The sequence below is a fragment of the Vicia villosa genome, linkage group LG1, assembly GCF_029867415.1.
Source record: "Vicia villosa cultivar HV-30 ecotype Madison, WI linkage group LG1, Vvil1.0, whole genome shotgun sequence".
Taxonomy (NCBI): Eukaryota; Viridiplantae; Streptophyta; class Magnoliopsida; order Fabales; family Fabaceae; genus Vicia; species Vicia villosa.
Window position 1 is genome coordinate 160,027,495 of NC_081180.1, and position 72,089 is coordinate 160,099,583.

Below are 72,089 nucleotides of genomic sequence, written 5' to 3' on the forward strand. Positions count from 1 at the left end.
TTCTTTCACGCGTGCAGCAAATGGTTTGGCAATTGGAGTAAGTGTGATGAGCGTTGTTGCTTTACTTCTTGTACCGGGCACAGCAAGAATATGATTTTCTATTGATACTTAGTGGCAAGTAGTTGTGCTATTCTGAGTAAACTCTTTTTCACTTTTACATGTGCAGAGAAGTGTTTGGCTCATTTGGTAACATGTGAGATGTCGTGTATATGCTGCTTATTCAACTCAGTGTTAGAGCTGCAACTTCTTTGTTAATTTCTTGGCTGAACCGTTTTCCTTGTTGCGCTGCGGTTTCAAGATTGGTGTGGATCGATACGAGGCTTTGACAAGTAGCAGCCTTCATTCTCTTCGAGCAACACTTTGTTTTCTTTTCAACTCAGTGTGTCGTACAGATTCGAATACGACTCCCGGCTTGAGATGCCCACTTATCATGCGTATAGTTTCTTCGACGACGAGCCATATGACACACTCTTGGTATCATGATAGAGTTGACACGACGTACTACACATCCTATGTTGTAAGATCCTTGAGATGGCACCCGGAACCTTCGTTAAAACTCATCGAATTCGCGTCATCAAAACTGACAACGCTAAGAAGCTTCTGCATGTTTTGTTAATTTGAACGAACGAATTCGACTTCTGCCCTTTATATCTCCGGACTCACATAATATTTGGAGTCGATTCCTTCTACGAAGATACACATTGGGATGAAATAAACAACTTTGCAGTTGAGTCCATATCGAGAATATGGCTGGAATGTCATGTATTTTCCTTCCAAAGTCAGGCCCTAGACTGATTAGAAAACCTTCAGCTGAGTTCTAAGTGTACCACAAAACACCTAACGAGACATCGACTTCTTTCCGCTGTATCTCCTGATCCCAACCCATATTGAAGAAACCTCCAACTGGACAGTTTTAACTTGCAATGATATGAACATCTTTGTATTTGAGCTTGCTCCGAAAGGATGCTTGTAGCTATGTGAAAACTCAGCTGGAACATGACAACACGCGATTATACCTCGCCTACATGCATGACCGGCTGGATGTCAACCTATGTGCCATTTCGTGTCCGTGACTTTAAGATCTTATATCTCATCTATCCCCTAACCAAACGACACAAAATTTGGATCATTTGAAAGGAGACATATGATAGAAGAGGTTGACATTGGTTTTGAATCCTGAAAACGCATGTAATCCTCTGAGACTGGCTTCAAATATAGCACCCCACGTGTTTGTTAAATTGCTTGCGCCGGGCAAGAAGTATGCCATGCAACTTGACGTGAATCAGTTTGAATCTTCCACTTTCAGAGCCTCATATATCTCAATCTGGGCTTCCATTGAGAAAACTCCAAACTACACAATTGTAACTTGCCACGAGTTGACCAACTTTGTAGTTGAACTTGTTTTGAAATAATTCGATATTCCACGTGCAAAATAGGCTTGAAGTGAGCTAGTCAACCAAATCTTCAACCTTTTCAAAATTATTCTAAGTATTAAACTTGCTATTTTTGGTAATTCCATTTTCAACTAACTTCTAAATTTGGAAAGTCTTGATTTTATTTTATTTTCTCTGATTTTCTTTGACCGATTTTCCATCAAAGGTCAAAATTGGGCAGTTGACTTTGACTTTGACCCAAAAGTCAATTTTCCCTGATTTTCTCAAATTGCAGATGAATCTCCTGATTAATCAGTTTCCGATCTAATTTTCAATCAATTTTCAACCAAAGAAGCTCTAGTGAATACTTCCTCCAGACAACCATATTCCATACTCAAAAATCATCTCCTGATTAAATGTTGACCGAAAAAGTCAACAGGGTTGACTTTGGTCAAAACCTCAACTTGAAAACCCTGATGAACCTGAAATTTGTATCTTTTAACCAGAGCTTTGACTCGGAGAGAATGAAACCCTGATTTTAGGAGTATGCCAATGGAGATGATCCTCTTCAATAAGGCCTCAGATCTGATTCTTCTTAACCAAGAATTTCCCCCAACCTCGGCCTCTTTTTTGTCAATTTTCTTGGGTAGTAACTGTGATATGGATGAATGTGTTAGATGAATGACCTACATGCGGTATGTACATGAATGTGATATGAAAGCCGATTGGATATAAATAAATGGGCAAATTTTGGGGTGCAACAGCTGCCCCTATTCAATCTTCTTAGACCTGAATGTACAAACGGTACAAGTTCTGGACATTTGAGGTGTAAGTGGATTGAATACCCAAGAACCCAAAAATTTGCGTTTTGGAGTAACAACTCTGCGGTGATGTTTGTAATTTTGATTTTGGAAGAGGAAACCAGTTTCTACTGATTCCAAACAAGGGATACTATTAAAAGCTTGATATAAACAAGAAATGCCAGTCAGCTACTGGGCCTTTGCCGATAACAACCGGGCTTTGAAAGAAAGGACTAATAACACTCAGACCTGACCAAAGGATGCCTGTAACAATAGGACTTTGCTGGTAACAACCAGACTTTGAAGGATGCCTGTAACCACAGGACTTTAAAGGAACAGACCAGTAACAACTAGGACTGACCAAAGGATGCCTATAACAATAGGACTTTCGCTGGTAACAACCAGACTTTGAGGGAGAGGACCAACATCACTTAGACCTAACCAAAGGATGCCTGTAACAACAGGACTTTGCTGGTAACAACCAGACTTTGAAGGATGCCTGTAACCACAGGACTTTAAAGGAACAGACCAGTAACAACTAGAGCTGACCAAAGGTGCCTGTAACAACAGGACTTTGCTGGTAACAACCAGACTTTGAAGGAAAGGACCAATAACAATCAGACCTGACCGAAGGATGCCTGTAACCACAGGACTGTAAGGAAAAGGCTAGTAACCACTAGACTCAGCCAAAGGATGCCTATAACCATAGGACTTTTACTGGTAACAACCAGATTTTGAAAGGCGCCCGTAACAACAGGACTTTAAAGGAACAGACTAGTAACAACTAGAACTGACCAAAGGATGCCTGTAACAACAGGACTTTTGCTGGTAACAACCAGAATTTGAAGGATGCCCATAACCATGGGACTTTTGAAAGAGATGCCAATAATTATTGGACTTGACTGAATCCCACAGGCCAAAAGGCGGGGTGTAACTCTTCAAGAGTAGCAATCATTCGAATTGCCACACACAAAGTGTGGGTTATCCAAACGATTGAGCTCTGCAAACGGGAAATAACCAAAGAAGGTAATGATCTTGACAAAGAAAGACTTTGTATCCAGTCCGCACTGGAGGGAGAAAGAAAGATTTCTTTTGGGGATATGTTACTTTGTGCCTTGGAATCACATACAAACTTGGCTTATGCATTGATGCATGTTTGAATTTTTCCATGGCGTAATGCTCCATATTCATGGAAATGCTACGCGTTTTTGTAGATGCAATGTGAATGCAATGATTACTATATGTAGAGATAATGGATGAACAATCGGAGAGAGCTTTCTGTTCCAAGCACTCTGTGGGGACTTCTTCTTGGTGCCTTGACCTTGCGAGGCCACACCAGATGGTTTCTCGACCGACTCCCAATATGTAACTTCTGCAAGAGGGAAACTTGCACCATGAGACTTGTGAGGAAGGAAGCACGATGGCACCTTTGAGCGGCAACACCGTCATCTTGTTTTGAAGCTTGAAGATTGCACCTCCCCTTTTGAACTTCTACATCTTTGTCGAAGAATAAGGGAGTCTAATCAACACTGCGGAGCTTTCGAGCCCTGGATGAGAGCTCTCCAGAGAAATAAACTCTAGTATTTGAAGGAAAGGAGACCTTTGGGTTCTTGAAGCGTAGGTACTGGCATCTGACTGTGCTGAATGATCGGAGATTCCTGCAAAACAAATCAAGCAAATATGCCCCAGGTATGATGGTTCTACCTCGTCCACCATCCCAAGTACTCAAAATCTTTAAGCAATTCTATTTGTTTTAGCTCATGCTCTTTTTGTAGGACTTCGATGTTAGAAATGCAATGCTTACCAAAATAATTGGACGCTTTTGTAAACAAAACAGTAAAAATAAAACGATGTAGGAATTTTTGAGTGAAATATCTTTTTATTAATGAAAAGAAATGCCTAACATAGGCGAGTACACCAGGAAGCGGCCCCTTAAGGAGGTGGCCACCAAAAAGGAAAACAAACAGCATTTACAAACATGGCAACGTAAGAAAAGATTCCATTGGGTTCCAATCTTGCTATGCCTTGCAGATCTTCGATATTCCTTCTGCTTTGCTTTCCGAAATGGATGAATGGATTGATCCTTTGCCCTTGTGAGCCCTCCAATTATGGTGACTAACTATGCTCGAGGATCTAATGCACGACGCAGTCATTCGCTTTTTGTCCCTCTTTTGCCTGGACCGCCCTTTCGGGTTTTCAATCCACCAGGACCCTTTTTTTTGCCTAAGTCGCCCTTTTGGGTTTTCAACTTAGCGGGTGTACTTTATTTCTTTTTCATTCTTTTTTCTGATCTTTTCCTTTTCTTTTATTTTTATTTTTGATCAGGTTTATGCGAAGTATTTTTTAACTGCGTCGGCATTCACGGGAAGTGGGAAGTCTTCGCCATCCATAGTTGAGAGGATCATGGCACCACCTGAGAAGACTTTATTTACGACATAAGGCCCTTCGTAATTCGGAGTCCACTTTCCCCTAGGATCGTTGTGAATAGGCAGGATCTTCTTGAGCACAAGGTCACCAACTTGAAAGTGTCGAGGTCGAATCTTCTTGTCGAAGGCTCTTTTCATCTTCTTTTGATAGGCTTGCCCGTGGCATATGGCTGCTAGTCTTTTTTCATCAATGAGGTTCAGTTGATCAAATCTGGTCTGGACCCAATCAGCTTTGCTGAGCTTCACATCTGTTAATACCCTTAATGAAGGAATCTCAACCTCAACCGGAAGAATCGCTTCCATGCCATATACCAACGAGAAAGGAGTTTCCCCTGTGGAAGTGCGCACCGAGGTACGATAACCATGTAAAGCAAAGGGCAACATCTCATGCCAGTCCTTATAAGTGACCACCATTTTTTGCACAATCTTCTTGATGTTTTTATTGGCCGCTTCAACTGCGCCATTCATCTTTGGCCGATACGGGGAGGAGTTATGATGCGTAATCTTGAAATTCTCGCATAATTCCTTCATCATCTTATTATTGAGGTTGGATCCATTATCAGTGATAATTCTCTCAGGAACCCCATAACGACAAATTATATGGTGCTTGATGAAGCGAGTCACTACTTGCTTGGAGACATTTGCATAAGACGTAGCTTCAACCCACTTGGTGAAGTAGTCAATAGCAACGAGGATGAAACGATGTCCATTAGTGGCGGTGGGCTTAATTTCCCCAATCATATCGATGCCCCACATGGCAAATGGCCAAGGAGATGTCAACACATTCAGAGGAACCGGAGGTACATGAACCTTATCTGCATACACTTGACATTTGTAACATACCACCATATGGTTGAAACAATCATGTTCCAAGGTAGACCAATAATAACCTGCTCTCAATATTTTCCTAGCCATGGTGTGTCCACTAGCATGTGTACCAAAGGATCCTTCATGCACCTCTTGCATGATCTTTGCTGCTTCGTGTCTATCCACGCATCTGAGCAACACAGAATCAAAATTCCTTTTGTACAACACACCTCCAGCAATGAAGAACTTGGCAGATAGTCTCTTCAGAGTTTTCCTATCATTGAGGGAAGCACCCTCAGGATACTCTTGGGTCTCCAGAAATTTCTTAATGTCATAAAACCATGGTTTCTCATCAGGCACATTATCAATGACGCCACAGAAGGCAGGTTCATCCAACCTTTTGATCACAATTGACGGCGCTTCATTGTCCCATTTGACTTTGAACATGGATGCTAAAGTGGCCAAAGCATCAGCCAAGTGATTTTCCTCTCGAGGGATGTGATCGAAGGTGATCTCATCAAATTATTGAGCCAATTTCACCACATGTTCTCTATAGGGAATCAAGTTGGGGTGGCGTGTTTCCCAATCTCCGTTGATCTGACTAATCACCAAAGCAGAATCTCCATAAACTGCGAGATTTTTAATCCTCAAATCAATGGCCGCCTCAATACCATATATGCAAGCCTCGTATTCAGCCACATTATTAGTACAATCAAAACAAATCCTGGCCGTAAATGGAATATGAAAACCTGTTGGAGAAGTAAGCACAGCCCCAATACCATTACCCAATGCATTAGAGGCACCATCGAACACGAGCGTCCATCGCGCCCCTGGTTCAGGTCCTTCCTCTTGATCTTGACTTTTGGAAGTTTCTGCCACGCACATTATATCTTCATCAGGAAACTCAAAGTACATAGACTGGTAATCGTCCACAGGTTGATGTGCAAGATAATCAGCAATTACACTACTTTTGATGGCCTTCTGAGTAGTGTATTGTATGTCATATTCTGTCAAGATCATTTGCCAACGGGAAATCCTCCCTGTCAATGCCGGTTTCTCAAATATATATTTGATTGGGTCCATCTTTGAAATCAATAAAGTGGTGTGAGTCAACATATACTGTCTCAGTCGGCGAGCAGCCCATGCCAAAGCACAGCAAGTTTTCTCGAGTAGTGAGTATCTTGATTCACAATCTGTAAACTTTTTGCTAAGGTAATAAATTGCGTGCTCTTTTCGACCGGACTCGTCATGCTGACCCAGCACACACCCCATTGAATTCTCGAGAACTGTCAGGTACATAATCAAAGGTCTACCTTCCACTGGAGGCATGAGGATTGGAGGCTCTTGCAAATACTCTTTAACCTTATCAAACGCCTTTTGACAATTGTCATCCCACTTTATTGCCTGATTCTTTCTCAATAGCTTGAAGATAGGTTCACACGTGGCGGTAAGGTGTGAGATGAACCTTGCAATATAATTTAACCTTCCCAAGAATCCACGAACCTGTTTCTCAGTTCTCGGCTCAGGCATCTCTTGTATAGCTTTTACCTTGGCGGGATCGACCTCGATACCCCTTTCACTTACGATGAAACCAAGCAACTTTCCTGATCTCACTCCGAAAGTGCATTTATTGGGATTCAACCTTAACCTGAACTTTCTTAACCTTTCGAACAATTTCTTCAGGTGAACAAGGTGCTCCTCTTCTGTATGGGACTTTGCGATCATGTCATCCACATAGACCTCAATCTCTTTATGAATCATGTCATGAAACAAAGTCACCATAGCTCTTTGATAGGTTGCCCCAGCATTCTTCAACCCGAATGGCATGACCTTGTAACAAAAGGTGCCCCAAGGTGTAATGAATGTTGTCTTTTCCATGTCCTCGGGTGCCATCTTTATTTGATTGTAACCAGAAAAACCGTCCATGAAGGAGAAAACTGAGAACTGAGCAGTATTATCTACCAATACATCAATGTGAGGAAGCGGGAAATCATCCTTCGGGCTCGCCCTATTCAGATCTCGATAGTCGACACACATTCGTACCTTCCCATCTTTCTTAGGTACAGGTACAATGTTGGCGACCCATGGTGGATAAACTGTTACAGCAAGAAAACCTGCATCAAACTGCTTCTGAACCTCTTCTTGGATTTTCTTGGACATATCAGGACGTGTTCTCCTGAGTTTCTGTTTGACGGGCGGAGAATTTTCTTTAAGGGGTAGCCTGTGCACAACAATATCAGTATCTAATCCAGGCATATCTTCGTAAGACCATGCGAAGATGTCAGAATACTCCTTCAACATTCCAATCAACTTTTCTTTCACATTCTCATTCAAAGAAGCCCCTATTTTAACCTCCCTTCTCATCTCTTCGGTGCCAAGATTCACCGTCTCAATAGGCTCTTGATGTGGCTCGATCACTTCCTCTTCTTGTTTCAACAATCTGGCCAACTCATCAGGCAATTCACAATCTTCTTCATCCCCTTCTTCAGCGGTGTAGATAGGATTGTCAAAGTCATAACGAGGCATAGCAAGATCGTTACCAACAGAATCTGGAGGAGAAGTGGATCTGCATGAATTATGATTTATGCTTTATTTTAGAGTGGAGGGAAGATGATGAATAAGAAACGTTGCCATTTTTATTATTTTTTTTTATTAATTATAAATGTAAAAGTAAAAAAAAAGAAAGACAGGGAACAAAAATATTTGAATGCAAAAACGTCCTTTTATTAATGATTTTAACATTGAAAAACAACAAATGAGGCCCTACATATGTTCACTGTGTCTTGGGCAGAACACAGGAATTATTGCATGATAAACAAAAACAAACAGTATTACTTTTGATCAAGAGCAATTGAGATGATGTCTTCAGATGACCAGTTGAGAAGCTTCTGTCCCGGGACACACGGCTTGATCCATTCTTCAATGTCATAATCACTATCCATATCATCATCAGCAGCGCAAATATGATCCTTGACGATGCCAGCACTAGAGAACTTGATCGGAACGAAGGTTCCGGGCTTCTTGGAGGCCTCATTAGATGAACTCTGACCCAACTGATATCCAATCCCACATTTATCCTGCTTGATTGGTAGATCTAAGACTCGGCCCCATCCTTCAGGATGACCAGATTCAACCACAGCTTTAGCTTCCTTTAGTGAAGACATGGGAGCTTCCAACTTCTTATTGTCAACATAAGGGATCTTGATAGTCTGGACAGCCTCAAAGGCTTGGCAAGGCGTCTCGTGGACCTCTCCTTCCACATCAATATACCTTAAGGACGCAAGATGGCTTACTACGTGTTCTTCCTCCCCACATATTGTGACTATCTTTCCTTGAGTCGCGAATTTGAGTTTCTGATGCAATGTGGAAGTCACGGCCCCAGCAGCATGGATCCATGAACGTCCCAGGAGACAACTGTAAGACGGGTGGATATCCATCACAAAGAAGGTAATAGTGAAAAGCTGAGGGCCTATCATTATTGGCAAGTCAACCTCCCCAAATACTGATCTCTTTGACCCATCAAAGGCTCTCACTGTCAATTCACTCGGCCTTATCTCGACACCAGAGTAATCCAGCCTCATCAAAGACGACTTCGGTAATATATTCAGAGAAGATCCATTATCCACGAGAACACGAGATAACATAGTCCCTTTACATTCCACTGATATATGCAAAGCTCTATTATGGTTTCTACCTTCGGAGGGCAAGTCTGCATCAGTGAATCCCAATCCATTACCAGCATTGATGTTTGACACCACCCCTTCAAGTTGATTCATTGAGATCTCTGGAGGGACGAAAGCAGTACTTAAAAGTCTCAACAAAGCGTTTCGATGTGTCTCCGAACACAAGAGCAACTGCAAGATCGAAATCTTTGATTGAGTTTGACTCAGTTGGTCAACCACTTTATACTCACTTTTCTTGATGATCTTTAGGAACTCTTCCATCTCTTTGGCCACAGTATCTTCAGAATTAGAGCTTTGCCCCGGATCCACCGTATCTTCTACCACTCTTTTCCCTTTTTCTTGAGCTAAAGCTTCTGCATTGTCATCGCGAGTATTCTGGGGAGGATTGAAAATACGACCGCTTCTTTTCATTCTTCCAATGCCAACAACATTATCAACATCTTCTTTCTCAACCGGTGCTTTAATCTCATACTTGGCCCCTTGGTAGAAAACTTCTCCGCCATAATTCCATGGGATTGCTTTCTCACTAGTATATGGGATGGGACCAGGCAACGTGATGACCAAAGGCGGCGCTCTGGCAGGAATCGGGATCTTAGTAGGAGTATACGGGATGGATAGCACATTGATTTAATTCTTGACTGACTTTGGATGTCGCACATGCTCGAACTGTAGATACCCACTATCTATCAACTGTTGAATCCCATCTTTCACCTTGTCACAAACTGAGGAGGTGACCATACAATCAGTACAGAATTCTCCACAACCAGCGTATAGTCTCATCCTCAATAATTCCTTCTTCAATAATGGCAACAACGATCCCAATTCGATAGCATCCTTGACCAAGTAAATGTCTTCAACAATATCGATGGCATTTGCGGCATGAGTTCCATGGGAAGGCATAGGGTTCTGTACAACGTTAGGTCCTTGAGTAGGGGTGAACTCAATAGCTTTTGAATCGAGCAGATCCTGTACTTTATGCATGAATCCTATGCAATGTTCAATATCATGACCAGCAGCCCCAGAATGAAACTCACAGTGGGCATTAGCATCATAGTTAGGAGGAAGCTTAGCAGGTGGAAGGCCCATGGTACGAAGTTGCACCAAGTCCCCATGTAAGAGATGAGCGAGTAATTGTGCATATGTCATAGGTATGGGATCAAAAATTCTTGGTGGCCTCGACTTTTGCTGATACTGACGCGGGGGATGCCTCTGCTGTTGTTGTGGTTGTTGTTGAAGAGGAGTACTCGGTATAGTAACAGCGGCCACCTGTTGATAAACATGGCTTTTACCTTTACCATAGTAAGCAGCACTCGTTTCACCTTCTCTCTTCTTAGCAAATCCGTTATATGGTTTCTTCCCTCCTGCCCCAGAAGAGGAACTAGCAGTACTTGGATTTTGTATTCTACCAGCCTTAATCCCACTTTCAATTCGCTCACCAATCATAACCAACTCGGCAAAACTTGAGGATGCAGAGCAGGCGGAGTAGTATTGGCCCTCCAGAGTGTTGGTGAACAAGTCCATCATTTCTCTTTCCAACATAGGTGGCTGGACTCTAGCTGCCAACTCGCGCCATTTCTGTGCATATTCTTTGAAGGACTCATTAGCTTTCTGGGATAGATTCTGTAACTGAGTGCGATTTGGTGCCATGTCAACATTATACTGATACTGCTTCATGAAAGCATCAACCAGGTCCCTCCAACTTCGGATATTAGCTCTCTCCAATCTCATATACCATTCCAAGGATGCCCCAGTCAGGCTATCTTGGAAGAAGTGCATCAACAATCCTTCATCCTCAAAGTACACATGCATTTTGCGATAGTAAGCTCGGACATGTGTCTTAGGACAAGTATTCCCCTTGTATTTCTCGAAGTCGGGTACGTTGAATTTCGGTGGCACACGGACGCCAGGAACTAAACCCAAGTCATTGATATACATACCCAATCCTTGGCCTTCCATTGCCCTCATCCTTTCCTCCAGACCTCTAAACATCCTTCCAGCATCCTGTGGAAATCCCCATTCACTTTCAGGAAACAAATCCTCGTGTCGGTCCTCTTCCAACACGGGGATAGCAGCAGCCCTTCTGATTTGTTGTGTGGTTTGTCCTTCAAGAGTAGGCTAGGGAGGCCCACGGGGATTACCTTGATTAGCAGCAGGAGGAATTACACTAGGTCCTCCGATCACAGGTTCACCATTGACACGAATATCAGCAGGATTTCTTTGTGGGGGGTCAGCAACAACCTGAGCAACTGTGTCCATCCTGATTCTGAGTTCTTCTTGGCGATCAGCCATGTTTTGCATGACTTCCATGAACTGAGCCATCTGAGCAGTAACCTGAGTTCTCATCTGGATAAGATCGTCCCTTAACTGATCCATTTGCAGTGAGTGATTAGCCCTTGTGTAGTAGCGATGTGTAGGCGGAGGTGCAATTGCTGAAAGAGAAAACCTGATCAGTCAGATAAGAACACCATCTGATGTACCTGTTTGTGCATGATGTGTATGAGGTGCATGTGTGCATATGATGTGAGGTGCCATTTTCAGAGTATCCAAAATATTTAATATTAATCAAGAATGTTTAACAATGTGACAAAAGATAAGCATCAAGAGGAAACAAAAGACTCAAATTTCATTAATAATCTCTTTTTGAGTTTGGGCATACCCATACATTGACAAGATAGTTCAAACAACAGAAAAGACAAAGGACCCCATCCAACAAGCCTGGTGGTGGTCATGAAATACAAGCTCAAACACTAATCCATCTTGGTGTAAAACAAAGGTCCTCCTTGTTTAAAGTGCTCGTCGCTCCACTTCTTAGTTTCATCAAACATCTTCTTGGTCACTTCTCGATCTCTTCCTTTAACAAAACTTTGAATCACCACATCTTTGCGAAACAACTGCCCATCTAACATATCACAGTGGGCCACCAAGCTCTCACATCCTTTGCAATCAGGGAAGGTATTCTTTTTAGATGTACTTTCCATTTCTGCTATCTGGTTTCTGAGCTTTGCATTCTCTTCTGTTAGTCGAGCGGAACGGAGGTGACTACCTTTAAGTTGTGTCTCCACGGCTATCCTTTGAGTAATTTCCTCTTCAAGCTTCTTCTCGATTGCTACCCTTTGGGTGGTTTCCTCTTCAAGCTTCTTTCTCAAACTCTTTACTTCGGCCCTAGCCTCTTTCTCTACTCTGAGCTTGTGAGCCCTTAAATCTTCTCTGTACTCTCGCTTGAGTTTTTCTTCTGCTTTCTTCACCGCTTCTTCTATAACCCTTTGATGGTCCTCAATACGAACAGTGGTAGCTCTTTCACCCTTTTCAGTTCTAGCCCTTTTTTGAACTCTGGAAGATCCTCCTTTCAGCATTTTAACCTCATGTGCTAATTCAGCCCTTTTCTGATCCACCAAGAAGTATTTTATTTTAGCGTCTTCCCCTTTTTCTCGCAACCTGATATTCTCCACATGTACTTGGTTGTATTCCTCAGCTGGTACAGTGGCAGTTAAAATCTCAGGTGGTTGTTCATATAGAGGGCTAACTTTCGGGAAAGGCAGCAGGCGCTCCTTAACTCTTTCTTCAACCCATTCAGTATAAGCTTTCTTAGCAATAGCATTCTTTCCCCCCAAGGTAGTTCGGTCTTCTGTATGAATTTTATTCCACGCACTCCTTACTTTCTCCAAACCATCTGGATCGGTTCCTTTTTCAAAGCAAACAGACTCAAATATCTCTTTATCCAACGACTTGTCCTTCAGTACAAAACCCAACTGGCGTAGTGCTAGCTTCGGATTATAGTTGATAACTCCTTTTGTCCCTATGAGAGGAACATTGCCAAAACCGCCACATCTGGTTATAACTTGCTCGATGTCCGTTCGGAGGTGATACCAAACAATATCATTTGCAGTAAGTCCCATAATCCTTTGGGGCCACTTCTGTGAATCTCTTGTAGTGACAAATGCTCCGCTTTTAGGAAAATGTGAAGAAAACCATTCGTACAGTATTGGCAAACAACCCCCAACTGATCCTTTTTTCTATACCTAGAATGGATGGCATAATAAGTGTCGGCCAACAGAGTGGGTACAGGATTTTGATCCATGAAGAGACAAATGGCAGTGAGATTAACAAAATTTGGAATATTCGGGAACATCACTAATCCATAGATCATGACGGCCAGGAGAGCATTGAATTCCTTCCACTTTTCCTTATCAGCAAGGGTTTCAGCTTCCCTCATCAGAAATTTCACATAGAATCCATGGGTCCCACCATTAGGCTTCCAGTTATCCTTAACGTCCTTCATGCTCAAATAAAGAGCATCAGCAATGCGATCCATTTTGGGCTTCTCAGGTGCACACACAAAAGGAAACTTATGTTGAACTTTGATTTGAAGAATGTGTGCATACTCTTCGAGGGTAGGGGCTAGTTGGTAATCTTGAAAGGTAAAGCAGCGCAGCTCAGAATCATAAAACTGAAGAAGAGTGTAGAGACCCCACTCATCAATACGAGTAGTTAACATAAGCAGAATGTGGCCATAAGTCTTTCTGAATTCATCCAAATTTTGCCCAGTAACTCGGGTGCTCAATCGAACCAAAGGTGTTATATCCTAACGGTAGAAACTGCAAGAGAAGGTATGCTTCGTAGTCTTTTTGTTGACGGTCACACTGTTAGCCATTCTTGATGAGAAGTGCTGACTTTGGATACCTGAAAAATGGCATGCATATGAATATTAATCTCTTTTCTCTTTTTTTTTTTCTCTTTTTTTCTTTTTTCTTTTTTTTTCCTCTTTTTTTTTTGAAATTAAACATGCTATGATGATTATGATGCAATGAAAGATCCTCCCCACATAGGAGAAGTGTATGTTTCTTCTGAACAGGATTGGATGTTGCAGGACCAAAAATCCGGCATAGATACCACAAACCCATGAGAACCATAGTCACCAACATGATAGAACAGTCACCAACGGTACCTGTCATGAATATCCCACCCACTCAAAGGTGAATCTAGGTCAAGGTAGGTCAAAAGGTCTCCAGCGTTAACAACTCTCCTGAAACACCATCATTGTTGCAAATACATGCCAACAACGGTATCCCATTCGAGTCTCGGCTGGTCGTGGGTCTCATGATCGCAATCAACAGAACCTGACATTCTGTTGGCGTCATGACTATCCACTCTATCCTAGGTATCCTATGTGTCAACTCTGGCCTGGGTATTGGGCCTTTTACCTCATAGAACAACCCACCCAACCTGCAAAACAAAGCAGAAGAATATGCGGTCCCCATGGGGACCCATAATATAGTCCAGATGCATGATATGCAAGCAGAACATAAAACATGATATGCATATATACAACATATAAACAAATAAACAAACAAACAAAGAAACACCCAATAAACAAACAAACAAAGGCTAGGATCGACTCGCTAAGAACGGACCAGCACAGGTCTAGCAACGTCCCCAGCAGAGTCGCCAGCTGTCGCTACCGCGAAAAATGGATCAGAGTCGCTACTAATATATTTATCCCATCGCGGGAAAGGAATATCAGGAAACCTAACTCAGAACAAGAACAAGGTCTTTCGACCAGAGAATCTAGGCACGGGAGTCGGTTACGCAAGGGGAAGGTGCTAGCACCCCTCACGCCCATCGTACTCGATGGTATCCACCTATGTTTGTTTCTATCTAAAGGGTGTATCTATGTCTAAAACCTAAATGCGAATGAATGCAAAAGAAATACGGGGAAAAGAATGAATTATTTACAAGTGTGCTCGCTTAGGCCCCGCGACCCAATGCCTACGTATCCCTTACAAGGAATCAGAGCGACCGTAGTTCGGCTCCATAGTTTCCATTTGTTTTGTGTTTTTTAGTTGAACAGAGGTTAAGGTCACAATCCACGATGCTCGACCTTTGGAGACTTATACGCCTACTTTTGGAAAGGACTTAACTTGTTCTTAAGCGCCTAACAAGGCAAAAGAATGAACTTTGGTTTGTGTTTTTTATGTAACTACATGATGAACAAAACCCAATACAAGGTTTCGCACCACTTCGTCACTTTGTTTTAATTCGAGCCTTTATTAGGTAGTTTAAGTGTTTTTGGTTGGGTATTTTTTAAGGGAATTTACTTTGCGATTAGAATCACATAAAGTGTATAATGATCGAGAAGCAGATTAGGGAATGAATCCCACTCACTTCTATCCCATTATATAATGTTCAAGAAACAGATTAGGGAATGAATCCCACTCATTTCTATCCCATTAACTAATGTTTGAGAAACAGATTAGGGAATGAATCCCACTCATTTCTCTCCCATTAAGTAGTGACCGAGAAACAGATTAGGGAATGAATCCCACTCATTTCTATGCCACTAAGTGATTGAGAAACAGATTAAGGAATGAATCCCACTCATTTCTCTATCACTTTCTTAATGTGATTCGCCTCTTTATTTATTAATGTTTTAAAGTTGAAAAGAAAAAGAATGAACAAAAGGGAACTAACCTATTCTCTAATCTAAGTTATTCTAATCTAAGTCTAATGGCCCTAAGGTCAAGGATAACTATCCTAACCTATCTCAATTCCTCTTAACAAAGAAGGAAGAGTCTAAGGGAACATGGCAAAAGAATAGAGTTACAACTCCAACAAGATGAGAAGAGAGCCCTAGGGCAGTAGCAAACCAAGGAAACGAGTGTCCTAAATCAAACACAAAAGCATCATGACATCACACGAAAATATTTGCAAGAAGTTACCAAAGTATCGCTTGAATCGTTACTTAACAATTAGTGAACAAACATCAATTAATCAAACCAAAAAGTGAATGAAAACATGAACTAAACTTGAGGTCAGTAGCATATTAGTTCTTTTATAGGTCCAAGACCTTATACCAATCTATGTTAATCAATTAACTTGAAACAAACAAAGTTCTAACAAAACTATACAAAACTAGGTCAAAACTAGTTAATAGAATTCAAATTAGGAGTGAAGTTAGAAAGATGTATTTACATGGTAGAAGTCAGTAGCTAATGACCTCTAATAGGTGTCTAAACAATCATGGAATCAAGTCACAAAGTTTCATACAAAATTATAGGTCATTCGGACAAGTTATGGTGCAATCGTTAACCAAAGGTGAGTTATTTACATGTAAGAAAGGAAGATTCAAGTAAAATAAGAAAACATGACTTGAAAAATTCCACTCCAGGTCTTAGGACCTCTAAACATCCCTACTTATATGTACAAAAAGAAACTAAGTCAATTGCATAAAGGTAAAGCAAATTATAGGTCAAATTCACATGGTTATCCGTTTGGGAACGTACATAAATCGGGTATAGAAAATCTAATGAAAACCTAACCAAAACATAGAATTAGACTTTTATCTTTTTCACACCATATGGTATATGAGTCTACTGATATCACACAAAAAATGGCAATTAAATTCTACTCCTAAGGTATTAAACAAAATTAATTTGCAAAATCGATCAAACTTAAAAAACACAATGAACACACTAAAGAAAATGATTTATTAAAAACAACAAACTAAGTTCTAAAAATCTAACAAAAATATCAAAAATTTCTACACACATTATTCTATTTAAAACATATTTTTATTGATTTTTTATTTCAATTAAAACTGGTTCATGAATCAAAAGTTAAAGGGAAAATAAAATTAAAATAAAGTCTAAGTCTGCCTAGAACTGAGGGTGTGAAAGTAAAAAGATTTGAACTAAAACTATTTGTTAGCGTGTGGGCCTGATCAGAGGAGGTGCGAAAAGAAAAGCTGAGGCCCAGACTGTTTTGTTATTCCATTTTTATTTCCTTTTTATATTATTTAATGGCAGCATGTTGATTATTATGTGAACCATGTGGTGTATCAACGTGACATGCAATGCAACTATGATATCAATTGGGCAATACTATACTTAAGTCATAAAGGACAAAAATGAATTACTCAACCAATCACATGCCTACACCTCATCATCTCAATAATGCAAACGAAAACAAAAGCCAGAAAATGGGGAAGGGAACCAGTCCCGTCGCGCCACGTGTCCAAATCGGAGGAAGAAAGAAAAAGAAACAGACGCCGGAATCACTATTCCGGTCGTCTTTTCCGTTTGCTCCCACGGCGGAGCTCGGTCAAATTTTCCAGAAAAATAAAAAGGGACCACCTTCCTACTCTATTTTTCGTGTAGATCAAGGATCTACCATTAGTTTCTTCCAATTCTTTCTCTATCATTCAAACCGAACCAAATTATGTAAACCCTAACATTCAAGATCTACTCTAAAGCACACAAAATAGGTACCAAAACAATCCTCATAGTGCAAGAAACTCAAACACGCAATCCATACACTCATAAGAGGTCTATATCACGCAAACAGAATACATGCTCAATGAATATGCAACAACTTCGATGCAAACATGGCGGTCTAAGTCCTAACCCAATCCCTGATTACGGGTTCCAGGCCTATATGCTTCTAAAGCAATGGAGAGAGTCACTTACTTGGAGAGATATTGATCAAGATTTGAGGAGAAATCCGAGTGCTCTTTTGTTCTTTGAAGATGATGATTAGTGCAACCTTTTTTGTTCTTTGAAAGCGATGACGAAGATTGTTGGAGTAGTCATGAGTTTGTGGTGATTGAAGGTGGTTACGGTGGAGAGAGGGCTGAGAGAGAGAGATGAGAGAAAAGAGGAGAGTGATGAGAGAGTAATGGGAAAGTGAATGAGAAAATCTGAAAAAATGAAGTGTGTGGTGTGTTGTGATGAAGTTTCAACTTATATATGATGAGTGTATTGTTATGGTGTGGAGTAGTGTAGTGTAGCCTATCATTTTTCCTTTCTTTCACGCGTGCAGCAAATGGTTTGGCAATTGGAGTAAGTGTGATGAGCGTTGTTGCTTTACTTCTTGTACCGGGCACAGCAAGAATATGATTTTCTATTGATACTTAGTGGGAAGTAGTTGTGCTATTCTGAGTAAACTCTTTTTCACTTTTACATGTGCAGAGAAGTGTTTGGCTCATTTGGTAACATGTGAGATGTCGTGTATATGCTGCTTATTCAACTCAGTGTTAGAGCTGCAACTTCTTTGTTAATTTCTTGGCTGAACCGTTTTCCTTGTTGCGCTGCGGTTTCAAGATTGGTGTGGATCGATACGAGGCTTTGACAAGTAGCAGCCTTCATTCTCTTCGAGCAACACTTTGTTTTCTTTTCAACTCAGTGCGTCGTACAGATTCAAATACGACTCCCGGCTTGAGATGCCCACTTATCATGCGTATAGTTTCTTCGACGACGAGCCATATGACACACTCTTGGTATCATGATAGAGTTGACACGACGTACTACACATCCTATGTTGTAAGATCCTTGAGATGGCACCCGGAACCTTCGTTAAAACTCATCGAATTCGCGTCATCAAAACTGACAACGCTAAGAAGCTTCTGCATGTTTTGTTAATTTGAACGAACGAATTCGACTTCTGCCCTTTATATCTCCGGACTCACATAATATTTGGAGTCGATTCCTTCTACGAAGATACACATTGGGATGAAATAAACAACTTTGCAGTTGAGTCCATATCGAGAATATGGCTGGAATGTCATGTATTTTCCTTCCAAAGTCAGGCCCTAGACTGATTAGAAAACCTTCAGCTGAGTTCTAAGTGTACCACAAAACACCTAACGAGACATCGACTTCTTTCCGCTGTATCTCCTGATCCCAACCCATATTGAAGAAACCTCCAACTGGACAGTTTTAACTTGCAATGATATGAACATCTTTGTATTTGAGCTTGCTCCGAAAGGATGCTTGTAGCTATGTGAAAACTCAGCTGGAACATGACAACACGCGATTATACCTCGCCTACATGCATGACCGGTGGATGTCAACCTATGTGCCATTTCGTGTCTGTGACTTTAAGATCTTATATCTCATCTATCCCCTAACCAAACGACACAAAATTTGGATCATTTGAAAGGAGACATATGATAGAAGAGGTTGACATTGGTTTTGAATCCTGAAAACGCGTGTAATCCTCTGAGACTGGCTTCAAATATAGCACCCCACGTGTTTGTTAAATTGCTTGCGCCGGGCAAGAAGTATGCCATGCAACTTGACGTGAATCAGTTTGAATCTTCCACTTTCAGAGCCTCATATATCTCAATCTGGGCTTCCATTGAGAAAACTCCAAACTACACAATTGTAACTTGCCACGAGTTGACCAACTTTGTAGTTGAACTTGTTTTGAAATAATTCGATATTCCACGTGCAAAATAGGCTTGAAGTGAGCTAGTCAACCAAATTTTCAACCTTTTCAAAATTATTCTAAGTATTAAACTTGCTATTTTTGGTAATTCCATTTTCAACTAACTTCTAAATTTGGAAAGTCTTGATTTTATTTTATTTTCTCTGATTTTCTTTGACCGATTTTCCATCAAAGGTCAAAATTGGGCAGTTGACTTTGACTTTGACCCAAAAGTCAATTTTCCCTGATTTTCTCAAATTGCAGATGAATCTCCCGATTAATCAGTTTCCGATCTAATTTTCAACCAAAGAAGCTCTAGTGAATACTTCCTCCAGACAACCATATTCCATACTAAAAAATCATCTCCTGATTAAATGTTGACCGAAAAAGTCAACAGGGTTGACTTTGGTCAAAACCTCAACTTGAAAACCCTGATGAACCTAAAATTTGTATCTTTTAACCAGAGCTTTGACTCGGAGAGAATGAAACCCTGATTTTAGGAGTATGCCAATGGAGATGATCCTCTTCAATAAGGCCTCAGATCTGATTCTTCTTAACCAAGAATTTCCCCCAACCTCGGCCTCTTTTTTGTCAATTTTCTTGGGTAGTAACTGTGATATGGATGAATGTGTTAGATGAATGACCTACATGCGGTATGTACATGAATGTGATATGAAAGCCGATTGGATATAAATAAATGGGCAAATTTTGGGGTGCAACAGAGCTGTAATTACTTCTCCTTCAGGTTTTCATATTCCGTTTCCAATCTTGTCATTAGCCAGATTAATGGAGATTGGGAAACTCGTCATCAGAATCTGATTCCATACAGGGAACGTGTGATGAGACTCATTCCGTACTTTGATGAGATCACATTCGAGCATATTTCTAGAGAAGAGAACAATCTTGCTGATGCTCTTGCTACTTTGGCTTCCATGTTCAAAGTGAAATGGGCCAATGAAGCGCCTAATATCACCATTAACAGGTTGGATGAGCCAGCATTTTGTTTTGAGGCTGATGTTGAGTTGGATGGTAATCCCTGGTATCATGATATCAAAAAGTTCCTCGAAACTCAAGAGTATCCTCCCGAAGCGTCGGTGACTAATAAGAAGTTTCTGAGAAGGTTTGCAGCTAAGTTCTACCTCAATGGTGGGGTGTTATACAAAAGGCATCATGACGGTGTGTTGCTCCGATGTGTTGTTAAGGAAGAAGCTTCAAAAATTATAGAGGAAATGCATGAAGGTGAGTTTGGTACCCATTCAAGTGGGCATACAATGGCTAAGAAGATCTTGAGGGCTGGTTACTATTGGTCCACTATGGAAACCGATTGTCATAATCATGTCAGAATTTGTCACAAGTGCCAGATCTATGCTGATAAAGTGCACGTGCCGCCTGTGCCTTTGAATGTATTGACTTCTCCGTGGCCTTTTGCAATGTGGGGCGTTGATATGATTGGAGAGATTAAACCTACTGCTTCTAATGGGCATCGCTTCATTTTGGTTGCCATCGATTACTTCACCAAGTGGGTTGAAGCCGCATCTTATGCGAATGTAACGAAGCAAGTGATTACTCGTTTTATCAAGCACAACATAATCTGTCGTTATGGGATTCCTGAAAAGATCATTACTGACAATGGATCGAATCTCAATAACAAGTTGATGAAGGAGCTTTGTGAGTCCTTCAAGATCAAGCATCACAACTCTTCTCCGTATCGTCCAAAGATGAATGGCGCTGTTGAAGCGGCCAACAAGAACATCAAGAAGATTGTGCAGAAGATGGTAGTGACCTACCGAGATTGGCACGAGATGTTACCTTTTGCTTTGCATGGTTATCGTACTTCTGTGTGTACATCGACTGGGGCAACTCCTTTCTCGCTTGTTTATGGTATGGAAGCGGTACTGCCGGTTGAAGTTGAGATTCCTTCCCTGAGGACTATGAAAGACGTCGAGCTTGACGAGTCAGAATGGGTGCAAAATCGTTTGGATCAGTTAAACCTCATTGATGAGAAACGCTTAGCGGCTATTGGATACCAAAGGAAGATGAGAAAAGCTTTTGACAAGCGGGTGCGACCTCAAAGCTATGAACCAGGTGATCTGGTACTCAAAAGAATCATTCTCCCTCAAGGTGATCCTCGAGGCAAGTGGACTCCGACGTATGAAGGCCCCTTTGTTGTGCAGAAAGTGTTCTCTGGCGGTGCCATGATGCTTGCAACAATGGATGGCGAGAACTTTCCGCACCCTGTGAATGCGGATGTAGTCAAAAAATACTTTGCATAGACCTGATAAAAAAAAAGAAATAAAAAAAAGAAAAAGAAAAAAAAGGAAAGGAAAATAAATCAGGCAAAAGAATGAAAAAGAAACGAATATACCCGATAAGTTGAAAACCCGAAAGGGCGGCTTAGGCAAAAAAAGGGACAAAAGCGAATGACTACATCTTGCATGCCATATTGGCAATCACTCTTCATACATGCTTAGGGCTCCCGACCGAGGGATAAGCAAGACTCCGTGTTCTTGAGTTTGCACCTGGCAGCTCAAATCCCTAAAGCATTCACAAATTCCAATCACTTTGTTTAGGGCTCCCGGCCGAGGGATAAGCAAGACTCCGTGTTCTTGAGCTTGCACCTGGCAGCTCAAATCCCTAAAGGCTCTCACAAACCCCGTCGGGTCCACAAGTTTGGTGACAGTATCAGATCGGGCAGTGATCAATCCTAGTGAGTACGGTCTTCCAAAGCAAGGAGATGAGAACGTCAAGGTTATAAAAGTGATAGCGGGATCGAAACCAATGGATATCTGTTTCACATTGCCATTTCTTTTGTATTCAATAAATGTGTGGTTACCTCTTACTAGGAACTACTTCTGAAATGTGTTCGCTCTTTTACGAGCATTCTGTTCGCAATTAATAAAAATCTCTTTATCTTAAACAACTGTTTTCTTTTACTGTTTGTTTGCATAAAATGTCCTGAATTTATGTTAAACTTTGCATATGAAAACTACTTTGCTTTTACAATACATGATTAGAAATGATAAAACCTTTGAAATTACTTCAAAGTCTTGTGTGACCAGGATGGCAGGCCAAGATGCCATGCTATATCCTGGGGCATTTTTCATTTGTTTGTCTCACAGGTACGTCCTTGCAAGCGCTTCGCATCAGCATATTGACAGACATGGCTATGAGAGATCCTCAATCCCCGGCCATGTGCATCCTAACGAGAGATTCTCATTCCCAGCTGAGTATATCTGGATGAGACGTTCTTTGTTCCAAGATTCTCATCTCCTCATCAAAGCACATCTTGATGCATTCTCTATGTTCCAGAAGTCTTATTCCCAGGCGGAATGTCTTCTCCCCAGTTGAGTCATGATTGGATGGTATTTGATTCCCCAGCAGGCTCTTAATGAGGTCCCTTGACTGAGTTCTTCATTCTCCCCAGTAGAGGTTTTTCTCTCCCCAACAGATTGACTTGTTCTCCCCAGGAGAGTCATCTTGTTTCCCAGTGGAGTTGTCTTAACAAAGGGTTCTTATGTCAAGTTCCTTATCCCCAGCGGATCTCTCATATCCCTAGCAGATTGCTGTGCAGAAGTATCCATCTTCCCCACTGAGTTTCTTTCCTCAGCAGAGATTCACATGCATCCTCAGCAGAATCTATGTTCATCTAGGACTTTTCCAGCGGAATGCATCCTACACAAGCAAGTTGATCACTCCCCATCAGAGTTGTCTCCATGACTTGCTCTTATCTCCTCATCCCCAGGGTGTCGAGAATTTGCTTCTCCAGTGAAGTTGCCAGGGTATTCCCCAAGCAGTTAAGTGGGATGTTTTTATCTTCGAGCAAGATTTATTCCCCAGACAAAGCTCACATTCAAATTTGATCATCTCCAGCAGATATCTGATCCATCTTTGCCAGCTCGCAGTTTGTGACCCCTGGTCACTCATCTTGTCCTCCTCGCAGAGTTCCGTACTCTCTCACCAGGACCTCTTCAGCAATTCAGTGCTCTTCCGTTGTCTCCCTAAGCAACGTTCGAATTATGCATCATTCACATTGCATTCTCAGAAGCGTATAGCGTCTTCCTTCTCGGGAGCGTTGTTCCATACACATTCATACATGCATCATGCATAAACCATATCATATCTGTTTCTTTCTGCAGGAAAGTTATCCAGATTCAAATGCTCCCTATAGAGCAATATTCGCCTACTCATTACAGGCGCTTATCCTGATGTTTTGAATCAGAAGAGGATTGTTCTACTTATTTTCTGACGTAGCTCAGATCAGTTCAAAGACATTCCTATTCCCGATGCCCCCAGATCGGTGGAAGATATTTGTTCCTATCCTGATATCCAGCTCAGTTGAAGGAACCGCCTCCGGATCTCCCAAGATATTACGAAGGAGCAAGCCCTCTGATACATCAGATCAGTTAGAAATATCTACTCCCTGACGATTTAGTTCGTTCAGAAGAAGAAATTCGTTTGCCCAGTCCTGATGCCTAACCATCAGTTGAGGACGTTTTTCTTTACCCGGCGTACACAGTTCGGAAGAAACATCCGTTCCTATCCTAATATCCAGTTTCAGATTAGTTGAAGGAACCGCCTCCGGATCTCCCAAGGTCTTACGAAGGAGCAAGCCACTGATATCATCAGATCAGATGTTTACCTGATCGACTTTGTCTTTCAGATGAAGATTGTCCTACTTATTTTCTAGCATCATGTCTAGATCAGTTTAAAGGCATTCTTTCCCCGGCGTACACAGTTCGGAAGAGATATTGTTCCTATCCTGATTTCCAGTTCAGTTGAAGGAACCGCCTCCGGATCCCCGTGGTCTTACGAAGGAGCTAGCCGCTAATTCTCAGATTAGTAGGAATATCTACCTGATGATTTAATTGCATCAGAAGAGATGTCTGCCCAGATTCCCAGATCTTGATTCCCAGATCAGAGATACCTATTACCCGTTGATGCCCAGATCAACCGATGTATCTCCCTCGATTCCCAGATCGACTTAAGACATCTATCCCGATGCAAGTTCGGAGACATCTGCTACGTGTGATACTCAGATCATTCGAGATGTTCCTTCTCTTGATAACCAGATCATTTGAAGTATTTTCCCCTGCCTGTGGGTGCCCGTTCTCTCTTATCACAAGTTGGAACATATTTATTGTCTAGGTCAATTGAAGTTTTTTCTCCCTGCCTGCGGGGTGGTACATTCCTTCTTCATTGCAAGATGGAATCTTCTATTGATCAAGAGTGCAAATTTTCGAGTTCATTCTAGTATTCAATCTCCTTCCACCTCAACGGTTCGAAACTTTCGTTTCTCACTCGTCAGGTTCAAGAAGTTTGAATAGGGGCAGCTGTTGCACCCCAAAATTTGCCCTCTTTATTTGAGCTATAAGTTAATAATGAAGTTTATTTCGTCATTCAAAAATGAAGAAAAATAATAAAGAGTTTTCGTGGGTTTATGAAGATAAGGTGTGAAAAATGGTTTAAACAGTGGAAATACGAGAAAATTCGCAAGTCATACTTGGAAGGTGATATGAGCTAAGTTCCCGCGCCGGCCCGACTGTTTCAACGATATCTACAACTTTCGTGTTCGGCTCGGAAGCCAATTCTTTGAGGAAGGTTTCCAGATTTGCAAATTACTTGAGGTTTCGTAGTGAAAAAAATGCTGAATGTAGGGTTTCGGACCTCGGAAAATTCATATCTCCTAATCCGCTCGTCGTATTCACTTGAAAATTTAACTGGAGCTCCGTACCGTCATTACCAAGATTTCATATGTTCGTACCAAAGGCCAATTATGCATGGAAAATTCCCAGCATTTTAAGGATCGCCGCATTGTTTCGGTAAAAAAATGTGTTTTCAAGTATGTCGCACCTAGTTCGAAAATTCATAACTTCTTCGATTTTTATCGTATGAAGTCCATTCCGGCGGCATTTTCTCGGAAATTTCGTTAGATACGATTCTTCGTCACACATGCTTGTTCAGATTTTGAGCCAAAGATGGAGTTTTATCGAGTTCTTTGAGCGGTACTCACAAAATTCTGCACAATCGCGCCAGATGAATCGACGTTTCTCGTCATTCAAACGCGCGTAATTTCTGCATCGCTTATCGGATTGAGATGGTTCTCGCGGCGACGAGTCAAGAATTTGGTCATCTTCACAACGGCATTGGTTTCGTTCCGAAATTCAGAGCCGAACCGAGTTTCCTTAAAAATGAGCCAAAATAAGACGCACCGAGGGCAATTTGGACATTTCGCGTTGACAATATATAAACATTTTGCTCTTCACAAATCAAGGGAGGACTCTCATAACTTGACTTCACCCAAAAAGATCAAAAACACTTTCTCTCAATTCTCTCTCAATTCTCTTGAATCAAAACCACAAATTACATAAAGCTTTCATCAATATTCATCAATTTTCTTCAAGATCAAGAACAACATGGATTAAAAAATCAAAGTTCCGAGTTCGAAGTTCTTATCCTCCTCTCTCCCTAGCTTGCGCGCCCCTCTCTCACTCTCCTTGGGATCCGCTTTTCGCTTCGCGTCGTGTTCGCATACGTGTCGTGTTCGTGTTCGCGCGTCGGTTTAGATCTTCATTCGGTAAGCTTTCTAATCATGAATTAAGTACTTAATTGATGATCATTACATGAATTCAAATTTAGATATACTTCTTGCTCTTGTTTCCATGGATGTGTGATGATGATTGATTGATGAATTTGCGTATTGTTAATCGTGTTCATATGAATTGTGGCTAGAATTAATGTTTGTTCCATATAATTGATGCTCGTTGATGATGAATTACGCTATTTGCGTTTGAATCCATGGCTCGTTGGTGATTATGTGCACAATATTGTTAACATTCATGCATGTGTCTTGCGACACACTCTAAGTGTTCGTTTAAATGCTTGTGTATAATTTTTGCTTGATAATGGCCTCGTTTGATGCTTAGGTTATGACTTGAGTATATTTGCTATAATTGATCATATTCACATGTGTTAATTCTTGCCGTTGGCGACATATTTATGTGATTGTTGGTGTTAATACTTGTATCTTGTGTCGCACTCAAGGTGTTTATGCCAATGCATGTGTTGAAATTTCTTGCTTGATATTTGTTTTGGTAGGTGCTTAAATCATTACTTGAGATATTGTCATAGTTTGATCACCATTGTATGTGTTAATGCTCGTCGCTTATGTTGTGTTTACATAATTGTTGGTGATGATGTTTGAGTTGTGGTTGGGCTCTGTGCGTCACACTTGGTTTGGTTTGTGGTTGTTTGGCCTAATTGACGTGGGGATTCATGTCTATCTTTTGCCAATATATTTCATTTGTGCTTAATCATTGAAATCGATATATGTTTGGTTTTGTTGCTTTGGTGCTTGATGATTGCTCGCTTATTGCTAATAGCATGCCTCACGTTGATACTTGACTCACATATTCTCTTGTGCCATCAATCTTTGCCTTGATACCGTGCCTTGTTTCCATGATCGTTTCACTATGTTTTGGTTGCGCTTTGAAGATGTGCATGATGCTTGCAAATTGGTATTGGTTTAGATTGAGTGGGAATGGCTTCCAAGCCTTTAAAAATGATAAAATTTGGTTTTCCTACAGTGGAACTCGGTTCCCAAAATGGAGGAACCGGTTCCTGCTCAATCTAAAGCGCTTTGGTTTTGGGCAGAATGCCCTGGAACCCGGTTCCCAGTTTGGGGGAACCGGTTCCTGCTGTGTTGTGTTGCTTTGGTTTTTGGGCAGAATGCCCTGGAACCCGGTTCCCAGTTTGGGGGAACCGGTTCCTGCTGTGTCTTGTTGGTTCGTGAGTTGGGCAGAATGCCCTGGAACCCGGTTCCCAGTTTGGGGGAACCGGTTCCTGTGTGTGTTTTTGTGCTGGAACCCGGGTTCCCATATAGGGGAACCGGTTCCCTTACTTGTTTTTGGTCCCTTTCTTCTTTAACTTCTTTCTCGCATAACTTTTCATTCCTAGCTTTGTTTTGCATGTTCCTTATACCGTTGGAAAGCTTGAGAGGAGTACTATCTAGTTAAATGCTTGTTTCTCGTTAATTCGTATACCATTTATGTTTGATTTCTCTTCGATGTTTTATTATCCATTTCATGTTCATGTTACTTGTCCGTTTCCTTTCGCTTTATAATAATAACGCAATTCCGATTGCGACATGTTGTTATCTCTAACTTGTGTGCTAATGTGCAAGGCCCTTGGATAGTCACCGATCGACGCTCATTGCTTGAGTGTTCCGCTTCACATGCGGAGCACGATTTCCTTCATTTGTATTGTGATCTCATCTTGGAGACGCATTCCTATTACTTTATATCTGCTTGTTTGGTTTGCTTGTTCCTCTTGCAGGTGTATTGTGATTATGCTCGACGTGCATGTCGACCTTTGTGTGCTTTCATGGCTAATCGGTGTGCTGACCATTTGCTTTTTGCTTGCTAGCTCGCTCGCGGGATCCTAGTTTCTTCGCTTTGTTTGGCCTTAGTTTACGGATCATCATCCGTTTGGTATTGATCCCGTTTCATTTTACTTTTCTCGCACTTTATCGCTTTCTCGCATCATCCAATAACATGAGAAGTAGGACTTAGATATGCATCTGGCCAAGTCCTCGAAAGAGGCTCTGTTTTTGTTGGTGTGTTTATATTTGTGCTTTGTGGCAGGGAGTCACGGTGTAATAAGTCCTATATGGCACTCCGTTAAGTCCTCATGGAAGGCATGCGGGAAGGGTTAGCAATCAACCCCCGCCCAGTTTCATCGAGTCCGTTTGGTATGCGCACGCTTCGCGTTGCTTGCTTCTGAACCTGCACAAGATCTTGTTATCGAGTATGTCAGGAAAAGGGTTCATGTAGCCGGACCCCCGCCTTTCCTATAGCTCACGTCGCTCGACGTTGATGCTCGGTGTACGCACGCACCGTTTTCCTTTACGATCCGTGACGGCTTGGTTGCTGAGAGGGGTCCGCCCTCTTGTCTATGGCCCGATCATTTTCGCGAGGTCTAATGCTTGGTTGACTTGGGTTGAGCTGCTCCCCTTGGCTATGGCGGGACCGCTTTTCCACCATTCGGTCAGTACCGTTGGTTTGTTTGCTTTACGAGCGGATGCTCGTTTGTGTGATATTATTGTATGCTTCCCCCTTTTCTCGTAGGTTGTTAGTTTAGTTAGATTTGCACTCTTTGTATGATAACATTAGGTAGAAAGCTTTCCCCCCTTAGCTTAGGTTTTCCTCATGCATTCTTTAAAACACAAACCACACTCTTTGATTTTCTTTTCTTAAGAACTTGTTATTTCCGCTCCATTCCCAAGCATAAGTCTCCAAAGGTCGAGCAGCGGAGTGTGAATGTAACTCGTTCACCTAAAAAACAAAAAACAAACAAAAGTTAGTTAGCCGAGCTACGGTAGCTCTGATTCTGCAAAACAGATACGTAGGCAGCGGGGTAGGGCCCGTGCGAGCACAATCCTTTCTTTTCCCTACATTCTGCATTCATTTTAGTCCAGATTAGAGTAGTTTGTTTACACACCCATAGGTTTAGACATAAGCGTGGATACCATCGAGTACGATGGGCGCGAGGGGTGCTAGCACCTTCCCCTCGCGTAACCGACTCCCTTACCCTTTTTCTCTGGTCGCGAGACCGTTGTTTTGTTTTGTGGTTTGCTGGCATTCCCTTCCTTTTCAGGATAAATATGTTAGTGGCGACTCTGTTAATTTTCGCGGTAGCGACAGTTACGAGACAATGTTGAGATCTTTGCTTGGTCCTATGAAGATATGCCTGGGCTCGATACTGTTATTGTGGTCCATCGTCTACCGATCAAAGAAAATAGTCCCCCAGTTAAACAGAAGTTACGAAGAAGCAGACCTGACATGGCTCAGAAAATCAAAGAAGAGGTCGAGAAACAATTCAATGCTGGGTTCCTGAAAGTAGTGAGTTATTCGCCATGGATTGCCAACATAGTACCCGTACCCAAGAAGGATGGAAAGGTCAGAATGTGTGTAGACTATAGAGATTTAAATCGAGCAAGTCCTAAAGATGATTTCCCACTACCGCATATTGATATTCTAGTTGATAGTACTGCGCAATGCAAGGTGTTCTCTTTCATGGATGGTTTCTCAGGTTACAATAAAATCAAGATGGCACCCGAAGACATGGAAAAGACAACTTTCACTACGCCTTGGGGCACCTTCTGTTACAAGGTCATGCCATTTGGGTTGAAGAATGCTGGGGCAACATACCAACGTGCGATGGTAGCTTTATTCCATGATATGATCCACAAAGAGATAGAGGTTTATGTCGATGATATGATTGGAAAATCCAACACCGAAGAAGAACATCTAGACCATCTGCAGAAATTGTTTGATAGGTTGAAAAAGTACAAGCTGAGACTGAATCCGAACAAGCTGAGATAAGGTTTGGTAAGCTGTTGGGTTTCGTTGTTAGTAGTAAAGGTATTGAAGTCGATCCTGCAAAGGTAAAAGCTATACAAGAGATGCCTGCTCCACGAAATGAGAAAGAAGTTAGAGGATTCCTGGGACGTTTGAATTACATTGCTAGGTTTATTTCCCATCTGACCGCTGTCGCACCCCAATTTTTGACCCACGCATTTTTATTTATTTTTGACTTGTCGCATTTCATTTCATCGTTCATACATTGCATCGTTGCATTTGTTTTGAAAAAATTAGACTTTTATTAAAATCGACAAAAAAAAAAATAGCGTGTTCGTTTTGCATTTTTCGCGTATTTTTATCTTTAGTTTAATTAAGTTTATAAAAGATAATATAATAAAAAATAAATTTAGATAGTTTAGTTTAGATTAATTTTTGGTTTTATATTGAGCTTTTTGGTATCATTTTATTTTTAGTTTAGATTTATTTTAGTTTTAATATCATTTTTATTTTTATTTTAGATTCAATTTAGAATTAATTTTAGTTTTGATAGTATTTTAGATTTAAATTAGAATAATTTAAAATCTTAATATCACTTTAGATCATTTTTTATTTATTATCATTAACATTTTTATTTTATGTTATTAGTTTTTATCATTGTTATTACTAAATTCTTTTAGAAAAAATATTAAACAAAACAAAAGCCTTTGCTTTAGGCCCATTTACATTTGGTCTTAGCCTTTTTTTTACAAAAAAAGACAAGGTAATCCAGAAAAAGTCAAACAAAAAAATTGTCTTTCTCCTTCCTCTTTCCCACGCCTCTGCTCCATCAAGTCTGCTCCAAACTGTTGCCTCAAACGGTCAAATAAACCTGCTGCAACCAGTCTACAAACCTCTTGCTGCTCCACTACTTGCTAAGGCCAAAGCTTGCACAAAAATGGTTAAACCAAAACCTGCATACAAAAGTAACAAACAGCTTACCACAAATGTTCAAATTAACCCAAATTTTCCCCCCAAAAACTCTTTGATTTCATCTATAAATCAGAACAAAAACCACAGCAATAAGGGGGCCACATTTCACTAATCTAACAGAGAACTCTTCCTCCAAAAGCCACGAAATTCACAAACAAAACCTCTGCTTAATCTCCCAAAACCTCAACCAAACTACCCCTTCATACACCAACAATACTACACTAAACCTCGGCTTACCAATCCCTTACCCTTTCACTTACAAACCCTCAACATCTCAGCCTCACAAAACTCTGCCCAGAATACTCTATGTGCATACCACACAAACCTCTCAACACCATAAATCATCACTGACAGCCTCCACACATCATCATACACCATAACCTACAACAAATCAAAGCCAGAAAAATATACCCATTCTTCATTGAGTTCGCCAAACCGTAAAACCTTCATCTACAGCAATATTCAACTCAGTCTCACCACACTCACAAAAGCATACATACAGAAGCAACAGAAACGATTCAGAAAAAGAAACAAAGAGGCAAGTAGCGGATTCAGAAGCTAGTAGACGAAGAAGGAAGCAACCGAAGAAGAACAAGTACCTGGGTTTGTTGTTTCTGTTTGATTTACACTTTAAATTCCATCTTGTAATTTGTAATCTCTGCTTCTCATAATGAAACTGGGCTTTAGGGATTGATTCGGGGATAGAGGGTTTAACATGTTTGTTTGCTGTTATACTATATTCATCCATGATTGATCCAAATCGAGCGAACAAATCAAGAGAGAGGTTGAGAGTTTAATCGAGTGAACCGTAAGAGAGCGAGAGAGAGCGTGAGTTCCTCCATGGCTTCGGTTGAGAGAGAAAGAGAGAGCTGAAGGTCGTTGCCTTTTTTTTTCTTTCGTAAAAAGCAGAGTGAAACAAGGAGCTGCGTTTTTGCCTCTAGGGTTTTCTAACCCGATCCATGATGAAGAGGGATATTGGATCCTATAACCCGCTCCAGATCCGGCCCAGTCCCCTTTATTTTGTTTTTTATTTCATTGTTGGGCCTCACACCCTATCCGATTCTTTTAACACCCACTGGCCCAATATGTCTCTCTTTTATTTCCTTTTTTATAAGTTCATATCTCTTCTCTTTTTTTTTATATATAAACAAAATGATAAGTAATTCCTTTTTTAATTAAAAGTTAGATTTATTTTCCTATAAAATCACAAAAATGTTTATTGTTTATTTTATTTACTAGATTTTAAAATCATATAAAAATAGTTTTTTTTTAAATCGAATCGAGTTTTGAGTTTTAATTGGAGAAGAAGGGTTTGTACGTACCTATACAAATTGTTCTTAAACATTTAGGCGATGGCCGTTAAGCCTTTGTTTGGATGTTTAGACTCCATTAAAGACTCATTCAAACTCGATTTAATTCACCTTTTTTTTTTTACAAAAAAACGCTTTTCTTTTAACATTCAAATCATTTTATCTATAATGGAAAGAAGAGTTTGTACGTACTTGTACAATTTGTTCTTTAAACATTTAGGCGATGGCCGTTAAGCCATTGTTCGAATGTTTAAACTCCATTAAAGACTTCTCAAACTCGATTTAGTTCACCTTTCTAACAAAAATGCTTTCTTTTAACATTCAAATCATTTTTATCTATAATGGAAAGAAGGGTTTGTACGTACTTGTACAAGTTGTTCTTTAAACATTTAGGCGATGGCCGTTAAGCCTTTGTTTGGATGTTTAAACTCCATTAAAGACTTTATAAAAATCAATTTAACAAACACTCTTTCAAGTATCTTAAGCGATGGCCGTTAAGCTTTTGTTTAAATACTTGGATCCAATTAAATGTCTTTCAACTCACCAAATCATCTTCATCACCTACGAGGAGGTTGTACGTACTTGTACAATTTTCTCTTTCAAACATTTGGGCGATGGCCGTTAAGCTTTTGTTTAAATGTTTGATTTCTCTTAACAAACAAACTTTCAATTCATTCACACCCTTTTACATTCTAAAACACTTTTTTTCATAAAACGAGACACTTATTCAATTTCAATACGAACATACTTCCACATGTGAAGATCTAACATCTTCCACTTGAATGCGATGATGGCCAAAATCATGTCTTATCTTGATTTAGTTATCCATTCTTGTAGTGATATCATATCCATGTGCGCGTAGTATTTCCATTTGAAAGCGATCGAGTACCTCTCGCTAAAATCAATCAACAAAACATTTCGTAGTTTTACCCCGAACTACGATTGCTCTGACTTTCCCATTGCACTAGGGAATACGTAGGCACAAGATACAAATATCTTGGCGAGCACAATAATAAAAAATCTTTTTTTGTTCCTTTTCTTTTTTCCAACCTAATAAATAAACGCAAGTAAATAATAAGCTAACAATCGATTACAAGAATAACTAAATGGGTCCCATCGAGTACGATGGAGGTGAGGGGTGCTAACACCTTCCCCTTGCTTAACCGACTCCCGAACCTAAATTTGGTTGCGATGACCATCTTATCCTATTCTTTTTTAATCCGTGGGTTTTATCGATATTTTCCCTTTCCTTTTGGAATAAATAAAGTTTGGTGGCGACTCTGTTGTACTTCGAATGCGTGGGAACGCGTCGAGTCACATTTTTACCGCTACAGAAAGTGGCGACTCTGCTGGGGACAACCTAAGAGAGTCAACCCTAGTTTAGTTTTTCTTGTATTATTGTTAGCTTTATTTATTTGCTTATTTATTTCCTTTATTGTTTGATTTCTTGTTGTATGGTTGGAATATTTTGATTATTGGCACTTTATGGACAAAGCTCTACACCCGAGCTCAAGAAACACATAAGATAAGATGGTGGTTTAGTATTAAACTTGCTTGACGTAGTGTCAAGTGGGAGGTACTAATACCCCGCCTAGAGTAGGTCCTTTGAGAAGATGTCTTTGGTTAAGTAAGTTATTTACTTGAGCGATGATGTTTTCAATTTGGATCGTTAACTCTAGGGACCTTTAGAATAACCCTTAAACCATGACTTCTTAGGAAATGGTGGTCTCGCACCTAACTTGCGTAATGTAACTATTACTGTGGGTAAGTGCGAAAACCACACTCAGAATAGGCTTCATTTGAAAACAAGGTTGAATGGGAAGTTATTTGCTAGGTGATCAAGTTTTCAAAAGTAGCTCGTAACTCTGAGAACCGTGTCTAGAACCTTGTTGAAAAGAACCTTGGAACTATCCTATTGTGTGCCACTTTGTGCTGAGAAATCAGAATATTTCTGTTCCATATAATTTGAAAGCTATTATGTGTAATCCATTACATACATGACATGGCATGGCATTCATTTTTGCATAAATAATAAACAAAAATTTCATGCATCCATATTCATACATTCAAGTTGTCAATTCATATCGCTTGTCTTCATCTTCACACTTGTTTTTCCACTGTCAAACTGGTTCCTCAACACTTGGGACTAGAATTATGTTTCAGTAAACTATGGAAGAGCTTAAACGAGAAGAAGATCAATCAACTGGGTCAAGAATGACAAGTCACTAGTGTTTCAGGCAGGACAGCTCCTCCTTGTCACTGATTAGTCACTAGGCCTTGTTTTCTTCTGTTTGCAACTTCCTTATTTTGTATTGTGTACTGCATTGAACTTTGTTTGTTCTTAAATGTTAATTTTAATGAAATGAGCATTACATATTTGATTCTATTCATTTACATCCACTGTGTTTATCTTTATGTTTTATCTTTCTAAAAAAAACAAAAAAAATATATCTCTTGTTCACTTTCTTTATCAAACTTGTGTTGTATGCAAAGATTGGAGGGAGGATGATGACAACAAAATACTCAAATCGTTGAATTGTATGCTTTCAAATAAAACTTTGCTGATGATGTACAGGCATTGTTTCAATCCCCAAAACACTGGAGAAATAAGGAAGTTAATCCCTCGTCAACCCCTCTGAGCCTTCGAAGTTGGAGTTTCTTTTTAAATGAAAAACCCGCAATTTTAACCTGGGGCAGGGTAGTTCTCAGTTAATTCGATTGTGCATTCAATTTCAAGAAAATCATTAAGTACACCTTTCAATAAGGGTTTCAATCAAAAGTGATCAAGATAGTTATCATTAATCATTATCAAGGCAGTCACTATATTTCCAATACAAAAAAAATATTTCAAAAAAAAGAGCCCGCTAAGTCAAAACCTACGAAGGAGACTTAGGCAAAATTGGGGCATCCCGCTGGCTGTAATCTCAAATGAAGACAGTTCAGGCAAAAATTAGGGATAAAGCAAAAAAGATAAGTCAATAAATTCCTTGAACAACCATAAAACGTTGTGACTATCAAAAGGAAGAAGTGACTGTCATCTCAAAGATTCCTTTGACCTTTAAGCCATCATCATCATAGGTGTAATTCCAAAGACTCTTGGAGCCTGAATGCATAGTCTGATTTAACTGAGCGTAGGATTGGAGATCATCACGAAGAATGGGTGGGTACAAATATACTTTGAGCCTATATCCTTTGTTTCTAAAACCGTGAACCAAGCCACGTTACAACCTTCAAAAGACCTAATTAAAACAAGGTTTATTTTGAAAGCATACTACAACAAGGTTGCGTTAACCTGACTCCTAAAGATTTTTGCAAATTGTTTGTTTTACCATACCTTTTGCTTTATTCATCACTTTGAATGTTTAGACAACTGTGTTTGGACATTTGATTCATTTTCTTTACATCAATAACTAAATGACTTTGATATCAAAATATGCTTTGAACATTGCATTAAAATTACCATTTTTGAATGAACATTTTATTTGCAAATAAGTACTCATCTTTCAAGGAGTTCAAACAGTTGAGAAACTTGACCAGTGATCCTATCAGGGGCACATCACTTCAAGGTCCTCTTATTCAAGACTTATACTGGGGCATGCGTTCCCGACATTCATTTCAAAAGAACTAAAGCAACGATCAGATAACAATCAGCCAATCAGGGGCATTCTTCTTCAGCGATCCCCAAGCATTTTATCAGTCCTTCTCAAAAGGATCATCAACGTGACAAAACAGAGTTGGCAATGTGCCTGTGTTGAGGAATCAGAATTGCAACCTTCCCTCACAAAAGAGTCTACCTCAGTCGTCATAACCAATAACATTACATTAATCATTCACATATCATGCATAGAAAAATTTAATATCATGCATAGAAAAATTTAATATCATGCATCAAAACAGCATTCATACTCATTTGCATTTTCTCAATGTCTCGTTGTTATCCTACCTTGTTACCAAAGCCCAACTTACTTGGCATCTCCCAAAACAATGGTTGTCTCTTCATCCAAAGCTACTATTGGATTTGTTTATCTCTTCGTCCAGAGCTACTACTGGATTTGTTCATCTCTTCGTCCAAAGCTACTATTGGATGTACTTCTTGTTTCCATTGGATTTGTATTTGTTTCCTCTTTGTCCAAAGCTACTATTGGATGTACTTCTTGTTTCTCTTTGTCCAAAGCTACTATTGGACATGTTGTTTCTCACCTGTTATCCAAAGCTACTATTGGATATCATAATCCCTAGTAAAGAGTTGTTCAAAGCTACTGTTGAATGATCTTTATACCTTTGAGATGAAATACAATTCTTTTCTCATCCAAAGCCACTATTGGATGCTCTTGAGTTTGTTTTCCCATCCAATGCTACTATTGGATGTTCGCTCGTATTTTCCAAAATTGGTATCCATTTCATCTATTGCTCCTCAGGATGACTCTGATATATTTTCTGGTTCAGGTTTCCTTTTTGCATTCAAAGCCACTGTTGAATCTCTCTGGTTTCCGTATTATCCAAAGCTACTGTTGGATTGTCCCCGATGTTTTTCAGAGTTTGGATTCCATTCGTTCAAAGCTACTCTTGGACGTCTCTGCCATATCTCCGAGTTTGTAGGTCTCCTCTTGCATTCAAAGCCACTGTTGAATCTTGTTGGTTTTCTTCCATCCGAAGCTACTATCGGATGTCTCCGGTGTTTCCCCAGAGTTTGGATTGTTTTCAGATCCATCTAAAGCTACTCTTAGGCGTTCCTACCCAAAATTTTTGTTTCAGGTTCATTCAAAGCTACTAATGAATGTCTCTGGTGATCTCCGCCGTCTAAAGCTACTCTTAGACGTTCCTACTATCTTTTTATTCAGAGTTTTATCTCTCATTTCCAAGTTTTTCCATCAACAGTTTGTCTCTCGTGGCGCCACATTCCCCACAGAGAATCGAGTCTGTCTCATGTCATATTGCATTTCAACATAACAAAAATCTATGCATTGCATTTCATTTGCATAAGGACAAAAATTCGGGTCTTTTGTATTTAATTACCTTTCGCCATTGATACCACAAAGACTTAAGTCTTCCGTGTTATCTGGCTCAAGATAATTAAATAGGGGCATCTGTCGCACCCCAATTTTTGACCCACGCATTTTTATTTATTTTTGACTTGTCGCATTTCATTTCATCGTTCATACATTGCATCGTTGCATTTGTTTTGAAAAAATTAGACTTTTATTAAAATCGACAAAAAAAAAAAATAGCGTGTTCGTTTTGCATTTTTCGCGTATTTTTATCTTTAGTTTAATTAAGTTTATAAAAGATAATATAATAAAAAATAAATTTAGATAGTTTAGTTTAGATTAATTTTTGGTTTTATATTGAGCTTTTTGGTATCATTTTATTTTTAGTTTAGATTTATTTTAGTTTTAATATCATTTTTATTTTTATTTTAGATTCAATTTAGAATTAATTTTAGTTTTGATAGTATTTTAGATTTAAATTAGAATAATTTAAAATCTTAATATCACTTTAGATCATTTTTTATTTATTATCATTAACATTTTTATTTTATGTTATTAGTTTTTATCATTGTTATTACTAAATTCTTTTAGAAAAAATATTAAACAAAACAAAAGCCTTTGCTTTAGGCCCATTTACATTTGGTCTTAGCCTTTTTTTTTACAAAAAAAGACAAGGTAATCCAGAAAAAGTCAAACAAAAAAATTGTCTTTCTCCTTCCTCTTTCCCACGCCTCTGCTCCATCAAGTCTGCTCCAAACTGCTGCCTCAAACGGTCAAATAAACCTGCTGCAACCAGTCTACAAACCTCTTGCTGCTCCACTACTTGCTAAGGCCAAAGCTTGCACAAAAATGGTTAAACCAAAACCTGCATACAAAAGTAACAAACAGCTTACCACAAATGTTCAAATTAACCCAAATTTTCCCCCCAAAAACTCTTTGATTTCATCTATAAATCAGAACAAAAACCACAGCAATAAGGGGGCCACATTTCACTAATCTAACAGAGAACTCTTCCTCCAAAAGCCACGAAATTCACAAACAAAACCTCTGCTCAATCTCCCAAAACCTCAACCAAACTACCCCTTCATACACCAACAATACTACACTAAACCTCGGCTTACCAATCCCTTACCCTTTCACTTACAAACCCTCAACATCTCAGCCTCACAAAACTCTGCCCAGAATACTCTATGTGCATACCACACAAACCTCTCAACACCATAAATCATCACTGACAGCCTCCACACATCATCATACACCATAACCTACAACAAATCAAAGCCAGAAAAATATACCCATTCTTCATTGAGTTCGCCAAACCGTAAAACCTTCATCTACAGCAATATTCAACTCAGTCTCACCACACTCACAAAAGCATACATACAGAAGCAACAGAAACGATTCAGAAAAAGAAACAAAGAGGCAAGTAGCGGATTCAGAAGCTAGTAGACGAAGAAGGAAGCAACCGAAGAAGAACAAGTACCTGGGTTTGTTGTTTCTGTTTGATTTACACTTTAAATTCCATCTTGTAATTTGTAATCTCTGCTTCTCATAATGAAACTGGGCTTTAGGGATTGATTCGGGGATAGAGGGTTTAACATGTTTGTTTGCTGTTATACTATATTCATCCATGATTGATCCAAATCGAGCGAACAAATCAAGAGAGAGGTTGAGAGTTTAATCGAGTGAACCGTAAGAGAGCGAGAGAGAGCGTGAGTTCCTCCATGGCTTCGGTTGAGAGAGAAAGAGAGAGCTGAAGGTCGTTGCCTTTTTTTTTTCTTTCGTAAAAAGCAGAGTGAAACAAGGAGCTGCGTTTTTGCCTCTAGGGTTTTCTAACCCGATCCATGATGAAGAGGGATATTGGATCCTATAACCCGCTCCAGATCCGGCCCAGTCCCCTTTATTTTGTTTTTTATTTCATTGTTGGGCCTCACACCCTATCCGATTCTTTTAACACCCACTGGCCCAATATGTCTCTCTTTTATTTCCTTTTTTATAAGTTCATATCTCTTCTCTTTTTTTTTATATATAAACAAAATGATAAGTAATTCCTTTTTTAATTAAAAGTTAGATTTATTTTCCTATAAAATCACAAAAATGTTTATTGTTTATTTTATTTACTAGATTTTAAAATCATATAAAAATAGTTTTTTTTAAATCGAATCGAGTTTTGAGTTTTAATTGGAGAAGAAGGGTTTGTACGTACCTATACAAATTGTTCTTAAACATTTAGGCGATGGCCGTTAAGCCTTTGTTTGGATGTTTAGACTCCATTAAAGACTCATTCAAACTCGATTTAATTCACCTTTTTTTTTTTACAAAAAAACGCTTTTCTTTTAACATTCAAATCATTTTATCTATAATGGAAAGAAGAGTTTGTACGTACTTGTACAATTTGTTCTTTAAACATTTAGGCGATGGCCGTTAAGCCATTGTTCGAATGTTTAAACTCCATTAAAGACTTCTCAAACTCGATTTAGTTCACCTTTCTAACAAAAATGCTTTCTTTTAACATTCAAATCATTTTTATCTATAATGGAAAGAAGGGTTTGTACGTACTTGTACAAGTTGTTCTTTAAACATTTAGGCGATGGCCGTTAAGCCTTTGTTTGGATGTTTAAACTCCATTAAAGACTTTATAAAAATCAATTTAACAAACACTCTTTCAAGTATCTTAAGCGATGGCCGTTAAGCTTTTGTTTAAATACTTGGATCCAATTAAATGTCTTTCAACTCACCAAATCATCTTCATCACCTACGAGGAGGTTGTACGTACTTGTACAATTTTCTCTTTCAAACATTTGGGCGATGGCCGTTAAGCTTTTGTTTAAATGTTTGATTTCTCTTAACAAACAAACTTTCAATTCATTCACACCCTTTTACATTCTAAAACACTTTTTTTCATAAAACGAGACACTTATTCAATTTCAATACGAACATACTTCCACATGTGAAGATCTAACATCTTCCACTTGAATGCGATGATGGCCAAAATCATGTCTTATCTTGATTTAGTTATCCATTCTTGTAGTGATATCATATCCATGTGCGCGTAGTATTTCCATTTGAAAGCGATCGAGTACCTCTCGCTAAAATCAATCAACAAAACATTTCGTAGTTTTACCCCGAACTACGATTGCTCTGACTTTCCCATTGCACTAGGGAATACGTAGGCACAAGATACAAATATCTTGGCGAGCACAATAATAAAAAATCTTTTTTTGTTCCTTTTCTTTTTTCCAACCTAATAAATAAACGCAAGTAAATAATAAGCTAACAATCGATTACAAGAATAACTAAATGGGTCCCATCGAGTACGATGGAGGTGAGGGGTGCTAACACCTTCCCCTTGCTTAACCGACTCCCGAACCTAAATTTGGTTGCGATGACCATCTTATCCTATTCTTTTTTAATCCGTGGGTTTTATCGATATTTTCCCTTTCCTTTTGGAATAAATAAAGTTCGGTGGCGACTCTGTTGTACTTCGAATGCGTGGGAACGCGTCGAGTCACATTTTTACCGCTACAACCGCTACTTGTGAACCAATCTTCAAATTACTGAGGAAAGATCAAGTAGTAAAGTGGAACGACCAATGTCAAGAAGCCTTTGACAAAACCAAGAAGTACTTACAAGAACCTCCGATCATGATACCACCTGTTGAAGGAAGACCTCTAATTATGTACTTAACAGTTTTGGAGAACTCGATGGGGTGCGTATTGGGGCAACATGACGAGTCTGGTCGAAAAGAGCATGCAATATACTACCTTAGCAAAAAGTTTACCGACTCTGAAACAAGATACTCACTGCTCGAGAAAACTTGTTGTGCTTTTGCATGGTGTGCTTGCCGACTGAGACAGTATATGTTGAACCATACCACTTTATTGATCTCTAGAATGGATCCTATCAAATACGTGTTCGAAAAGCCTGCTCTCTCTAGACGAATAGCAAGATGGCAAATGATATTAACTGAGTACGACATCCAGTATATAACTCAAAAAGCAATCAAAGGAAGCGTAGTGGCGGATCATTTGGCACAACAAGCTGTGGACGACTATCAATCCATGAGTTTTGAATTTCCAGATGAAGATGTTATGTTTGTCACTGATTGTGAAGAGCCTGGTCCGGATGAAGGACCTGAACCTGGATCCCGATGGACTATGGTTTTTGATGGAGCTTCAAATGCACTTGGTAATGGTATTGGCACAGTGATTATCTCTCCTGAGGGTGGACACACTCCATTCACCGCAAGGTTATGTTTTGATTGTACCAACAATATGGCCGAGTATGAAGCATGTATTTTAGGAATCCGAGCTGCTATCGACTTAAGGATCAAGTTCCTAGAAGTATACGGGGACTCCGCCTTAGTCATCAGTCAAGTCAAAGGAGAATGGGACACAAAGCATCCTAATATCATGCCTTATAAAGAGTTGGTGCTTGTCTTTAATCACATATTTCGAAGAAATTACTTTCGAACATATTCCCCGAGAAGAGAATCAATTAGCTGATGCATTGGCTACTATGTCATCCATGTTCAAGGTCAGATGGGATAACGAGGCTCCTATAGTTATTATAAGAAGACATGACGAACCTGCACACTGTTACGAGATAGTTACTGATGAGGTCGAAGAAAAGCCTTGGTTTCATGAAGTAAAAAGATACCTCGAGGCTCAAGAGTATCCAGAAGGGTCCTCTATCAATGACAAGAAATTATTAAGAAGATTCGCATCCAAGTTCTTTCTGAGCAATGGAACCTTATACAAGCGAAACCACGATTCAACTTTGCTTCGCTGTGTGAACAAGAAAGAGGCAGAAGAAATCATGGAAGATATGCACGATGGTACCTTTGGAACTCATTCTAGTGGGCACACTATGGCTAAAAAGATTCTAAGTGCCGGTTACTATTTGTCCACTATGGAAACTGATTGTCACCAACATTCAAGAACATGCCACAAATGCCAGATATACGCCGACAAAGTACACGTGCCTCCTGTTCCTCTAAATGTGCTGACTGCTCCTTGGCCTTTTGCAATGTGAGGCATTGATATGATCGGAGAAATTAAACCTACCGCTTCCAATGGACACCGTTTCATTCTTGTGGCTATTGATTACTTCACCAAATGGGTAGAAGCTGCTTCATTTGCTTCCGTAACCAAGAATGTGGTGGCTCGATTCATTAAACACAACCTCATCTGTCGGTATGGCATCCCCGAAAGGATCATCACTGATAATGGTACAATTTGAATAACAAGATGATTACCGAACTCTGCACGCAATTCAATATCAAACACCACAACTCTTCTCCTTATAGACCAAAAACGAATGGCGCTGTGGAGGCTGCCAACAAAAATATAAAGAAGATTGTGCAGAAAATGACGGTGACTTACAAGGATTGGCATGAAATGTTACCATTTGCTCTTCATGGCTACCGTACCTCCGCACGTACTTCAACTGGGGCAACCCCGTTCTCGTTAGTCTATGGTATGGAAGCTGTGTTGCCAATTGAAGTTCAGATTTCATCCTTGAGGATTATGAAAGAGGCAGAGTTAGACGAGGACGAATGGATTCAAACTCGACTGGATCAGATAAACCTAATTGACGAAAAGAGACTTGCGGCTGTTTGTCATGGGCAATTATATCAGAAGCGTATGATCAAGGCATTTAACAAAAGAGTCAAACAACAAGTTTATCAAACCGGTGACATGGTTATAAAGAGGATTATTCTACCACAAGGGGATCCTAGGGGCAAGTGGACGCCCACATATGAAGGACCATTCGTAATCAAGAAAATATTCTCTGGAGGAGCAATGATACTCACTACCATGGATGGCGAAGACTTTCCGCATCCCGTGAACGCTGACATAGTCAAAAAATACTACGCATAAATAAGACCCGCTAGGTCGACGTACCTAGGCAAAAGTAAGGGCATCCCGACAAACCAAAAGGGTTTGGGCAAAAGTTAGGGATATATATATAAAAAATGTGTACACCCGTCAAGTTGAAAACCCGAAAGGGCGACTTGGGCAAAAAAGGGTATCCTGGTAGGTTGAAAACCCGAAAGGGCGGCCTAGGCAAAAGTTAAGGATTAAAGCGTACGACTATGTCTCATTCAGATCACTCACCAATCAGTTATACTTACAACGTCAAGTTCGAAGGGCTCGGATCAGTTCAATCATCTTTCTCCAACAAGCAAGGGATGAGATGCTCGAAGACATAATAACAATAGCATAATTGAAACTCAATAGGATTATTTCCACATAGCTATTTTTCTTTTGTTTATTCTGTACCTTTTTCAAAAACACACAATATGTTCTTTATTTTGCCTATTCGTGGCTTTCTTAATACAAGTTATCTTCTCTATTCCAAGTTTTCCTTTCTTTTTCGAATGCGCAAACGTCCAATGTTAATTTTGAATGAACATATGCATATGAACATGATTATCATTTATCTTTTCTTTCGTAAAAAATATCTATTAGTTCGTTAGATAGGAAAGGCAAAGAGACAATGTCTAAAGTAATCCGGAAGTCCTCCTTCAAAGTCAACAATCGGAAGGAATCCCCACAGAGTAGTCATTAAGAAGATATCTTCAAATACTCTCAACAAGACATAGCTCTCCAACAAAGTTTACATCTTCAACACGGCCGGCTCCCCAATACTTTTCTGTCCTCCAACATGGTTTATTAATCCCCAATCAGGGTACATCAAGTTACTGATCATCCCCAAGCAAAAATCATAAATCTTATGAATACAAGACCACACTCACAAAGATGTTTTTGATTCATGGCAAACTCAACAAGCATACAAGCAACAAGGCACAAGCAAAAGAACTCAAAGAAAAGCAAGCATTGGTCACTCATGACAGAGCAGGTCGACCTACTATGCATATAGGTCAACTCAACACAAGTAAAATAAGAGGATCTCGGAAAAATAGCAGTCAGGTCGACCTACTCCCAACCCAGGTCGACCTAAAATGAAGAAATTTACATGTCATTCTGCTAAGTCAACCTACACAACAACTAGGTCGACCTAAACTGAGGAAAGGTCCCCAAAACGCATCTGAAGTGGATTCTGGTCGACCTACTTCTTTAACAGGTCGACCTAACTGGGAACAAATATCATTCAAAGGATATGCAGCTCTGTTAGGTCGACCTAAGTGTCGCGGGCGAAAAATCGTTGTCCTTTTTCGGGATGAGACACCTGATGCCTTCTTTGGGCTCGAGTGCTCAAAAAAATGATTTTTCTTTTGTACGGACCAAACTTTTTATTGTTTCCAAAAGAGGAAAAGGAAAAAAGCTGCAATAACCTTAAAAGTGGGGAGAGATCTTGGGTAAGAGGGTTGGTTATACGAAGGGAAGGTATTAGCACCCAACGTATCTATAGTACTCTATAGGTTTCTTTGTTTTGTTTATTCCATTCTTGTTATGGTGGAGGTTCTTGTGAGAAAGAGGTGGGACCTAAGGTGTTTGTTTGATTATGCTCGCAAAGATCATCGCGATCCTCTGCATACATATCCCCTAGAGGGAATCAGAGCATCTGTAGCTCGGGGTCTACGGGTGCTAAGGTTTGAGTGGTTTGAGAGAGAAGTTTTGCTCGCCAAGGATACGACCTTGTGCCTACGTATTCTCAAAGGGATGTTGAGAAAGTCAGAGCAATCGTAGTTCCCACTTATGCTAGTGGAAGCAAAGGAAAAGAGACAAATGTCATCTAAATGTTCGATGTATCTAATCTATATCATCACATACATCTGTTTGATTTTTTGTTTGAAAATCTTTTCATTATAAACCCGGGGCCATGCCACTTAGGGTGCTTAGAATGATAAAGATGTTTTTGTTGTTTAACCAGCCTTGTGGCAAAAGTTTCAATAAAGTCAGCCTTGTGACAAAAACTTTGATTAATCAGCCAGCCTTGTGGCAAAAGTTTCAATGAAGTCAGCCTTGTGACAAAAACTTTGATTAATCATCCAGTACGGTGGTAAAACAGTTTGATTGATTAGCCAGCCTTGTGGCAAAAAAAGTTTGATTGATTGATTGATTGTTTGTGATGATATAGATGAGATACTCCTATCATAGAGATGATAAATGTCTAATCTCCTAGGGTATTTGTTTTGGATTATGGGGATGCTTATAAGAAGCCCGTGGGTCCTTGTACGAAGCCCAAGAGGAGGCTATCCGAGGGTCCTTGCATTGTAAGCCCAAGAGGAGGCTATGGGAGGGACAATCCAGGGTCCTTGCATTGTAAGCCCAAGAGGAGGCTATGGGAGGGGCACTCGTTTGTACAAAGCCCAAGGGGAGGCATGGTATAGTTGGTTTGAGCTCTTAGAGCGATTTCACCGGGAAACCATACTCTATGTCCTAACCTAAACTAGGGAGATTCTTTGCACGAAGCCCAATAGGAGGCTATGGGGAACCTAGTGTTAGTTGAACAAGCATATATATCACACATATGAACAAACATGAACAAGTATGAACAAACATGAACAGGTATGAACAATTATATATGACAAGGTGTGTGTATATAATGGAGTTTATGAAGGAAATATACCTGTAAGCATGATCCATTTGTATACACGGGGGTTCGGGACTTATACTCGAGGAGAGGTCCACTTGAGTTTATTCAAAGCTATGTAAACAGGTATTTACAAAAGGGCTTGGGACTTATACCTACATGGAGGCCCATGTTTTTATTTTTGGGAAGATTTAAAGAAAACCTTCATTTTTGGTTTGTTATTCAAAGTTAAAAAAAAAAGAGATTGAGATATGTACAAAAATGTGCGTGTACAATGAAATACCTAATTTCATGTACAGGAATGGGTATGTACAAAAGGGGCTTGGGACTTATACCTACATGGAGGCCCATGGTATATTGAAAAATTTTGTTTCTTTGGAGTTTTGTTGTTTTGAAAATGATTTGAAAACTGTTTTGAAAAGATTTTGTTAAGAAGTTTTATTGTTTCGAAAACTGTACAAAAAGAAAAGAAATGGGACTTACACTCTCTAATATTCGAGAGGCCCCACTTCGTTTTGAAAATCAATTAAAAAGATTTAATCAATAGTTTCAAAAAGAAAAGGTTTATCGTTTTTGAAAAGAATCGCGATCGCTTGTTTAAAACGATTTGAATTTTGAAAGAAGTTAGTTTAATCAAGATAAGCAAAAAGATTATACTTAATTAACACTTAGATGTTTAGGGTTTGCTCAAAAAATATTTACAAGTGATTATGTTTGAAAATCAAATGGAAAACAATATTTTAAAGTATTAAAACACTTAAAAACATGTCATTTTAAACTCAATTAAAAATACATTAAATAAATATATTTTTGTGATTTTTTTGGATATTCATAAAATACATATATTAAATGAGAAGTGTTTAAAAAATGAAGTAAAAATGAATTAGTTTGATTAATTAATTAATTAAATGAAGTTTGTGAAGAAAATGAAGAAAAAAAGTGTCAAAAAATAAGGTTTGGCCCTGCCAGGGTTTGAACCCACGCCCTAAGGTTCACCACTCAAAACACTTGCCAACTGAGCTGCGCGTGCAGCTTGTTATTCATACGCTTCCAATGCATTATATTTTAAAACAAATATTTGAATTCTTTGAACGAAAAAACGCGCCAAGAACACAACCCTAACTGAATTTTGAACTTCTTCAAATCTGTGTTGTTTTGATCGATCAAAGGGTCTATTTCACTCGGTTTTTCACAAGGAACATGATGGTGACCTTTAATTTCATTTATTTTCACTCTAAGATCATTAATTTTCTGATGAACACGAAGAACCCTAATTCTATGATTCAATCTGAAATCGTGTTTGTGCAAGATAATTGGCAATTGATTGAGGGTTAATGATCCTCATAGGTGCAGAAACAAGATGGTATGCTCACATTTCATTTATGATGCGTGTATGTATGAGTTTGAAGTTCAAGAGAGCTTACCTTAAAAATGGCAAAACTGGAAATCGAATTCTGCAAATGAGGGATTCCAGATGTTGTTTCTTGATCTGAACACCTTCAGTGGACCTTATGGAACATGTTTGGATGCCTGGAACAATTTGAAAACCTCTTGATCAATCCATGGTACTCGATCTGCAGTATGGTTCAAGTGAGGATCAAGCTTAGTGATTTTGGTGTTTCAGATCATGTATGATGGTTGGAACAGTTCATATATGGTATATGGAATGTGTTTGGATGATTATCTTGGACAGGATTGGCCTGGATTTCATTTTGGCATGATAAGGCTAGTGTTATGCATATTTGGAGGTGAGATGATGATTCTGAGATTTGAGGTGTTTTTGGGTGTATGAGTGATTCAAACACATCATATATGATATTTATGAGATGTTAGAATCATTACTTTGGCCAGAACTTCAAGGGTTTGGAGGTTGGGATTTCTTCCTCACTTTGAAACTTAAAACTTGCAATTCAAGAAAGAAAGAGAAAACCTATCTTTTGTGAGGTTTTGGTGTGATTTTGAATGGAGTTTGGACCTCTATTTATAGGCCAAAATTTCTGAACTCAGAGCTTTGCAACTTGCTTCTTCTTTGGTGATTTGGCACTTAAGGGATAGAAAGGAATCTTACCATTAAATGCATATGGTTAAAGTTACTAAACCATGGTTAAAATTGGCTATGCTTCTTATCTCTTTCCCATCTGTCTCAAATCAGAAAATATCTTCCAATTATTGCCTCTATGTATCATTACTTGGTCCATTTGGCAACTTGGTTCATAACTTAGTGAAAATGGCATGAAATTTCAAGTGAAAAGTTCACTAATGTCAAAATTCAAAACCATAGCTACACTCCATGTTTTTTCATGCTCTTGGACATTTTGAAAAGCTCATGTTGTGTACTTCAAAATCCTAGTTGGAAGTTTCCTCAAGACCTTTAAGGAAATGGGTGAAAAAGATCCATGAACTTTGAAGAAAATGAAGTTTTAAGTGAAATTTTCAAAAAGTACCAACTTTGAAGCTCCATTTCTCTTAAATGGTTGATCTTTTGGAAAAAAATTATATGTGTCAAAGTTGTTCATTGGATCAAAATCTACAACTTTCATGTTGGAAGTTTTTTTCAGTTTGTAGGTGAAATTTTGAGAAATTCCCTTCCAAAGTTTGGAAAAAACCATGAAAAACACTTAGAAATTTTTCTAAGTATGGAAAGTTAAACTTTTGACTTTTTGATTCTTGATTGATTTTCTTGATTTTTCTTGATCAAATGACTTCATATATCATATATTGATGATTCAAAACTTCAAAAGTCATGGTTGACCAAAATTCCCCAAAAGTCAATGGTGATCTTGTACAGTTGACTTTTTCAGACGAATCGCGTTTTTGGAGATTTCAAATGAAACAGGCTATCCTCACCAAATGAATGGTATGAATGGATCACATTGAAGCATTAGAGGTTTTTGAATCATAGTTTGAGTTGTGGCACCATGTCCTGATTAAAAAGTCAGTTGTTCAGATGAATTTAGGTCAAAAACCCTAATTGTCGACCTGATGAAATTGATGACTGTGGATCTTGAATTGAGATGTAATTTCCATTGGATGTTGTCATAGGGATTATTTGAAGATGATTGAAACTTTTGATTGACTTCCTGGGGATTTTTAGGGTTTCCCAAATGTGATCCCTGATTTTGGTCCCTGATAGTTCAAAACCCTAATCTGATGATTTGAAATTTCACTGTTGATCAATCCTTGTGTAGGCGATGTCTTGAGCCAATAGATTAGGCCAAAATGATGTACTTGGGGTCTTGAGGTCATGTTCCAAGTCATTAGGTCAAATCCTGAGCAAAAGTCAGGAGTATACTGTCTTCAGTCAAAACCCTAATCTGGTTGATTCAAAGTCTTTGAGTTTGTTGAAATGAATCTCTGGGGACCAAATGTTGATTGTTGATGAAGATGGTTCATTTGAGATGAAGGGAAAACAAAACCCTAATTGTTATTTGTACTGATGAGTGATTTCTTGTTTAAATCCTGTTGAGTCACAATTAACAAACACAAGCTATGCAATTTGTTAGAGATGCAAATGATGCATATGCAAATGATATGAGGTGGTATCTTAGGTCAAAAATTGGGGTATGACACTAAGCACTACAAGAGGTCGACCTAATTGATCAAAAATGCCAAAATTTCTGGTTTTCTTTGCTCCAACAGATAAGCTCTCATATATATTGTCAAAGGTTCATTATTGCTTCTCAACACCAACAACTGAAAGATACACAAATGCTTCTCATCTTCGTTCTTCATCATCTCCAACACAATTACATATAATCATTCTTGCGTTGAGGGTTAGTGATCGAGTTCGATAACGTCCATGGAACGGAATTGAAGATTCCTAGTGGGTGAAGATTTGTGGGGTTTTGTCCTCCAAGATAGGTGAATTTTGGGGGTTTTATCAAGAAGCTTCATCAAGGATCCAGCTGAGTGTGAAGATTGAAGAACAAGTGTTCGAGCAATTCAAGACACTGCAGAAAGGGATCAAAGTGAAGCTCTTGGAAGACCTTAATCTGACTCAAGATTAAGGGGGAAGAAGATTCAAAGGATCGACAAATTTGGTTTATTGTTTATCGCTTTGTTATCTTCTTTGTATAAACTGCTTTCAACATTAATGGAAGATTTCCCAATTTCAATTTGGAATTGGGGGCAGACGTAGTCGTAGCGAGGACGATCGACGAACTGCCTGAACAAATATCGTGTTCTTGTCGCTTTTATCTTTCCATTTAAGTTCTGTTCATATTTGGTTATAATTGCAAATTGATCAACGATTCGAGTGTTAAAATTGTGAATTAAGAACTTGTATAAACATCACAATTCATCACACATTGAATTACTATCAATTTGATCATTATCACCAAGTGTTTGTGTTTTTGCTTCTTTCACTATTACTGCATTGTAAACATCGTTCATCATATAAGAAGTTAATCGATTTTCATTAGAGCGACATATTGATTCTATAGGGTATTCTCTTATCGTTTATCTCAAGCTGTTTAGTGGTTTTAACACATATACAATCGTTTCAATAGTGGTCCGGAATAGACGCGAGTCGATTCAGAACCGCTTTCGCTTAAAGTTCAATTAACTCCAAAAAACTCTGTGAGATCTATTCACCCCCCTCTAGATCCTTAGGCCAGCGTCTAACAAGTGGTATCAGAGCCTGGTTTATTCCGTGCTACGTGAAACACTTATTGGAAAGATGGCTTTCGAACCTAAAGGGGCTCACAATAGAGCTCCAGTTTTCAACGGTGAAAACTATGGCCATTGGAAGGATTGTATGTGTGTCCACATCAATGCAATTGATAGGAACATCTGGACAGCTATTGTTAATGGTCCCTTTCAGATCACCATGACAAATGCAGCTGGTGCAGTTGTTCTAAAACCAGAAAATACTTGGGATGCTAAAGATGAAAAGAGATATGGATACGATTGGAAAGCGAGAAACATTCTAATCTCAACTCTAGGAGTTGATGAATACTATCGCGTTTCCTATTGTAGATCCGCTAAAGCTATGTGGGACACATTGCAAGTTGCCCACGAGGGAACAGATGATGTCAAACTAGCTAGAATCAATACGTTAACTCAAGAATTTGAACTCTTTCACATGGAAGATGGTGAATCCATCGAAAACATGCAAAAGAGATTCGTTCATTTGAAAAATCGTTTAAACTCTCTTGATAGACCTGTTTCCAATACAGTTGCTACTAACAAAATCTTGAGATGCTTGAATAGGGAATGGCAACCCAAGGTTACAGCAATAAAGGAAGAAAATGATCTAAACACCTTAGACATCACCACTCTCTTTGGTAAACTAGAAGAACATGAACAACATCTTAAATGCCTTGACATGCATGAGAAAAGGGCAAAGAAAGAGAAGAACATGGAGAAAGAGGTAGAGAAGAAGTCAATAGCTCTAAAAGCTTCAAGCTCCAAGACCTCAAGACAAGAGCTAGAGGATAGTGATACAAGTGATGATGAAGACTCCGATGATGAGGAAATGGAACTATTTGTGCGAAGATACAACAAATACCTAAAGAAAAATGGAGCAAAACATTCTGACAAAGGGTTGATCAACTATAGAAAGCAATCAAACAAGTTCAAACAAGATGACAATAACAAAGTAAAAATCAAAGGTCTTTGCTTCAATTGTGGCAAAGTCGGTCACTACAAACCGGATTGTCCATACCTTAAGAAGGAGAAAGAGAAGAACCAAAGCAAAGGTCACAACAAATCTAGAAGAGCCTACATAGCATGGGAAAGTGATTCATCTAGTGAAGACTCATCAAGCGATGAAGAAGAATTGGCAAACTTATGTCTTACGGCTCATCAATACAAGAAAAAGAAACGTGTAAGTCATCTTAAACCTGAACTTGTAGATAAGGTATCTCATGCTCAATTAAAATTAGCCTTTGAAGAACTACATAGAGATGCAATTGAAGCTTTCAAACTTTTGGCCTCAAATAAGAAATTTTTTTCATATCTTGAATCAAAAGTTGAGAAGACCGAAAAGGACATGGAAGCTTTGAAACAATCTATGCTAGATATTCAAAAGGATAAAATTGAGGAAGATCCTACATCATGGTTTGGTTGTGAGACCTGTCATATTTGGCAAAAAGAAGTGAGAGACCTAAAGGCCAAATTAGATAAGGCTCTACAACCAAAAGTGACGTTTGCCGTTGATCCGAATAAGTTCAAAAGATCATATACTCCTTTATATAGTAAATACACTTTTGTACCAAAAGTATCAACTAGCAAAACAACATATTCTCATCATATTACCTGTCACTAGCAAAAAGGGACATACCATTGAAAAATGCAAATTTAGGAGGATTTTAGTTCCTAAAGGAGTATTTCAATGGTTGCCTAAATGCAACAGTTTATGTACTCACCACCTAGGACCCAATGAAGATTGGGGACCTTCCACTATGAATTAATTTTACAGGAAAAGTGTCTTGACATCGCCGAAAGGTTTTGGTTCCTTGATAGCGGATGTTCAAGACACATGACGGGAGACATATCACTCTTTGTTGAAGTTCCACGCAAAGAAAAAGGGGTATGTCACCTATGGAGACAACAATCGGGGAGCTATACTTGGTAAAAGAAGTTGCAGGCCCATCCACTGAAGACATTGTCAAAGATAAGGAAGACGAAAGTGATAATGTTGCAAAGGAAGATGCTAAGAAAGAGAAAGATGAGTCTCATGATAGTGTTGAAAAAGAAAGAATCTCAAACAATGAAGAACTTCCTAAGGCCTGGACAAATGTAAAAGATCATCCAATCGACAACATAATAGGGGACATCTCAAAGGGAGTGACAACACGCTCCAAGATAAGTAACTTTTGTCATCATTTTGCTTTTGTTTCACATGTTGATCCGAAAAACGCTAAGGACGCATTACTTGATGAGCATTGGCTAATGGCCATGCAAGAAGAATTAAACCAATTTAAACGGAATGATGTTTGGGACTTAGTCCCTCATCCGGGAGATCATCAAGTAATAGGCACTAGATGGGTTTTTCGTAACAAACTTGATGAAAACGGCGTTATTACTAGAAACAAAGCTAGATTAGTTGCCCAAGGTTACAATCAAGAGGAAGGTATTGATTATGAAGAGACATACGCTCCTGTAGCACGTCTCGAAGCTATTCGCCTCTTACTTGCCTATGCGTGTTCTAAAGACTTCAAGCTATTCCAAATGGATGTTAAAAGTGCCTTCCTAAATGGCTATATAAATGAAAAAGTCTATGTTGCTCAGCCACCCGGCTTTGAAAATTACATGTATCCAACTCATGTTTATAAGCTGAAACGTGCTCTATACGGTCTTAAACAAGCCCCTCGGGCTTGGTACGAACGTTTGAGCAAATTTCTTCTTAGTCAAGGGTACTCTAGGGGTAAAGTTGACACTACTCTCTTTATTAAAAGAAAAGATAAAGATGTTCTCTTAGTCCAAGTTTATGTAGATGATATTATATTTGGATCTACTAATGCAAAACTTGTCAAAGATTTTTCTAAGCTTATGCAGAGTGAATTTGAGATGAGTCTCATGGGTGAGCTAAATTTCTTCCTTGGCCTACAAATCAAGCAACTCAGTCATGGAACGTTTGTAAGTCAAACTAAATACTATACAGAGCTGCTCAAAAGATTTGGAATGAGTGAAGCGAAGGAGATTGACACACCTATGGCAACAAATACTAACCTAGACAAAGATGAGAAAGGTAAAGAGGTTGATGTGAAATTGTACCGAGGTATGATAGGTTCACTATTGTATCTTACTGCCTCAAGACCAGACCTTATGTTTAGTGTGTGTATGTGTGCAAGATATCAATCTTGTCCAAAAGAATCTCACTTAAAAGCTGTCAAAAGAATTCTGCGATATTTACGTGGAACTACTACATATGGCCTATGGTATCCAAAGGAAAATGAGTGCTATTTGGTAGGATTCTCCGACTCAGATTTTACTGGCTGCAAATCCGATAGAAAAAGCACCAGTGGAACATGTCATATATTCTCAAATTCATTGATAAGTTGGCATAGCAATAAAAAAGTATCGGTTGCATTATCTACTGCTGAGGCAGAATATGTAGCTGCCGGAAGCTGCTGTGCGCAGATATTATGGCTCAAGCAACAACTTCTTGACTTTGGTATTAAGCTTGATCGTATACCTATCATGTGCGACAACACAAGTGCCATAAACTTGAGTAAAAATCCTGTCTTACACTCACGAACCAAGCATATTGAAATAAGGCATCACTTCCTAAGAGATCATGTAGAGAAAGGAGACGTTATATTTGAACATGTAGAGAGCAAGAAGAAACTAGCTGACATCTTCATCAAACCTCTAGCAACGGATCAATACTTCAACATTCGTAGGGAATTAGGGATACTCGATATCTCTAATTTGGGCTAATTACGTTTGTTTTCTCTTAAAGTTATTCCTTTACTTTATATCTATATATTGGTTATTCTCAAGCTAACATTTCTCTTAGTGTAAAGGTAGTTCATTATCAAGCCAGGCATCATTCCACATTGACTAAAGGCTTCCACTAAACGGTGACACCTACATATTGAGAAGGCGGTAACATGATTGTTGTTCACTTCCAAAAATATCATTGATGCTACAATATGCTATCAATTAACATGCTTATAGTGACTTCATACATATATCTCTCTTGCTCATGTATGTGTTTCATCTTTAATCATAGCATATCATATTCTAAACATACAAGCAAGTAACTAGACATAAATACATCTCATATAGAGCATTTTCACAAATTTTGGGAATTTAGGTCGACCTAATCTGCCTCTGAGTCGACCTACTCAAGTTTTTTTTTTAACATACAAACTATAATCTTCTACAAAATAATTTCATATAACATCTATTTATTATAATTTTTAGAGTTTGGTTGAAACAAACTTTCCGCATAAATAGCCGACAACAAATTCATGTCCCACTTGAAAACCAACCAAGCAGCATTAAAGTGTGTTTCCTCCATGATAAAAGCCATTTCTAGACCTGCTGGATAAGACTTTAATGTAATAGCCTAATAAAAACAAAGTTTTGTTGCCAAAATCAAATAAAAAGGGAAAAAAAATTCAAAATATATTAATTAATTTTAAAAGATCACTATTTGCAGGTACTTGAAATTCCAAATATATTAACTTACTTGTAGATTCCCAAAGATGGCACAACCCAGACATCCTGCAAAAATGAATATGGATCCAAATAAAACATGTGATACTCCATCATGATTATTGTTGTTGTTTCCTCCACTGACACCAAATAACACCGGGCCTTTAATTAGGGTCATCACCATAGCTCTTAAGATCGTGACTATGGTGCCTAACAACTTGGCTTGACTCCGTCTATTTCCAACGTTTATCGTCTCCAACCTAGATATAAGAGATTTTTTAACTTTTTATTACCTTTATACTTAATATGTTTTCTTTTATATTTTATTTAAGTTTTCAATTTTGTTTATAAATAATATAATGTTTTGAATAATTATTTAATAAAAATAATACATGATTATTGAATTTAAAGGTAAATCTAATTTATAAATTTAAACAACAACAAAAAGTAACCTTAAAAAGAAAGCTAGTACAAAGGTAAGCGCAGGAATGATATTAGACATTGCAGCGGCATATGTGGCGGTCGTATGATGTATCCTCAAAATGAATAAATTTTGGTCGATAACGGGCCTGTTTATAAAATAATTATAAATCAAATTTAAAAAAATTATGTTTTATTAGTCAACAAACAATATAGAATTAATTAATAATATGGAAGTAATTACTAAATACTCCTTATTTAAGTTAGTTATTATAGTTATTACTTCTCCTAGAATCTAGCATGGTTGTTATTTTAGTTATTTAAGCTAGCTAACTTGGCTACCTATATAAACCTTACCGGGACGAAGCGAGAACTTTTAACTAGTGGGGGCAAATATATATATATTTTTAATATAAATTTTAAATATATAAATATATATATATATATATATATATATATATATATATATATATATGTGTGTGTGTGTGTGTGTGTGTGTGTGTGCGTGTGTGCATGCTTGAAACAATTTCTATGATATATACTAGTATAGTATGACATTGACCACAACTAATTAAATAACATTTGTATTTTTAATGCATAGATCAACTAGCATAAAAGAGAGTGAGTATGCAAAGACCAAGTGACATAAAAGGACATAAAAGGGAGTGAGTGTTATAATATGAGGTGTGAGTATGATAATATAATTATATGATGTGTATAAAAGTTTAAAAGGTAGTCGGGGTATGGGCCCACACTTTGTTGTGAATAGCTCCGTCCCTCAGCCTCGACCAACTCAACTGTAATTTCGTCTCCTGAACTTTCACGGCGTGTCTCTCTCAACCCGTCTCCTGAATTTTCACGGCGTGTCTCTCTCAACTCGTCTCCTGAATTTTCACAATGTGCCTCTTTCAACTCTTCAGAATTCATTTCATCCTTTGCACGTGACGAGTTATTGATATCGCCACTCTTACCCCAAACTACACTGAATAATCCCAGACATAATATAAATGCTCCAATTGCCCTACAATTTTTGGTAAGAGCAACAAAAATATTATTAAAAATTTAATTAATTTTAAAGTTCTTACACTATAGTTTTTATAATTTACCTTCCAAGTAGGATTTTCTCCCCAAATAAGAAGAAACTCACCACAGCAACTATTACCATGCATAATGGATTGAAGGTGGTAAGAAAAACGGGTCCTTTCTCTTTCATAATCACTCCCTCAAGAAAATATCCAATGCCTGAGCAAACTATTCCCTATAAATATAATTATTATAAAAAATAATTAAATTAATAAAACAATATCATAATCATTTAGCATATAATTAAAAACCAAATATACCCTATAAAATAATTGCTTAAAATTTCTTAGGTATGAGAAAAAGAAGAAAATAAGTTGTTTAATCCATTAATATAATCTTCTACAAAATAATTTCATATAACATCTATTTATTATAATTTTTAGAGTTTGGTTGAAACAAACTTACCGCATAAATAGCCGACAACAAATTCATGTCCCACTTGAAAACCAACCAAGCAGCATTAAAGTGTGTTTCCTCCATGATAAAAGCCATTTCTAGACCTTCCAGGGCACCCATCAAGCATACCAATGAGGTCAAGGAGAGTGTTGCTGGATAAGACTTTAATGTAATAGCCTAATAAAAACAAAGTTTTGTTGCCAGAATCAAATAAAAAGGGAAAAAAATTCAAAATATATTAATTCATTTTAAAAGATCACTATTTGCAGGTACTTGGAATTCCAAATATACTAACTTACTTGTAGATTCACAAAGATGGCACAACCCAGACATCTTGCAAAAATGAATATGGATCCAAATAAAACATGTGATACTCCATCATGATTATTGTTGTTGTTTCCTCCACTGACACCAAATAACACCGGGCCTTTAATTAGGGTCATCACCATAGCTCCTAAGATCGTGACTAATGCGCCTAACAACTTGGCTTGACACCGTCTATTTCCAACGTTTATCGTCTCCAACCTAGATATAAGAGATTTTTTAACTTTTTATTACCTTTATACTAAATATGTTTTCTTTAATATTTTATTTAAGTTTTCAATTTTGTTTATAAATAATATAATATGTTGAATAATTATTTAATAAAAATAATACATGATTATTGAATTTAAATGTAAATCTAATTTATAAATTTAAACAACAACGAAAAGTAACCTTAAAAAGAAAGCTAGTACAAAGGTAAGCGCAGGAATGATATTAGACATTGCAGCGGCATATGTGGCGGTCGTATGATGTAATCTCAAAATGAATAAATTTTGGTCGATAACGGGCCTGTTTATAAAATAATTATAAATCAAATTTAAAAAAAATTATGTTTTATTAGTCAAGAAACAATATAGAATTAATTAATAATATGGAAGTAATTACTAAATACTTCTTATTTAAGTTAGTTATTATAGTTAGTACTTCTCCTAGAATCTAGCATGGTTGTTATTTTAGTTATTTAAGCTAACTAACTTGGCTACCTATATAAACCTTAAAGGAACGAAGCGAGAACTTTTAACTAGTGGGGCCAAAAGATATACATATATTTTTAATATAATTTTTAAATATATAAATATATATATATATGTATATATATATATATATATATATATATATATATATATATATATATCTGTGTGCGTGCGCGCATGCGTGAAACAATTTCTATGATATATACTAGTATAGTATGACATTGACCACAACTAATTAAATAACATTTGTATATTTAATGCATAGACCAACTAGCATAAAAGAGAGTGAGTATGCAAAGACCAAGTGACATAAAAGGACATAAAAGGGAGTGAGTGTGATAATATGAGGTGTGAGTATGATAATATAATTTTATGATGTGTATAAAAGTTTAAAAGGTAGTGGGGGCATGGGCCCACACTTTGTTGTGAATAGCTCCGTCCCTCAGCCTAGACCAACTCAACTGTAATTTCGTCTCCTGAACTTTCACGGTGTGTCTCTCTCAACCCGTCTCCTGAATTTTCACGGTGTGTCTCTCTCAACTCGTCTCCTGAATTTTCACAATGTGCCTCTTTCAACTCTTCAGAATTCATTTCATCCTTTGCACGTGACGAGTTATTGATATCGCCACTCTTACCCCAAACTACACTGAATAATCCCAGACATACTATAAATGCTCCAATTGCCCTACAATTTTTGGTAAGAGCAACAAAAATATTATTTAAAAATTTAATTAATTTTAAAGTTCTTACACTATAGTTTTTATAATTTACCTTCCAAGTAGGATTTCCACCCCAAATAAGAAGAAACTCACCACAGCAGCTATTACCATGCATAATGGATTGAAGGTGGTAAGAAAAACAGGTCCTTTTTCTTTCATAATCACTCCCTCAAGAAAATATCCAATGCCGGAGCAAACTATCCCCTATATATATAATTATTATAAAAAATAATTAAATTAATAAAACAATATCATAATCATTTAGTATATAATTAAAAACCAAATATACCCTATAAGATAATTGCTTAAAATGTCTTAGGTATGAGAAAAAGAAGAAAATAAGTTGTTTAATCCATTAATATAATCTTCTACAAAATAATTTCATATAACATCTATTTATTATAATTTTTAGAGTTTGGTTGAAACAAACTTACCGCATAAATAGCCGACAACAAATTCATGTCCCACTTGAAAACCAACCAAGCAGCATTAAAGTGTGTTTCCTCCATGATAAAAGTCATTCCTAGACCTTCTACGGCACCCATCAAGCATACCAATGAGGTCAAGGAGAGTGTTGCTGGATAAGACTTTAATGTAATAGCCTAATAAAAACAAAGTTTTGTTGCCAGAATCAAATAAAAAGGGAAAAAAATTCAAAATATATTAATTAATTTTAAAAGATTACTATTTGCAGGTATTTGGAATTCCAAATATATTAACTTACTTGTAGATTCACAAAGATGGCACAACCCAGACATCCTGCAAAAATGAATATGGATCCAAATAAAACATGTGATACTCCATCATGATTATTGTTGTTGTTTCCTCCACTGACACCAAATAACACCGGGCCTTTAATTAGGGTCATCACCATAGCTCCTAAGATCGTGACTATGGTGCATAACAACTTGGCTTGACACCGTCTATTTCCAACGTTTATCGTCTCCAACCTTGATATAAGAGATTTTTTAACTTTTTATTACCGTTATACTAAATATGTTTTCTTTAATATTTTATTTAAGTTTTCAATTTTGTTTATAAATAATATAATGTGTTGAATAATTATTTAATAAAAATAATACATGGTTATTGAATTTAAATGTAAATCTAATTTAAAAATTTAAACAACAACGAAAAGTAACCTTAAAAAGAAAGCTAGTACAAAGGTAAGCGCAGGAATGATATTAGACATTGCAGCGGCATATGTGGCGATCGTATGATGTAATCTCAAAATGAATAAATTTTGGTCGATAACGGGCATGTTTATAAAATAATTATAAATCAAATTTAAAAAAAAAATTATGTTTTATTAATCAACAAACAATATAGAATTAATTAATAATATGGAAGTAATTACTAAATACTCCTTATTTAAGTTAGTTATTATAGTTATTACTTCTCCTAGAATCTAGCATGGTTGTTATTTTAGTTATTTAAGCTAGCTAACTTGGCTACCTATATAAACCTTACCGGGACGAAGCGAGAACTTTTAACTAGTGGGGGCAAATATATACATATATTTTTAATATAAATTTTAAATATATAAATAAATATATATATATATATATATATATATATATATATATGTGTGTGCGTGCGTGCATGCTTGAAACAATTTCTATGATATATACTAGTATAGTATGACATTGACCACAACTAATTAAATAACATTTGTATTTTTAATGCATAGACCAACTAGCATAAAAGAGAGTGAGTATGCAAAGACCAAGTGACATAAAAGGACATAAAAGGGAGTGAGTGTGATAATATGAGGTGTGAGTATGATAATATAATTATATGATGCGTATAAAAGTTTAAAAGGTAGTGGGGGCATGTGCCCACACTTTGTTGTGAATAGCTCCGTCCCTCAGCCTAGACCAACTCAACTGTAATTTCGTCTCCTGAACTTTCACGGTATGTCTCTCAACCCGTCTCCTGAATTTTCACGGTGTGTCTCTCTCAACTCGTCTCCTGAATTTTCACAATGTGCCTCTTTCAACTCTTCAGAATTCATTTCATCCTTTGCACGTGACGAGTTATTGATATCGCCACTCTTACCCCAAACTACACTGAATAATCCCAGACATAATATAAATGCTCCAATTGCCCTACAATTTTTGGTAAGAGCAACAAAAATATTATTAAAAATTTAATTAATTTTAAAGTTCTTACACTATAGTTTTTATAATTTACCTTCCAAGTAGGATTTTCTCCCCAAATAAGAAGAAACTCACCACAGCAACTATTACCATGCATAATGGATTGAAGGCGGTAAGAAAAACGGGTCCTTTCTCTTTCATAATCACTCCCTCAAGAAAATATCCAATGCCTGAGCAAACTATCCCCTATAAATATAATTATTATAAAAAATAATTAAATTAATAAAACAATATCATAATCATTTAGCATATAATTAAAAACCAAATATACCCTATAAAATAATTGCTTAAAATTTCTTAGGTATGAGAAAAAGAAAAAAATAAGTTGTTTAATCCATTAATATAAACTTCTACAAAATATTTTCATATAACATCTATTTATTATAATTTTTAGAGTTTGGTTGAAACAAACTTTCCGCATAAATAGCCGACAACAAATTCATGTCCCACTTGAAAACCAACCAAGCAGCATTAAAGTGTGTTTCCTCCATGATAAAAGCCATTTCTAGACCTTCTAGGGCACCCATCAAGCATACCAATGAGGTCAAGGAGAGTGTTGCTGGATAAGACTTTAATGTAATAGCCTAATAAAAACAAAGTTTTGTTGCCAAAATCAAATAAAAAGGGAAAAAAATTCAAAATATATTAATTAATTTTAAAAGATTACTATTTGCAGGTACTTGAAATTCTAAATATATTAACTTACTTGTAGATTCACAAAGATGGCACAACCCAGACATCCTGCAAAAATGAATATGGATCCAAATAAAACATGTGATACTCCATCATGATTATTTTTGTTGTTTCCTCCACTGACACCAAATAACACCGGGCCTTTAATTAGGGTCATCACCATAGCTCTTAGGATCGTGACTATGGTGCCTAACAACTTGGCTTGACTCCGTCTATTTCCAACGTTTATCGTCTCCAACCTAGATATAAGAGATTTTTTAACTTTTTATTACCTTTATACTAAATATGTTTTCTTTAATATTTTATTTAAATTTTCAATTTTGTTTATAAATAATATAATGTGTTGAATAATTATTTAATAAAAATAATACATGATTATTGAATTTAAATGTAAATCTAATTTAAAAATTTAAACAACAACAAAAAGTAACCTTAAAAAGAAAGCTAGTACAAAGGTAAGCGCAGGAATGATATTGGACATTGCAACGACATATGTGGCAGTCGTATGATGTATCCTCAAAATGAATAAATTTTGGTCGATAACGGGCCTGTTTAAAAAATAATTATAAATCAAATTTAAAAAAAATTATGTTTTATTAATCAACAAACAATATAGAATTAATTAATAATATGGAAGTAATTACTAAATACTCCTTATTTAAGTTAGTTATTATAGTTATTACTTCTCCTAGAATCTAGCATGGTTGTTATTTTAGTTATTTAAGCTAACTAACTTGGCTACCTATATAAACCTTAAAGGAACGAAGCGAGAACTTTTAACTAGTGGGGCCAAAAGATATACATATATTTTTAATATAATTTTTAAATATATAAATATATATATATATATATATATATATATATATATATATATATATATATATATATATATATATATATATATATATATATCAGTGTGCGTGCGCGCATGCGTGAAACAATTTCTATGATATATACTAGTATAGTATGACATTGACCACAACTAATTAAATAACATTTGTATATTTAATGCATAGACCAACTAGCATAAAAGAGAGTGAGTATGCAAAGACCAAGTGACATAAAAGGACATAAAAGGGAGTGAGTGTGATAATATGAGGTGTGAGTATGATAATATAATTATATGATGTGTATAAAAGTTTAAAAGGTAGTGGGGGCATGGGCCCACACTTTGTTGTGAATAGCTCCGTCCCTCAGCCTAGACCAACTCAACTGTAATTTCGTCTCCTGAACTTTCACGGTGTGTCTCTCTCAACCCGTCTCCTGAATTTTCACGGTGTGTCTCTCTCAACTCGTCTCCTGAATTTTCACAATGTGCCTCTTTCAACTCTTCAGAATTCATTTCATCCTTTACACGTGACGAGTTATTGATATCGCCACTCTTACCCCAAACTACACTGAATAATCTCAGACATACTATAAATGCTCCAATTGCCCTACAATTTTTGGTAAGAGCAACAAAAATATTATTTAAAAATTTAATTAATTTTAAAGTTCTTACACTATAGTTTTTATAATTTACCTTCCAAGTAGGATTTCCACCCCAAATGAGAAGAAACTCACCACAGCAGCTATTACCATGCATAATGGATTGAAGGTGGTAAGAAAAACGGGTCCTTTTTCTTTCATAATCACTCCCTCAAGAAAATATCCAATGCCGGAGCAAACTATCCCCTATATATATAATTATTATAAAAAATAATTAAATTAATAAAACAATATCATAATCATTTAGTATATAATTAAAAACCAAATATACCCTATAAGATAATTGCTTAAAATGTCTTAGGTATGAGAAAAAGAAAAAAATAAGTTGTTTAATCCATTAATATAATCTTCTACAAATTAATTTCATATAACATCTATTTATTATAATTTTTAGAGTTTGGTTGAAACAAACTTACCGCATAAATAGCCGACAACAAATTCATGTCCCACTTGAAAACCAACCAAGCAGCATTAAAGTGTGTTTCCTCCATGATAAAAGTCATTCCTAGACCTTCTACTGCACCCATCAAGCATACCAATGAGGTCAAGGAGAGTGTTGCTGGATAAGACTTTAATGTAATAGCCTAATAAAAACAAAGTTTTGTTGCCAAAATCAAATAAAAAGGGAAAAAAATTCAAAATATATTAATTAATTTTAAAAGATTACTATTTGCAGGTACTTGAAATTCCAAATATATTAACTTACTTGTAGATTCACAAAGATGGCACAACCCAGACATCCTGCAAAAATGAATATGGATCCAAATAAAACATGTGATACTCCATCATGATTATTTTTGTTGTTTCCTCCACTGACACCAAATAACACCGGGCCTTTAATTAGGGTCATCACCATAGCTCTTAGGATCGTGACTATGGTGCCTAACAACTTGGCTTGACTCCGTCTATTTCCAACGTTTATCGTCTCCAACCTAGATATAAGAGATTTTTTAACTTTTTATTACCTTTATACTAAATATGTTTTCTTTAATATTTTATTTAAGTTTTCAATTTTGTTTATAAATAATATAATGTGTTGAATAATTATTTAATAAAAATAATACATGATTATTGAATTTAAATGTAAATCTATTTTAAAAATTTAAACAACAACGAAAAGTAACCTTAAAAAGAAAGCTAGTACAAAGGTAAGCGCAGGAATGATACTAGACATTGCAGCGGCATATGTGGCGATCGTATGATGTAATCTCAAAATGAATAAATTTTGGTCGATAACGGGCCTGTTTATAAAATAATTATAAATCAAATTTAAAAAAAATTATGTTTTATTAGTAAACAAACAATATAGAATTAATTAATAATATGGAAGTAATTACTAAATACTCCTTATTTAAGTTAGTTATTATAGTTATTACTTCTCCTAGAACTAGCATGGTTGTTATTTTAGTTATTTAAGCTAGCTAACTTGGCTACCTATATAAACCTTACCGGGACGAAGCGAGAACTTTTAACTAGTGGTGGCAAATATATACATATATTTTTAATATAATTTTTAAATATATATATATATGTGCGTGCGCGCATGCGTGAAACAATTTCTATGATATATACTAGTATAGTATGACATTGACCACAACTAATTAAATAACATTTGTATATTTAATGCATAGACCAACTAGCATAAAAGAGAGTGAGTATGCAAAGACCAAGTGACATAAAAGGACATAAAAGGGAGTGAGTGTGATAATATGAGGTGTGAGTATGATAATATAATTATATGATGTGTATAAAAGTTTAAAAGGTAGTGGGGGCATGGGCCCACACTTTGTTGTGAATAGCTCCGTCCCTCAGCCTAGACCAACTCAACTGTAATTTCGTCTCCTGAACTTTCACGGTGTGTCTCTCTCAACCCGTCTCCTGAATTTTCACGGTGTGTCTCTCTCAACTCGTCTCCTGAATTTTCACAATGTGCCTCTTTCAACTCTTCAGAATTCATTTCATCCTTTACACGTGACGAGTTATTGATATCGCCACTCTTACCCCAAACTACACTGAATAATCTCAGACATACTATAAATGCTCCAATTGCCCTACAATTTTTGGTAAGAGCAACAAAAATATTATTTAAAAATTTAATTAATTTTAAAGTTCTTACACTATAGTTTTTATAATTTACCTTCCAAGTAGGATTTCCACCCCAAATGAGAAGAAACTCACCACAGCAGCTATTACCATGCATAATGGATTGAAGGTGGTAAGAAAAACGGGTCCTTTTTCTTTCATAATCACTCCCTCAAGAAAATATCCAATGCCGGAGCAAACTATCCCCTATATATATAATTATTATAAAAAATAATTAAATTAATAAAACAATATCATAATCATTTAGTATATAATTAAAAACCAAATATACCCTATAAGATAATTGCTTAAAATGTCTTAGGTATGAGAAAAAGAAAAAAATAAGTTGTTTAATCCATTAATATAATCTTCTACAAATTAATTTCATATAACATCTATTTATTATAATTTTTAGAGTTTGGTTGAAACAAACTTACCGCATAAATAGCCGACAACAAATTCATGTCCCACTTGAAAACCAACCAAGCAGCATTAAAGTGTGTTTCCTCCATGATAAAAGTCATTCCTAGACCTTCTACTGCACCCATCAAGCATACCAATGAGGTCAAGGAGAGTGTTGCTGGATAAGACTTTAATGTAATAGCCTAATAAAAACAAAGTTTTGTTGCCAAAATCAAATAAAAAGGGAAAAAAATTCAAAATATATTAATTAATTTTAAAAGATTACTATTTGCAGGTACTTGAAATTCCAAATATATTAACTTACTTGTAGATTCACAAAGATGGCACAACCCAGACATCCTGCAAAAATGAATATGGATCCAAATAAAACATGTGATACTCCATCATGATTATTTTTGTTGTTTCCTCCACTGACACCAAATAACACCGGGCCTTTAATTAGGGTCATCACCATAGCTCTTAGGATCGTGACTATGGTGCCTAACAACTTGGCTTGACTCCGTCTATTTCCAACGTTTATCGTCTCCAACCTAGATATAAGAGATTTTTTAACTTTTTATTACCTTTATACTAAATATCTTTTCTTTAATATTTTATTTAAGTTTTCAATTTTGTTTATAAATAATATAATGTGTTGAATAATTATTTAATAAAAATAATACATGATTATTGAATTTAAATGTAAATCTATTTTAAAAATTTAAACAACAACGAAAAGTAACCTTAAAAAGAAAGCTAGTACAAAGGTAAGCGCAGGAATGATACTAGACATTGCAGCGGCATATGTGGCGATCGTATGATGTAATCTCAAAATGAATAAATTTTGGTCGATAACGGGCCTGTTTATAAAATAATTATAAATCAAATTTAAAAAAAATTATGTTTTATTAGTAAACAAACAATATAGAATTAATTAATAATATGGAAGTAATTACTAAATACTCCTTATTTAAGTTAGTTATTATAGTTATTACTTCTCCTAGAACTAGCATGGTTGTTATTTTAGTTATTTAAGCTAGCTAACTTGGCTACCTATATAAACCTTACCGGGACGAAGCGAGAACTTTTAACTAGTGGTGGCAAATATATACATATATTTTTAAATATAATTTTTAAATATATATATATGTGCGTGCGCGCATGCGTGAAACAATTTCTATGATATATACTAGTATAGTATGACATTGACCACAACTAATTAAATAACATTTGTATATTTAATGCATAGACCAACTAGCATAAAAGAGAGTGAGTATGCAAAGACCAAGTGACATAAAAGGACATAAAAGGGAGTGAGTGTGATAATATGAGGTGTGAGTATGATAATATAATTATATGATGTGTATAAAAGTTTAAAAGGTAGTGGGGGCATGGGCCCACACTTTGTTGTGAATAGCTCCGTCCCTCAGCCTAGACCAACTCAACTGTAATTTCGTCTCCTGAACTTTCACGGTGTGTCTCTCTCAACCCGTCTCCTGAATTTTCACGGTGTGTCTCTCTCAACTCGTCTCCTGAATTTTCACAATGTGCCTCTTTCAACTCTTCAGAATTCATTTCATCCTTTACACGTGACGAGTTATTGATATCGCCACTCTTACCCCAAACTACACTGAATAATCTCAGACATACTATAAATGCTCCAATTGCCCTACAATTTTTGGTAAGAGCAACAAAAATATTATTTAAAAATTTAATTAATTTTAAAGTTCTTACACTATAGTTTTTATAATTTACCTTCCAAGTAGGATTTCCACCCCAAATGAGAAGAAACTCACCACAGCAGCTATTACCATGCATAATGGATTGAAGGTGGTAAGAAAAACGGGTCCTTTTTCTTTCATAATCACTCCCTCAAGAAAATATCCAATGCCGGAGCAAACTATCCCCTATATATATAATTATTATAAAAAATAATTAAATTAATAAAACAATATCATAATCATTTAGTATATAATTAAAAACCAAATATACCCTATAAGATAATTGCTTAAAATGTCTTAGGTATGAGAAAAAGAAAAAAATAAGTTGTTTAATCCATTAATATAATCTTCTACAAATTAATTTCATATAACATCTATTTATTATAATTTTTAGAGTTTGGTTGAAACAAACTTACCGCATAAATAGCCGACAACAAATTCATGTCCCACTTGAAAACCAACCAAGCAGCATTAAAGTGTGTTTCCTCCATGATAAAAGTCATTCCTAGACCTTCTACTGCACCCATCAAGCATACCAATGAGGTCAAGGAGAGTGTTGCTGGATAAGACTTTAATGTAATAGCCTAATAAAAACAAAGTTTTGTTGCCAAAATCAAATAAAAAGGGAAAAAAATTCAAAATATATTAATTAATTTTAAAAGATTACTATTTGCAGGTACTTGAAATTCCAAATATATTAACTTACTTGTAGATTCACAAAGATGGCACAACCCAGACATCCTGCAAAAATGAATATGGATCCAAATAAAACATGTGATACTCCATCATGATTATTTTTGTTGTTTCCTCCACTGACACCAAATAACACCGGGCCTTTAATTAGGGTCATCACCATAGCTCTTAGGATCGTGACTATGGTGCCTAACAACTTGGCTTGACTCCGTCTATTTCCAACGTTTATCGTCTCCAACCTAGATATAAGAGATTTTTTAACTTTTTATTACCTTTATACTAAATATCTTTTCTTTAATATTTTATTTAAGTTTTCAATTTTGTTTATAAATAATATAATGTGTTGAATAATTATTTAATAAAAATAATACATGATTATTGAATTTAAATGTAAATCTATTTTAAAAATTTAAACAACAACGAAAAGTAACCTTAAAAAGAAAGCTAGTACAAAGGTAAGCGCAGGAATGATACTAGACATTGCAGCGGCATATGTGGCGATCGTATGATGTAATCTCAAAATGAATAAATTTTGGTCGATAACGGGCCTGTTTATAAAATAATTATAAATCAAATTTAAAAAAAAAATTATGTTTTATTAGTAAACAAACAATATAGAATTAATTAATAATATGGAAGTAATTACTAAATACTCCTTATTTAAGTTAGTTATTATAGTTATTACTTCTCCTAGAATCTAGCATGGTTGTTATTTTAGTTATTTAAGCTAACTAACTTGGCTACCTATATAAACCTTAAAGGAACGAAGCGAGAACTTTTAACTAGTGGGGGCAAATATATACATATATTTTTAATATAAATTTTAAATATATAAATATATATATTTGTGTGTGCGTGCGTGCATGCGTGAAACAATTTCTTTGATATATACTAGTATAGTATGACATTGACCACAACTAATTAAATAACATTTGTATATTTAATGCATAGACCAACTAGCATAAAAGAGAGTGAGTATGCAAAGACCAAGTGACATAAAAGGGAGTGAGTGTGATAATATGAGGTGTGAGTATGATAATATGATTATATGATGTATATAAAAGTTTAAAAGGTAGTGGGGGCATAGGCCCACACTTTGTTGTGAATAGCTCCGTCCCTCAGCCTATACCAACTCAACTGTAATTTCGTCTCCTGAACTTTCACGGTGTGTCTCTCTCAACCCGTCTCCTGAATTTTCACGGTGTGTCTCTCTCAACTCGTCTCCTGAATTTTCACAATGTGCCTCTTTCAACTCTTCAGAATTCATTTCTTCTTTTGCACGTGACGAGTTATTGGTAAGAGCAACAAAAATATTATTTAAAAATTTAATTAATTTTAAAGTTCTTACACTATAGTTTTTATAGTTTACCTTCCAAGTAGGATTTCCTCCCCAAATAAGAAGAAACTCACCACAACAGCTATTACCATGCATAATGGATTGAAGGTGGTAAGAAAAACTGGTCCTTTCTCTTTCATAATTATTCCCTCAAAAAAATATTCAATGCCGGAGCAAACTATCCCCTATATATAATTATTATAAAAATTAATTAAATAAATAAAACAATATCATAATCATTTAGCACATAATTAAAAACCAAATATACCCTATAAAATAATTACTAAAAATGTCTTTGGTATGAGAAAAAGAAGAAAATAAGTTGTTTAATCCATTAATATAATCTTCTACAAAATAATTTCATATAACATCTATTTATTATAATTTTTAGAGTTTGGTTGAAAAAAACTTACCGCATAAATAGCCGACAAAAAATTCATGTCCCACTTGAAAACCAAAAAAGCTGCATTAAAGTGTATTTCCTCCATGATAAAAGTCATTCCTAGACCTTCTAGGGCACCCATCAAGCATACCAATGCGGTCAAGGAAAGTGTTACTGGATAAGACTTTAATGTAATAGCCTATAAAACAATATTTTTTTTTTTGTCAAAATCAAATAAAAAGGGGAAAAAATGCAAAATATATTAATTTATTTTAAAAGATCACTATTTGCAAGTACTTGAAATTCCCAATATATTAACTTACTTTTAGATTCATAAAGATGGCACAACCCAGACATTCTGCAAAAATGAATATGGATCCAAATAAAACATGTGATACTCCATCGTGATTATTGTTGCTGTTTCCTCCATTGACACCAAATAAAGCTAGTACAAAGGTAAGCGCAAGAATGATATTAGACATTGCAGCGGCATATGTGGCGGTCGTATGATGTATCCTCAAAATGAATAAATTTCGGTCGATAACGGGCCTGTTTATAAAATAATTATAAATCAAATTTAAAAAAAAAAATATGTTTTATTAGTCAACAAACAATATAGAATTAATTAATAATATGAAAGTAATTACTAAATACTCCTTATTTAAGTTATTTATTATAGTTATTACTTCTCCTAGAATCTAGCATGGTTATTATTTTAGTTATTTAAGCTAACTAACTTGGCTACCTATATAAACCTTAGCCATGCATATTATAAAAAAAAGCTTTCAATGATACATTCAAATACATATTATAAATTCTATTATGGTATAACTAGGAAGATTAATCTTCTGCCTATATCCTTTCCCTTCTTTCATTGAGCTTCAACACCATGACCAAGTTCCTCCACTTCTACTATCTAACTCAAGGCCTTTAGAGACTCATATTCGGCCTCATGCATTGACACTCGTCGTTCAATCACAAGATTTTTCACCTTTCATGGAATTCTGAATAATAAATCACAGTCTCTTATTCTTCCTCAGATGCTAAGTATCGTTCACTTGCTTGCGGAAATCCTCATGATGCCTTTTGAACCTCAACCTTTTTCCTTGATTTTATCCAAGCTGAGCATATTCAACAACTACACTCTAGTTTTAGCTCCAGCTTGAGGGAGACTATTCAATATTCCTTATTTGAGTTAGTTATTATAATTATTTTACTTCTCCTAGAATCTAGGAAGATTGTTATTTTAGTTACTTAAGTTGCAAGTAACTTGGCTACCTATATAAACACTAACCATGCATATTGTAAAGAAAAACATTCAATGATACATTCAAATGCATATTATACCTTCTATTTGTAATTAAACTTACCCTAGCCAACTGAGAAAGAATATCTTCCAGAAAATTGAGAACGTCATTCTTGGTCTTAAACTCCTGTTAAATAAAAATAAAATTTTAGTTATGTATTAAAATTTTAACATTTAAAGAACAGAATGTTGAACACATGAAATAATTATATTATGTATATTATTTCACTGTATTACATTTGTGTGATACAACAAATCTAATTATGTGTATGATGAGAAAGTTTCTACATTTAGCTTATAGAGGTATTATTTCTAGAAGATGAAGAAGAAAAGGAAAAGAGATTATGAGATAGGAAATGAAAAGAATTGGAAAAGAATCAATCATTCATCAAGGGAAAATTTGATATGATTTTTAATCAAATCTTTCTAATTTAAGATCCATGCTACTTCATGCATATTTCTCATGCATTCTTGGCCATTGGATGGGATTTTGATTGATTAAATATTTGGAACATGAATAATAAAATTTATTTTGTTAAAATATGATTTAATTTGATTAAATTTGAATTTAAAAGAATAAAATCAAATGTAAATAAAATATAATCATGAAATAAACTTTATATGACCAATGGGCCTTTATTGAGCTTGGAATCACGTGGATAATACAAAATCATGGGCCCAATACGCAAAAGTATAAATTTCATCACTTAGGGCTTCATGCAATTCTCAAAAATCGACCAACTTGTGCAAGCCATAACTCGTTCAATATTTATCATATGGATATGATCTAGGACTTTTTAGAAAGCTCATGATGTCCTCTACAAGCCACTTTGGAACATAGTTTGGATTTGAGGATTTTATCTTAAAGATATAGCTCCTGACAAAAAACAGCTTTTTTGCGAGTTTCTAGAAGGACCTGTAATGTTTTGGCTCATATCTCTCAAATGGTGCATTTCTTGACCTTGGTCCCAACATCAAAGTTGTAGAGAATTGAATTTCCTTGAGAATGAGCTTTGTTTGGGGAATTTCAGATGAACCATGTGAGAGATATGATTAGCCAAAGTTCAGTTGACTTTCTCTTAGAAGCCCTAAATTAGCAACTTCGATTTTTGGTGATTTCTGAGCTTTCCTTGATGAATCATGATCAACTCTTGATCAAATGATGAATGTGACTTCAAAATATTGATGTTGACCAAAAATCAGGAGTTTTGACTGTACTTTAACCATAGTTGGCTTTTAGCTCAAAACAATCGTTTATTGAGCAGTTGAAAGGGCATCTTATGAATCAGAGCTTGAAATATAGTGGGCAAATTTTGGGGTATGACAGACACCCTTTTGAATGTTTCCGCCATCTGGCTATCATAAACCGCCCCACACCTAGGGCACATAATGATTTCAGTTTTCGCCTTGTGACAGCGAACCAGAAAACTCACAAGGCTTTCACCAGGCCTTGGGTAAACCTTTAGCAACTGGTTTTCTTGCCTCCAGTTTCCTTGCATCCTGCTCCGTTGGGCCCTTTCATAGTTCGCTTGGACCCTTCGACTCTGCATGATTGAGCATCTTGGACACATTATCATTCGTCTAGCATTCTTCTCATGGCACCTCTAGAGATAATCCTTCAGACTTTCATTTGCCCTTGGATTTTTATAGTCCCCTTTTTCTTTCT

General features: G+C 37.0%; 2 protein-coding genes across 2 annotated transcripts; both read right to left on the reverse strand.

The window, feature by feature from the left end:
* Nucleotides 1-30,529: 30,529 nt before the first annotated feature.
* LOC131658356 (WAT1-related protein At2g37450-like) lies at nt 30,530-57,753 on the reverse strand. The gene is made up of 9 exons (XM_058927664.1): nt 57,710-57,753; nt 57,141-57,257; nt 56,723-56,948; nt 56,433-56,600; nt 56,051-56,202; nt 55,698-55,965; nt 38,059-38,179; nt 37,720-37,779; nt 30,530-30,597 (listed from the first exon to the last, which is right to left on the reverse strand). The coding sequence occupies exons 1-9, from the start codon at nt 57,751-57,753 to the stop codon at nt 30,530-30,532; spliced, it is 1,224 nt and encodes a 407-aa protein (XP_058783647.1).
* A 136-nt stretch (nt 57,754-57,889) lies between these two features.
* LOC131658362 (WAT1-related protein At2g37460-like) lies at nt 57,890-59,035 on the reverse strand. Its single transcript, XM_058927669.1, has 4 exons — nt 58,886-59,035; nt 58,596-58,763; nt 58,214-58,365; nt 57,890-58,127 (listed from the first exon to the last, which is right to left on the reverse strand). The coding sequence occupies exons 1-4, from the start codon at nt 59,033-59,035 to the stop codon at nt 57,890-57,892; spliced, it is 708 nt and encodes a 235-aa protein (XP_058783652.1).
* Nucleotides 59,036-72,089: the final 13,054 nt, after the last annotated feature.

Bases quoted from the DNA above. Each gene is read 5' to 3' on its own strand.
- LOC131658356 (XM_058927664.1), bottom strand. From the start codon at position 57,753: ATGTCACTTGGTCTTTGCATACTCACTCTCTTTTATGCTAGTTG. The intron at 55,966-56,050 runs GTAAATTATAAA...CAAAAATTGTAG, and splicing joins GAGAAAATCCTACTTGGAAG to GGCAATTGGAGCATTTATAT. The intron at 30,598-37,719 runs GTTTGTAGACTG...TTTTGTATGCAG, and splicing joins AAGTAGTGGAGCAGCAAGAG to GTTTTGGTTTAACCATTTTT.
- LOC131658362 (XM_058927669.1), bottom strand. From the start codon at position 59,035: ATGGTGATGACCCTAATTAAAGGCCCGGTGTTATTTGGTGTCAGTGGA. The intron at 58,366-58,595 runs GTAAGTTTGTTT...TTATATATATAG, and splicing joins TGTTGTCGGCTATTTATGCG to GGGATAGTTTGCTCCGGCAT. The intron at 58,128-58,213 runs GTAAATTATAAA...CAAAAATTGTAG, and splicing joins GTGGAAATCCTACTTGGAAG to GGCAATTGGAGCATTTATAG.